The sequence below is a fragment of the Papaver somniferum genome, chromosome 3 (genome assembly GCF_003573695.1).
Source record: "Papaver somniferum cultivar HN1 chromosome 3, ASM357369v1, whole genome shotgun sequence".
Lineage (NCBI taxonomy): Eukaryota > Viridiplantae > Streptophyta > Magnoliopsida > Ranunculales > Papaveraceae > Papaver > Papaver somniferum.
In genome coordinates, this window is record NC_039360.1 from 32,952,015 (window position 1) to 33,024,103 (window position 72,089).

Consider the following 72,089-nt stretch of genomic DNA (forward strand, 5'->3'; position numbering starts at 1 on the left):
ATATCAACACACTGGCATATACAAGGGAACCAGTGATTGATAATCCTAACTCTAGGTCAACACAACTGGCATATACAAGGGTTCCAGTGGTCGACTTTATTGAATTTATTCCAGTTGGTCTGATGGTCTGGTCTCTTTTTTTTTTTCTTTTTTTTTTTTTTTTTTTTTTTTGTATCTCAATCACTCTAATTCACCCTAGCATTGGTAACAACTTGAATCGTGAGCCCCACCTAATCACTTAGAGAAACATAGTTTAAAAACAAAACAAAATAAAAAAAGAAGTGAAAAGGACTCAACGAGATATGGTGAAACTATCATGTTATTTCTAACACCTGAGCTCTGTGCTTTTATGAATAGACTCTTTAGATGTTGCCATCTAGTCAGATTGGTTCCTCAACTCCTACAACCAAAATGCTTCCATCCACTTAGATTGGTTAGTGCCATCCTTAATAGGGATAAATTTCTAGGCTCTGGAGTTTATTTATTGCAACGAAAAGGTAACAAAAAGTTCTACCCCACCCCCAAACTTAAATCTAACATTGTCCTCAATGTTTCTAATCAAAGAACAGTACCAAAAATATAAGTAACATGAGGAAATAGTAAAGAGAGAAGTCGGAAAGATAGTACCTGGGTGAAGTGTAACCAAAAACCTACAAAAATATTATACAACATACAAAATCGCCTCGATGGTCAATCAAGGTAAACAGGGTCCTCCAGAGGGACCTCCTCAACATCACCTGTAGGAAAAGGCTCTAAAAAGGGCTTCAATCGCTGACCGTTAACCTTCGAAGAACTACTACCATCTGGTGTCTCAATCTCAACAGCGCCATGAGGAAAAACAGTACGGACCACAAAAGGACCGGTCCACCGAGAGCGCAACTTCCCGGGGAATAGATGCAAACGAGTGTCATACAGAAGAACTTTTTGACCTGGAGAAAATGACTTTCGTAAAATATTCCTATCATGCACAAGTTTCATTTTGTTCTTATACTCCTTAGCACTATCGTATGCATCTCTACGAATCTCGTCCAACTCATTGAGCTGGAGCTTTCTTTGAGCTCCTTGTCAAGTGAAAAGTTTAAGTTCTTAATAGCCCAATAGGCTCGATGCTCTAACTCAACAGGCAGGTGACATGCCTTGCCAAACACTAAACGATAAGGTGACATTCCAATGGGTGTCTTAAACGCAGTACGGTAAGCCCATAAGGCATCAGTAAGCCTCGACGACCAGTCTTTCCTATTTGGATTAACTGTTTTCTCTAGAATACGTTTAATTTCCCTATTGGAAACCTCTACCTGACCACTAGTCTGAGGGTGATATGGGGTTGCTACTTTATGGGTAATACCGTATTGTTTCATTAAAAGAAAACGGTCTATTACAAAAGTGTGAACCTCCATCACTAATTATAGCTCGCGGCGTACCAAAACGTGTAAGTATATTCTCTTTCAAAAACTGGACTACGACCCTGTGGTCATTCGTTCTACACGGAACCGCCTCAACCCACTTAGACACATAGTCTACAGCGACAAGTATGTAAAGATAACCAAACGAAATAGGAAATGGACCCATAAAATCAATGCCCCACACATCAAAGACCTCAATCACTAAAATAGGGTTCAAAGGCATCATATTTCTACGGGAAATGGTTCCTAACTTCTGGCAACGCTCACAAGAAACACAATGACTATGGGAATCTTTAAACAACGAAGGCCAGTAAAATCCACACTGCAAAATCTTAGCAGCAGTCTTCTTAGCACTAAAATGACCCCCACATGCATGTTCATGACAAAAGGAGATAATACTAGACTGGTCACTCTCAGATACACATCTCCTAATAATCTGGTCCGGACAATACTTAAACAGATAAGGATCGTCCCAAAAGAAATGCTTAACCTCGGCTAAAAACCTAGAACGATCTTGCTTACCCCAATGTTGAGGGGTTCGACCAGTAACAAGATAATTCACTATATTTGCATACCAAGGTGATTGGGAAACAGAGAACAATTGTTCATCAGGAAAGCTATCCCTTATAGGAAGGGAATCACTAGGGGAACTAACAACTAGCCTAGACAAGTGATCTGCTACTACATTTTCTCTGCACCCTTTTTGTCTCTAATGTCTGGGGAAAATTCCTGTAACAATAGGATCCATCTAATCAATCTAGGTTTGGTATCCTTGATAAAAGGTATTTCAAAGCAGCATGATCTGTATAGATTATGATCTTAGAACCTAATAGGTAGGACCTAAACTTATCCAAGGCAAACACGATGGCTAAAAGTTCCTTCTCGGTAGTTGTGTAGTTCATTTGGGCATCATTCAGAGTTTTGCTAGCATAATAAATCACATGAAGTAATTTGTTTTCTCGTTGTCCTAAAACGACGCCTATAGCATAATCTGAAGAATCACACATAATCTCAAAGGGTAGGTTCCAGTTAGGTGCCTGGACTATCGGGGCAGTAGTGAGTAAAGTTTTAAGCTTCTCAAAAGCCTCTAAACAAGCATCATCAAAGACAAACTTAACATCTTTTGCAAGCAAATTGCAAAGAGGTCTAGAAATCAAGCTAAAATCCTTAATGAATCGACGGTAAAAACCTGCATGCCCTAGGAATGACCTAATATCTTTTACGGTTTTTGGGACCTGTAAAGTCTTAATAAGGTCAACTTTGGCTTTGTCTACCTCTATACCCTTTGAAGAGACGATGTGCCCTAACAATTCCTGATTTAACCATGAAATGGCATTTTTCCCAATTAAGCACTAAATTTTTTTCCTTACACCTAGTCAACACTAATGTCAAATGATGCAAGCACTCATCGAAAGATGAACCAAACACTGAAAAATCATCCATAAAGACCTCTAAGAACCGTTCTACCATATCAGAAAATATGCTCATCATACAACGCTGAAAAGTTGCAGGGGCATTACATAGCCCGAAAGGCATGCGTCTATACGCAAAGGTACCAAAGGGACAGGTAAAAGTGGTTTTCTCTTGGTCTTCTGGGGCAATAACGATCTGATTATAACCGGAGTAGCCATCTAAGAAGCAATAGTGACTATGTCCAGCTAATCGCTCTAGCATTTGGTCGATAAAAGGAAGGGGAAAGTGATCCTTCCTTGTGACCTTGTTCAATTTCCTATAGTCAATACACACACGCCATCCCGTGGTCACTCGGGTTGGGATTAATTCATTATTATCATTCTGGACTACAGTGATACCTGATTTCTTGGGGACAACCTGAACAGGGCTGACCCACTTACTGTCTGAAATTGGGTAAATAATACCCGCATCTAACAACTTAAGCACCTCTTTTCGAACTACCTCTTTCATGTTAGGGTTCAGTCGACGTTGCATCTCCCTAGAAGGTTTGGAGTCTTCCTCTAAATGAATCTGATGCATACACACAGTAGGACTTATACCCTTAATGTCTGCTATAGTCCACCCTAAAGCTTCCTTATTGTCTTGAAGTACATTTACTAGCCTACTTTCCTGATCACTATCCAAATTGGAAGCTACAATCACAGGTAAAGTCTCAGATGGGCCTAAAAACACATACTTTAGAGTATCGGGTAGTGGTTTAAGGTCCAACTTTGGGGGCTCTTCTAAAGAAGGAATTAGGGTAGTCTCAGAAACTGGTAACGGTTCGAACCTAGCTTTCCATCTATCAGTGTCTAACACAGGGGTAGAATCTAATAGAGCATTCACCTGTTCAATAGTGCTATCGTCGTCAAAATCTAAACCAAAATGGGATAGACAACTTTCTAATGGGTCTTCAGACAAGATGTTTGGTAATGACTCCTGAACTAAGGCTTCATCATGTTCACCTCCTCAACACATGTGTCATCTAGCTCATGAGGTTGCTTACTGACATTAAAAATGTTCATCTCCATAGTCATATTACCAAAAGATAAACTCATCACACCATTTCGACAGTTAATGATCGCATTAGACGTAGCTAAAAATGGGCGACCTAAAATCACAGGTATCTGGTTCTCTGGGTCAGGGACAGGTTGGGTATCTAGGACCACGAAATCCACTGGATAAATAAACTTGTCGACCTCAATAAGAACATCCTCGATAACACCTCGAGGGATTTTAACAGACCTATCAGCTAACTGCAGTGTCATCTGAGTAGGTTTCATTTCACCAAGTCCTAGCTGTAAGTATACATGGAATGGCAGTAAGTTCACACTGGCTCCTAAGTCAAGTAAAGCTTTTTCTACCCGGAAGTTACCTATTGTGCAAGCAATGGTAGGAGAACCTGGGTCTTTGTACTTTGGAGTTGTGGTGTTCTGAATGATTGAACTTACGTGACTAGCTAAAAAGGCTTTCTTATGGACGCTAAGTTTTCGCTTTCGCGTACACATATCCTTAAGGAACTTGGCATAAGCAGGAATTTGCCTAATTGCATCTAATAAGGGAAGGTTTATGGTAACTTGCTTAAAAACCTCCACTATGTCATTAAAGTTCGATTCCTTCTTTGTTGGTACTAATAGCTGAGGAAATGGGGCTCTAGGCCTAAAATCAGACCTTTCAGGAACCGAATTCACATCATCAAGAAACTTTATCAGTCTCTTCAGCTACTGGTCCTGAGAGGTGAGATCCTGAGGGGTGAACTACAGTATGTTCACTATCGGGCATGGTTACCTTATTGTCTACAACTCTACCACTTCTAAGGGTTCTAACAGCATTCAATTGATTCGATGGTTTTGCACCTAATTCATGAACTCCTCTAGGGTTGGGTTGTGTTTGACTAGGAAACTTACCTTTTTCTCTCAAAGAATCACTTATCAGACCAACCTGGGTTTTTAACTCGGAAATAGCCTGACTATTTTCTTGTCCTATCCTGTTACTAGCTTGTAGACTTGTTCTACGGATAACTGGAATTTTGCAGTTTGCTGAGTTAACAAGGCGAGAGATTCCTCTAAACTTAGGATTTTCTTATCTGACTGATTCTGAAACTGAGCTAGTCCTGAAGGATTCTTAGTATAGCCAAAACCTGGGGGAGCATTAGAATTACTAAACTGACCTTGACTTTGGCCCTTAGACCACGAAAGGTTCGGATGGTTTCTCCAACCAGGATTATAGGTTTCTGAATATGGGTCAATCTTTTGACGGTTATCAAATCTAGTGTTATTATAAAGAGCATTGGCCTGCTCTTCAATATTCTGGCCTTCCCAAAAAGGCTCCACTCTACCACTAGTCTGGCCCACTTCTAAGGCTTCTAACCTTTTTGCTATAGCAGCAATTTTGGCATCTGATTCATAGCCTCCTTCTACCCTATTAACGTTTCCTCTACTTAAAAGAATTGTTTTCTGGGGTGCCCTACTATTTTCCCATTGCTGGGTTTTTTCGGCGATTTCATTAAAAAATTCCATCGCCGCATCAACAGTTTGGTTTTCAAATCCACCAGTGCATAGAGACTCAACCATGGTCGTTGTGGAATAATCTAAACCCTCATAAAGGATCTGAACTAGCCTAACCTTTTCTAAACCATGATGAGGACACTGGGATAATAAATCATTGAACCTTTCCAAATACCTATATAAAGATTCTCCCTCTTGTTGTGAAAATGTGCATATTTGCGTCCTAATAGACGATGTTTTGTGCCTAGGGAAAAACTTATTGAAAAAGGCAGATGTAAGTTGTTCATATGTCTCAATTGACTCGGAGTCCAAACTATACAGCCACGACTTGGCCTTATCTTTCAGGGAAAATGGGAATAACCTAAGTTTCAAAGCATCATCATCTAAGCCTCTAATTCTTAGAGTACTACAAATTTCCTCAAAATCCCTAACATGGTAATAAGGGTTTTCATTTTCTTTCCCTAAAAAGATTGGGAGCATCTGTAAGGTCCCAGGTTTCAGTTCATAGGGTGCCTCCGTTTCAGCTAACTTAATACACGAAGGACGGGTAGTCCTAGTTGGATTCAACAAAGCTTTCAAAGTTGTCATTTCTGGAGCTATCGGAGTAACATGGATTCTCTCCTCAGTCAAAGAACGTTCAAAAACAGAATCTTCAAAAGCCGGACTTTCTAGATTAAGGTAATCGAGACGCTTCGAACTACTAGGTTTATCTTTAACAAATCTACCTAGTGCGTCTCTTTTACGTTCAGGCATACAACAAAATTTTTTAAATTGGAAGGGTAAGCAAACACAGATCAAGTCCGACTCGACCAAATCAAACCTATTGATTTCTAGCAAACAAAAAGCATGATGGCTCCACTTAGATTGTTTTTATACCAGCTTCTAATCCTTCGAACGAGAATTCGTTACAATTTAAGCAAACCCCTCTGGAATCAATCCGAGTTAACGTAAGTTGAATAGAGGCGAGGGAAGCTCGGTGGAGCTTTGATACCCAAGGCCTCACCGGTATTACAAGGCGGCGCAGTCACGCATTCAACTTACAGAAACCGTCAAGAAATTCGAAGTATGCTTAAAAGAGTAACCAATATTTTTCGAATGACTTTCCTGTTAAGCTCGTTACTCTATCGGTCTCGTTCTAGTCAAAATTTTAGGCTTAGGTTCGCGTAGGTTACGTGTTCCTAAAGCGGGCAAGAAGAGAACGGTGATGAAATCCGAACCCTTATCTTGTATGGCTAGGCCTTTCCCTTTACTAGAAAAATAAATGTCCATATTCAGTCCTCAACATATATGCATACGAAGGAGTCCAGTAACTCGCTGACAGGGGATTCACGAGTGTTTAGAATCTTACCTCCCGTTCCATACGGGGGCTGAATCGGTTGTAGTCGACTGGGCCACTGACTCTGATGTCTAGTGTACGAACCCAAGGTGCAGAGACAATATCGTAATTGTCCTCCTTCTCTGCAAACAGTTTATATTTAAGGAACCCTTCTTTAGGGTAATAAAAAAAATGTCCCAAAAATCCAAAAGTCCAAAAAAATAAAGAAAAATTACAAAAATAATAAACCCTAATACAGTTTTTTTTTAAATAAAATAAACAAACCTTAAACTAAAATTGTCTAAAAAAAGTATCTTCTTTTCTGTTCTTTTTGCTTTAATCTTTAGCTCCAATTCTTTATGAAATCACCAAATTCCTTGGCTCAATTTACTTTATGATCCAGAACCTGTAGACACAAGATAAATACCCAAAAACATAAAAAAAGACAAAAAAAATAAAAAATAAAAAAAATAAATCTAAAACCCTAAAAACAAGTTCGCGTCGGCGGCGCCAAAAATTGATGTGATTTGTAGATAGTGGTAAAAGTGGTTCGATTCTCAGACTTGTGAAGGATATTAATTAGACTTAAATTCTAATATTAAAATAGAAAACTCACTAAAAATTATAGCAAACTCAATCAAATATGATATCAATACTAAAAGAAACACTGAGGCTAAGATTCCACTATTTTCCAAGTTCAAAGTGATTAAACCAATACTTATATTTATGCAATTTTCTTGTTTAATTTGATTCTAAAATATTGCAACAAGTAGATTTTCAAAAGTAATAATTGTAAATACCAATTATGAAGCATCAAAATCCTCAAAACTAAGCATACTCCATAAAAATAGATCACAATCACTCAAATAAAAATCATATTCAATAATATTTCAAGGTAAATAATCATATAATTATTGCAAATAAAAAGATAAAATAGAATATACCACTTTTTGTTGAAAAAATAGCTTCCTCTATCGCCTCGGCAATGGGGTTTAGCTCCTCATATTAATCATGATCTCAAAATATGTGTTTGTTGATCAAAAGATGATTAAAAGAGTGAAAAGTAATAACACAGATTGTTTGCAACAGTGTATTGGTGTTGCAAAACAGCTGTTACAATGAAACTGTTACAGAAAAACTGTTGCTTTTTCGCTCATTTTAAGACCCTAAAATAAGACTGCCCTGAACAGCTTAATGTTCTTCAGCTGTTAAACAACGACACTGTTCTGCGACTGTCTACCGAGCATCAATGTTCTTCGCGTTCTTCTTCTTCAACAGCAGCAGCAGCAGAAACAGAGTTTGGTAAAGCTCTGATTTCTTCTTCTTTGGCTCTCCTTAGGTTCCCAAACTCTCGACACCTCTTCTATATGACCCAAGACATCTATTTATATCAAAATACCGATTAAATCTCTCCCAAATCTTCCAAAATCTCTTTTTTCTCTTCACGGCCAAGTTGAGACAATTTCTTGTTTTAGGATTTCTACGCGTTTCTGAGCTTTACTTTTTATTCTAAACTCATCCTTAGATAGATACAAATCTTTGGGAAAGTTTACAGCGTTTTAATCACTTTAATATTCCCTAAAACAGGTCACACACGTGACTTTCCATATTTTCTTGTTCTAAGAAAAATCCGTCGATTGAGCCCATTCTAAACACCCATATCAGATTCCTAGACCCATAAGGAGTCTATCCTATGAAAATCAGAGGTTTAATTGACCTCAAACTCCTTCAAATCACGATTGCCAAAACTGCTCTTTAATTGCACTTTTTCCCGCCAAAAACCTGATTTTTGAATGTTGAAGATGGTTACCCCTTATCCAGAGTAGGGGTGCGATTAGCAACTGTCTGGAAATGGGATGCCCCTTAGTAATTAGGTTACCCCTTATCCAAAGTGAGAGCCAGAATAGCAAATGTCTTCCGGGTGCTTTCCGACAACTTTTCGAGCCAATTTTTTCCAAAAATGTTTATTGGCCAAAAATACCTACAAATAAATAAAACACCATAATAAGTACAAAAATGAGCCCTAACAACATATAGAATCGAGATAAATCGGACACAAAAATGTCTCTATCAGTGTCGGGGCTGTTATAGCTACATCAGTTGATGAAAATACGAAAACTACATCCTAGAAGGACGAAGGAAACATTCTTTCTCAAAAAGAGGATGAAAATCAGCTCAAGGTTTCACATGATTCACAGGAGTTTATTGATTCATCGTTCACTCAAGAGGATTCTTCTTCAACTGAAAACAATACTGTTATTTCTGTTGGCCTAGACTGTATTGAATCAACTTATGAGAAGGAAGAATTAAATCATGTTCATAAGGAAAAAAATCAGGTCAGCGTGGTCTTGCATGAATCGCATGATTTGTCAGAGAAAGGTAAGTCATCGAATTTCAGTTTAATAGCTTCTGATATACCTGTTTTATCTAGTGTTGAAAACAATCAAGTTATTATTCATGAGAAAGCATGAATGATCTCTTATGTAAACCCTAACAAGGTTCATCTTGTTGAGTTAACTTCTGAGAAGTCTTTTGTGATATATCCGATTAGAGCAGTAAATAATAAACCATTGTTTCATACTTCAGTCTATAAGCTTGATTATCTATCTCAAGAAAATATAAGTATAGAGAATTACAATGGACGATTTTGTGGTAGAATTTTATCAAACGCCGAGAGAGTATCATTGGCACAAGGTTTAGCAAATATTTTGTAATAGGAAACATGCCTTTCATTCAAGACATTATTGTTTACATGTATGATACGTTTCCATCAATAAGTAGCATAAGATGGACATATGCACATTTAACCCCTTCCATTGAATTCGGCATCCGACCACCTGTGAGTACCGAGCTAGAGTTATTTGCACCATGTAGAGTTTACAATATTCATGGAGATTTGGTCCAATTACAGTGCTTTTTGAGGAATACAATACTGACACCAAGTTTAGTTCAGCAGACTGTTACCGTTTCGAAGAAGATCATTGTAAGGACCCTCAAGTTCGTCAATGCTATTAGACTAGTCAAGAGACGTCTTAGCCGCCAATTACTCGATTAGTGTAACTCGAACGTTAATTATTAGGGATTAATCTAACAACTATCTATCTACGAAACTAGTAACGCTGATTAGGTCTCGGAAATTTGTGTGAAATAGGCTACTCGAACGTGTCATTCGGACATTGGACGAAGAAGATATTTGTTATTTTAGATGAAGGGTAAAATGGTCATATAATATTAAAGTGTTACCAAGGCAACCGGATTTTCTTCTCAGGGCACTCTCTGTGGATAACTCAAAAGAAATTCGGTAAGGTTGTGGAATTTCTATTTTCCTTTCATTTTCTTTTCTTCTCGTTTCTTCCTATTTCTTCTTATCTTTCTTCTTTCTTCTTCTCTCTTTTCCCTTCTTCTCTGTTCTTCTTCTGTTCTGTTCGATGTGAGAGTTACGAGTCAGATTTCATCGAGGGAAATCAACTGGTAGTATTCATAGATGATTTAGAAGATGGGGTGGTCGTTAATTGTGAAATAGAAGAACTAGGGTTTAATTACCTTGTGGATCGTTAATTGAGTTATTGATTGAGAGATTGAAGAATGAAATTCGGTGAACACAATATAAAGAAGAAGATTGAGTATTTGATGTGTGAGTTTTTAATGAAGATTGGAGAATCTAGGGTTTCTGTTCATCCCCAAGACAAATATTAGGGTTCTTGCATGCAATTAAATCAAGTGACTGAAACTGGAATTGAGGTTTTGGGGGAGAGATTAGAGATGGGTAAATGTTTAATTGAAGTTTTGAAGTGAATCCAGTGATGTATCGGAAAATTTGGGTTAAGGTTTATGTATTATCTTTTTGAACTTTTTTTGGATAAGGATTAAGAAGAAATTAACAGATGGGTTTGTCCTTAATTGATGATGGTTGAAGCTATGAGCTGAGGAAGATGATTCAATCAAAGAATCAGAGACGCATTTTGGTGTTGAGGATAATCAAGTTTAGAAATAAGTTTCTTTGAGGTAAGTGTTATCTGAGTTGATTTAGTAAAGTTATTTATTTTAATGATTAAGTATATGCAATTGGTAATTGAGTTAAGAATGGTTGGGTGTTTGAGTAGATGTCGTATGAATGGGGATTATAGATAGCGGCGGTGTTATTATTGTTGTTGTGTGTTGTAGAATGCAGGGGAGGAATTGGAGGTTTGTTCTGGTTCACAGAGAGTTGGGATGAATTTGGTGGATGGTTGTTATCTGAATTGAGAATTATATTAATGTTGTAAGAGTTGTATTCGGAGCTGAAATGCGTGTGTTTGGAACTGGAGGTACAGGTGGAGAAGTGGTGAACTATTATGATGAATGTTACATGGGCTAAGTGGTTGCAGTTCATGGGAATAGAATTAATGATTGAGAGGAGACGTAGCAGTGATTGGATTGTAGATTTAGAGTGTCTGGTGCTATGTGGATTGTTGGTTTAAGCATTATAGCCGGAGTTGTAACTACAGAGATGAAGTGCGAGTTGTAATGTGTTTTCAGGTGCATCTATGGAGTGGGTTGAAGTTCTGGTGGTGGGTTTGAGTATAGGATGGATGTTATAGAAGTGTATCTAGATATGAAGTTGCAGTTAGATATACTTTAAAATGGATTTGGTAATGAGTTGGTTAATACAGGGTTGGGGTTATGGTTATATAATTTTAATTGTGAGTGATGGTGATGAACTGAAATGGGTTGTTTCGGTTTATGCTTGATATGAGCTGGCACTAATGTGTATGAAGGTGGTTGTGTTTTTTTTTTTGAGTTGTTGGGTTATTTTGAGATGTATTTGTTGGTGTTATTATGTGGGAGGATAAAGTTTAAAGGGTTGTGTAGTAGGTGCTTCTATAAGGAATGAGTTGGAGGAATTGTCTATGGGGATGTATCCAGAATTGGAGTCATAGAACTAGAGCTTTTGAATGGTAAGTATTGTCTAAAATGAAGTGTTGAATGTTTGGTCATGATAATGTTTGCAAGTGGTGGTGTAGGGTGTAAAGTTGAATCTGTAACCAAGTGAGATTATTTTAGTTCAGTTAAATGAGTTGGTGAAATGAAGATATGTTGGAATGGTGATTTCAGTGTAGGCTTGCTTAAAGTTGCAACTGCAGGTATGCTTAATCTTTGATTATAATTGAAATTTGAAGTATAATTTGAGTGAATTAATTGATGTAATGTGTAGATTGAAGTTAAACTTGAGTAGAATTGTAGAGTTGTAGAGTTGGAGCCTCGGCTGTGTGAGAAGAACCCTTGGCATGTCTGACTGGGTGTATTCAATCTGACTCGGGTTTGTTATTGTCTGACTCAGTATCTGACTGAGTTGAATCGGTGTTAACTCACTGAGTTTCTCTTTTGACCTGAGTTGACCAGTTCACCCGACCTTGACCGAGTTGGATCGGTTGACTTGACTTTACTTTGACCGTTGGCTTACATTAACCATTAGTCGACCTCGTTGACCGTTGGTGACTGTTAGTTAGCTCAGATGGACTGGACCTTAGTTTAATGAGCTTGTATAGTGGACTTGAGCTTAAGACTAGTTTTCCTAATTTGATATTTGGACTCTTATGGTCTGAATTAGCCTTTGGCTTCTTCTACTAAGTTGTAGATATTCACAAGACTTATCTAGTGGACTATAGAACCAACCCAATTCAATTAGTAAACCTTAGCTATGTTAAAGATAGATAAATAAAAGATGTAGAACCTTAAATGGCCTAGAATCATTAGAAAGACTTGTATGATTCTTGTGTGAGCCTTTTGGATAGATTCTTAGACTTCTTATTAACAGTTAGTCTATATTAACAACGATCGATTCAAAGGATGAACCAGTGGATCGTGGATCTCGAGGTAGGCGTGGCTTGTCATCAAAAGAGGTGGGAATACTTTTAACTCTTTTGAAACCATTGTTTGTTCGTGCATTTCACGCATTGTTTAGTTTGTATTATGATTGTTTAGTTGATTTTTTGAATATTTCCATGATTGGAAAGGACATGTAATGTTTTGTTGTGAATATGAATTGTTATGGGAAATAAGAATTTCCACCTGTGGTATATAGGATACGCTCCTTCACATTTATACCTAGAGCTTTTATGATATATTGGTCGACAGTTTGCGAGTTCGGAATTGTCGACATCCATACATACGATTAGGTGTGGATTTGCGAGTTCGGAATTGCACAACCATATTATACATTGTTTGAAGAAGTAGTTTGTCCATATACATTGTTTGTGCATTTCCAGTGACTTAGTCACTTTGGTGTTTGGGAAAATATGTATTGTTTTCCAAATCTTTCTCATGATTTCTTTAAAGTTAAATGTTATTCCTACTGGGCACCCCTTTTAGGGATGATGTGCTCACCCATTCCCACTTTCAGTTTCAGAGACTGGTCAGAGTTGCGCAGCGAAAGCTCCGAGAAATTGACTTCGTTAGTTGGTTATATTCTGATATGTTTATATGTTGTACATTTTATTTCTAAACCAAATGACTATTATATATGTATCATTTGAGAGGAATTCTTATATATATATTTCTGAGCGGGGTTAGTTTTGGGTTAAATTTGTGTAGCAGATTTCTTAAATTGAAAGTTTAAGTATTTGATTTAGATTCGTAGTGCCTCTTTATTTAGTTAATCTCTTGGATTAGTCAGCTGCTAGCTTAGGGGGCGCTACAGTCATATTTTATTTTGTGCTGAAGCTGTACTTCCCCGTGACGTTAGAAATATCAGTTCGGAATTCGGAACAATATTTAGTGGAGTTCCTGCCAGTTACATGGACGTCGACAACGCTGCATTGACAGGATCAACTGCTACTGGACAAACAATACTTGGTTTCTCTGTTTTGGAGTCTAGAGGAAAATTTTCATCCACTGTATTTGAAAATGATGATAACGATAAATCCGTTAATCACAATTTCCGTAATGTCAATGGATGGACTGCACTTCACTGGGTTTCTTTTGATGGAAGGGAGCAAACTGTTGGTGCTCTATTAACGTTAGGAGTTGCTCCTAAAACATTATCAGGTCCTAGTCCAAAATTTCTTTCTAAGAGAACACCAGCCGATCTTGTTTCTGCCAACAGACGCAAAGGAATTGTTGATTACTTGGCAGAGTATTTCTTCACCACCCATCTTCCTACGTTTGCCTTGAAGGGAAGAGAAGAAGATGGCTTTTTAGAGATCTCCTTCGATGAGTTTCTAGAGAGCTCCTTAGATGTGATAGCTATACAAATATTTTCAGAGCGTAGTCCGACGCCAGACACTGTTGGTATTCCGGATTTGTCACTGAAAGATTCGTTAACTACTCCTTATAATGCGAATCAAGCTGCTACTCACATTCACCTAGTCTTCAGGGTTCAATCATTCCAAAAGAAACAGTTAAAAGAGATCATTGATGATAAAATAAGTATGGCAGATGAGCGCACCCTATGTCATGTGACTAGGAAGTCCAATAAGTCCAAGCAAACACCGTGTGATGATAAACTGGATCATTTTCTGTTATTGAGAATCCGAAGCAATCAAGCAGCTCTACATGATTTCGTTTTTACGGATAATTTCAGCAGCTACTATGAGAGAGGCAAAGAAATTTTAAAGTTCAACAATCTGTGCAACTCATTTGTGCAGTATCTCGGCTCAACAAGAAGTTTATCAAAGTGTGGTACTTTCACAAAACAAGGTCTAATTAAGCACGTATATACTTTTGAGGTTAGTGGTTATCTCTGGTACTTGCTAGGTACTAAAATTAAAGAGAACAGACTACTTCTTCTATTTAGTGGCAACCTGCATGTTCTTCATGGTAAGTTACTTGGTCATGCTCTTGGCAAGTTTGTTGTTGCTATGGTTCAGTTTACTTGGTCATCTCAGAAGACATACAACGAAGATGATAACGTTGGTAATTACTACGAAAGGGGAAAAGTGATATCACAGTCATCAACTTTCGTTGGATCAAGAGACTATACAACACTATGGACAGCTGGACATCAAGTGCTTTCATATGGAATTTATTCATATTTGTTCGAACCGGAACTATTGCTACAAAGTGATAGACATGACGCTAATATCAAGTTTCGAATGGTGAGCCATACCTATGAGAATTATGCTCTTCTTAATGGAGTTTTTGTGGACCTAATACACAAAGGTTTACCAAGCTTGGTGAATTATAGTATAGAAGCAAAGGTCTACTGTATTCTAAAACAGCCAAAGCTTGGAGGTGTTTTGACAGGCCATTTAAAAGTAGTCGTTGACTGGATTGTTTGGCATCCTTTAAACATACTTCATGCTATTCCAAGGAGTAAAGAACTACATGGAATTCAAAATATGTTTTTTTTTATCGTGGCAAAAGAAAAGAGATGCAGTTCCAGCTAGGTGAACTTATTGTGAAAAATACATTTTGGATCAACCAAGTAGAAATGGAAGTGAAGAATTTAGTTACAACTACTCGCAAGATTTGTAGGCCAACTTTTCAGCCGTTATACATTGTCCCAAGTCCGTGGATTACACCAAGAGTTGCGACTTTACTAGATCACACAGTGGATGCTAGGCGTTATGTTGGGGACAGAAGACTTGGTTGGTGGATTTTATGCCAAAACTGATTTTATTTCTTGGATCAACAGCCGAACGAGTCGATTTATTATGCTCTAAAAGAAGTAGCTCAGAAGTTGGAAGATATACTCGTGGAAGTCGTTGCTGGCATGATTCTTATTATCAACACCAGTGACGTGATTTTTGTCTTTGATCGTGGGAAATTTAAACACAACTCTTATCATTCTTTGAGACATATTTCTTGGATGTTTCGATTTATGATCTCTAGAGCTATGAGTTTTGTGTTTGATCGTGGTAAGCTGGTAAAAGTGACATATATCTACATTTTTCATGGAGAAAAAAAGCTCGTATTCACTGCTCGAAGTCTAGAGAAATATATGGAGAGAATGAAGTTCTTCTTATTAGCTAACTCGAGGGCGAGTTTCTTTCAAGGAGAGGGTACTGATGCAGGACATCTACCTTATTTCCCAAGTCATTGTTATTTCCTTTTTAGTATTTCTCTTTATTTAGAACTCTTGTTATTTTAGTTATGTAGTATCCTATATAAACAGGCGTACGATTGTCTTAGGGTAATCAATCTTTTTATCAATCAATCTTTTATGAAACAATATTATTATCATCTTATTATTCGTTTATACGAATTCTCTTTTATCTTTTCTTAATCTCTTTATCAATTTCGTCTAAATCTCATCTCTTTCTTCCTTCGCATCCCTAGCAATCTCCATATTGCATTCTTCTCACTATCGTTATACATTAGTATGCCATTTCTTTAGAACTAAGCACTTGCCTAAGGAAATGAACTTAACCTTTCTAGCATTCATTCTGAAAGTTTTAAACCCTTTAAGTCCTGATGAGTTTTGTCTTATTATCCTTTGTAATCCAACCTATAAGATTATTTCAAACCCTTCTGGATAATAGGTTATGATCTGTGATGTCCAAAATTATCTCACTGTTCCAATCAGCCTTCATGAAGAATAGGAAAATTACTGATGATATTGTCCTTGCCCAAGAAGTCATGAACTCAATGAAGAAAAATAAAAATAAAAACAAAAATAAAAGTAAGGACCGCGCGCTGGGGCTTAAGCTAGATATGAGAAAGGCATTTGATAGGGCCGCTAAATTGGACTTACCTCAAGAACATTCTAGGAAAGCTTAGTTTTTTGGAAGACTGGTGCGCAATGATTTATGAGTGTGTCAACATCCCTTATATTGTTGTCCTGTATAACGGGGTCCCTGGTCATTTTTCTACTCCTTCTAGAAGTCTGCGGCAAGAGAACCCATTGTCCCCTCTATATGAAGGGTCTTTCCTGACTTCTCAAACAAGGGGAGCTGATATAAAAATTAGAGGTATTAAGGTTACCAAGGACAGCGTCATAATCACCCACATGTTATTTGCTGACGACTGTCTTATTTTCACTAACAGAACCTCGTTTGAAGCTATGAATTTTCTAGATATTATAAACTGTTTTAGTAATACCTCTGGGCAGATGATAAATTTCTAAAAGTCGGGAATCTTTTTCAATAATTCAATGCCAAACAAATTTGGTAAAATGATATCATGAGAATCTTAAAGGTTCGGAAAATCTAAACTTCTGACAATTAACTATCTTGGGACTCCTATGTTCATCGGAAAAGCCAAAGTGAAGTGATTTGAGTCTATGATTATTATAGTCAAAAGGCGATTTCAAAATTGGATGAGAAGACTACTCCCACAAGCATCTAGAACTTTGGTAGTCAAATTGATCTTGAAATCATTACCCATTTACCAAATGAATTTTTATATGTTCCCAAAGTTCATTATCAACCAACTTATTTTTATCCAACATGATTTCTTATGAGAAGAAAAGAATGAAGTAAAGAACTTTAGAAGCTTTGAACAAACCCATTCATCTAGGAGGACTAGGATTTAGAGATCCTCTCACAAACAAATTTTTCCAGCTAGGTAGATTTTCGTAATACCTAATTACCAACCCTGATTCTCATATGGCATTTATCCCTAGAGCCACAATATTATAGCAAGTGTAGGCATCCTTTTGAAGAAAACATTCCAAATAAAGGTTCTTGGATTTGGCAATGCTTTCTGAAGGGATAACACATATTAGCCCACATTGCATTTGGGAAGTAGGAAGTGAAGAGTCAATCCACATATGGGAAGACAGGTGGATCGCAATCATTCAAGTAGTCTCACCTTCAAGCAACCCCCACTTCACTGGACATGACCTGATAAATTCGGACACTCTTAGCTGGAACTTACCTCTTCTTAACCTATAATTGACCCTAGCAATCACCATTATATATATTAACAATTATGGAAAGGATACTCCAAAGTGGAACCCAATAATTTTGGGAGAATTAAGCCCTAAGAGATTGTACAATGACATCAAAAGAATGGAACCGAGTGGACCTACACAATGAGAAATAATATGGCAGATGGATGTTTCACCTAGTGTAAGCTATTTTCTTTTGAATGTATTCAGAACATGCTTCCGATTACTAGTAGCCGATATACCTAACACATGTGTTATTTGCTCTCAACACGGAGAAACAGTGGAGCATATCTTCTTCACTTGTCCTTTTTCCTGAAGCGTAGTGTTTGCTTCATCCAACTGTCCTTTCCTACCAAATATGTACCCATCTTCTGTCGGTAACTAAATTCTCCAATTGTACACTAATCCTACATGTTGGAATAGCTCCCGAGGTCAATAGATGTCAAGTGGTATCATTACTATCTGGTATATTTGGAAGGCTCGCTGCTACAAGGTATTCAGGGGCATTGACCCTAATCTTAGGGATATCAATACAAGAGCAGAAATATTGGAGTGTACTACCCAAACAATACAGCAAGACTTATAAGAATAAATTTACAATATAGATATAACACAGACCAGAATTGTACACGCACACCATTAGGATCCCAAAAGATCAACTTTGCAGGAATCAATGACAAACATAGCGAGTGAAGGGAAGTAAAGAAGTTGTAGTGCAAAGTGCAAATCTCTAACCAATTGCAAGGGGTACCAGTTTCTCAGAAAAGTTGTAAAAAGAAAAGAAAATTTTCCAACCTTAGGCAAAATGTAACTGATGTGGAAATTTCATCGGGTTAGATGCTTATGTAGCTTCACACAAAGGTATTCCACCACTTATTCCACCCACTATGACCGGTGATGACAAGTTCTACAAAGAAAAGCATTTTTACTGTTATTCATGTGGGGAATCTAAAACATGGCTTATAACTTCGAAATCAAACTCTTACAATGCCGGATCCATGCATTAATGGTAAGATAAAACTGTTCATATCTACCAAACCAGAATCTAATGGCAACAGATATTGCTTATGTCAAACATGTAAGAAGGTTAAGTTTCTTTAAAATATAAAAAAGTGTTGGAAGATGTATGAACCTAGCAAGTTGTAATACCTATGATGATGTTATAGTAAGTTATTTTAAGTACTAATGGAACTGTTATTCTAAGTAATTTGTTAAAGTCTGTTATTTCTAAACTAACAAGCAACATTAACTTATACAGTAAGAATCCATTCACTTAAACACATAGTTTATAAAGATAATAACTTCGAAACTGTTAACAATAAGTTCATAATGATAACAAGTTTAAAAACTTAGGTCTACATTGTTCATAAAGATGAAAACCTAGATATCGTCATAAAGTAGTTCCCAAAGGAACCGCACATGTTGTTTAAAACCTATGGAAATGTAAATAAAAATAACTGCAATGGTCCAAAATTATGAAAATGTGAACTTAAAGCATAAATGATCATTCTTCAGTAAAATCAATAGTAATTACATTGAGAGCTTTGCATATAGCCCTTTGAATCCTTCTGCTCATCCTTGATGGTGAAGGCAATACATACTCAGGCTCAGCTTCAGCCATATGGTCAGACTCAAGTTTAGGTAGTAGTGGCGCAGGCAGCATGGGATCGGAAGTGAGTCTTCTTCTTTTCTTTTGTACACTACCACCCCTCACCACCTCTGTTTCCAAGACCATCACCACCCCCGGTTTTAATTCCACCACCTCTAGTACTACTGTCATCGTATGTTCCTTTCATAAAACAACCATCTAAACCTTCAATAGGCACTTCATCTAGGTTTTTTTCTTGCATAGCAACATGAATTGGTTTTTGCACATCGACAAGATGTGGTTCTTGCATAGCACCAGTAATTGGTTCTTGCAAAGAAGCAGGTACAAAAGTCTAATGAATAATAACATAATAATACAAGTTATAATATGATAAAAACTTAAAAGACTATTATTTGAAAAATGAAATTATTATGGTGTAAAGTTGTAGGGGATTACTTGAGCTCTTAGAGTCTTTAGAAATGCATCCTTACATGCATGGAATCCTTACACCAAATATGCACCTTCTTCTTCTCTAGATTGTAATACCTTACTGTGAACCTCTTCTTCCACCTATACCCGCACTTCTATTACGTGGAGTCCAACCATCCCATCTACCTCTTCCTCTTGTGAAAGATCTTCTAGAAGGGACCCAAACTTGTGCAGTAGGTGGAGCTGATGCAACTGATGGTGGTGCAGCTGGTGATTGTACATCCCCAAAGAGAAAGTATTCAGCTCATCTGCCACCTATCATGTTTGCCTCCTCTGCCACCTGTACCGCCACCTCTGTTGCCACCTGTTCTGCCACCTCTACCACTATTTTGTTGTTCATTTAAATACTCTTTAAAATCCATACCTAGATTCCTCTTCACATGTGGTTCACCACCTGTGAAAAAATAAAGTTAGTCAAAACAAGATAAAGGTAAAGAGAATGACAAAACAAAAGACAAAAAATATAAGTTACACTAAAGGAAACTTTATTACCTTATGAAGCTGAAAATTCAGCCTTTCTAGGACAACCTCTCTTGTTGTTCCCAAGTTCAGTACATAATTTACACTGCTTCTTTTCACCATTTCCACCTCTAGCTTCAGCTGTATCTCTTCTCCTTTCAATCCTTAGTCTGCCTTTTAGGTTCTCATATGGTGGTGGTGTAACTTTATGTTCAGTGTTATTTTTTGAAGCCCATGCATTTATATACATTATCTATTGGACGAACCATTACTGCATATGTTTCTCTTCACTTGTCTACAAAATGATATTCATCAAGTAACCTTCAAAACAACAAGAAAACAACAATATTGATTTAAGATAAAGTTGAAGCAACAAAGACGAAGCTGTTAAAGATAAAGTTCACGGGATTGTTGAAATCAAGAAATCAAAAAATTGTTAAAGACAGAGCTAAAACAACTTACTATTTCCAGTCAACATTTCTGTTATAAAATGAATCATTAATTGCATGTTCATAAGGAATCCCTGTGACATCCCAAAATATACGACCACATTAATGCTTAAACAATGATCAAGGATTTTCCACACATCTCTGCTAGTAGGAACTCTTTCAAATAATATTGCATTTTCCTTATTCAACTTATAAATCCCTTTGATGTAGTCGTAATTGTGATAAGAAAAGATTTGATTATCAGACTTGTAAAGATTTGTTTTAGACCAAATTTCTAAACTCAAATAAAGATGATACAAAGTTAAGAGAACTCCGATTCATTCCATATTCTCAAATGGAATTTGGAATTATTTCTCACAATCAATGAATACCTCTTGGAGTCATTAAACCGAAATCAAAGATCATTTTGTGCTCTGACACACCAATTCATGTAAAAAAAAACTTGCCAAAAAGGTGTGGTACATGCTTCCTTTTATAGGATATTTTAGGGAGAAAGAAGTCGGAGAACAATGGCCAATAAAAAACAAAAAGAGATGATGATAGTTGAAATCAAGAAATTAATTTACCAATGGATAGCAATACATTCTTGGTTTAGATTTGTGAGCTTCAGAGATCTGATATTAAACTAGAGTCCCTGGATAACGCCTAGGAACTCTATTATCGTAAGCAGTTGAGTTTATGCGGAATTGGGCTTAACTTGGGTTAGATGATTATAGTGTAAGCAGTTGAGTTCTCTCGGATTTTATTTTTCTAATAAACTTTCAACCATTTCTCTCAACAAAAAAATAAATAAATAATAAAAATCGTTTTTATTATAATTATGTTTCCCCTTTTCGTAATGTAACATTATTGCTTCTGCATAGTAGAGGTCGGGACATGCTACAGCTTTTCACATTAATTTGCGTCAACTGTTTTCTCTACCATCTCACAACATCTTATCCATTACGGTTAATTATGAGATATTCTTGTCTTCGATCGTGTCTATGATTATCTCCAAATCCGACCATACCTTTCCCAATCTGTAACAATTAGGCGTCTATGTTTTTACCACCTAAGTCGAGCTCCCGCAAACTTTAACGAATAAGTGTGGAAAGCTGACCTTGTGTTTTCATATGTTTGTAATAATCTGACCTAGTATCGGTGTCAATAATGGTAAAATTATTGAGTGATGATACCAATGATCTGAGGTTGAAATTCTCACGATTTCATGAGAAAAATTAAGTAGTGAAAATTTGAAAGTTATTAAAAATAGGGCCAGTGATTTCGTACCATTCAACTTAAGATTTAAACACCCTATTCCTTGGATTGGGATTAGCATGGGGCCTTTTTGTGTGTTATCACACCACTATTTACACACACCTCATGGTGGACATAATTGGGAAAAGTCTATCATTTTCGGTTTAAACACCGCTGATTTTCTTTTTTTTTTTTCCAGAAGATCACTTTCGAGGTTTACCACAGTACTGGATGTCTTGGATGAGAAAGAACGTTAGTACTGGGACCCAAACAGCACCAGTACTAACATTTCCCGATTTCAGTGAACTGATTTTAAACTCGTATGCACCAGCCAAACAGCGACACGTTTCAGTAGTTGCAGCCTTGCAGTGGCAGAAGATGAGAAAGAACGAAAGTACTGGGATCCAACAGTTGTCAATGAGAGATTGGCTCAGGCATAAGATGGCACGTGATTAAGACAATGTATCACGTGGGCATGTAAATTTATATCGTCCCATCACTGTCGTAAAGTTAGGCAGAGTCTTCTTGTTGTTGTTGGCATTGGTGGTGGTGGTGCATGGCGTTGCTGTGGAGATTGAAATGAGTGTTCAGTATCAAATTTACGTACTGTTTCTGTGATAAAGTTGTATTAATTTTAGATATTTTTGTTGATGGAACTATAGATATTTTGGGTATAAATATAACAAGGAATAACTCATCCATTTCATGATTCACTTGTTCCTTTCCCCTTCGGTTCTTTTCTTATGTTTCTCTCTCTGGTCTACTACTATTTGGGATATATATATATATATATGGATACCTTCTGCATTGGCACCTGCATCTTGCCTTCGAGTTGTTCCATAATTGGCAAGATTGGCAACCCTCTGCATTTGCACCTGCACCTCACTATATACGTACTGGTCTTTGTTGCTAGTAATATTCTCCATTACTCAGTCCATATTATTTCTTAGAGAAGTGTTATAACAAAGAGTTGGTGTGTGTAAGTGCAGCTGCAACTGCTGAGGGATGCCATCTCGCTTCTAGTTCACTTATTTGACCCTGCCTCTCAAGTTCCATAATTGGCAAGATTGGCAACCTTCTGCATTTGCACCTGCACCTCACTATAGCCACTGGTCTTTGTTATTACTCTTCATTTCTCTATTTCCGGCAAAGAGAAACAGGTGTAATATATAACTAAGAGTTGGTGTAAGTAAGTGCAGATGCAACTGCTGAAGGATGCCATCTTGCCCCTAGTTCACTTATTTGAGCCTGCTTCCTTCATCGAGTTCCATCTTTGGTTCTTGGATGAAACTACTGTCACTACACGATCATTCCCGTCACGTAGTTAAGTTCCATAATTGGCAGGTTGGCAACCTTCTGCATTTGCACCTGCACCTCACTATAGGCACTGGTCCTTGTTATTACTCTTCATATCTATTTCCGGCAAAGAGAAACAGGTGTAATAACAAGGATTTGGTCTATATATGTAAGTGCAGATGTAACTGCTGAGGGATGCTATCTTGCTTCTAGTTCACTTATTTGAGCCTGCTGCCTTCAAGTTCCATCTTTGGTTCTTGGATGAAACTATTGTCACTACAGATCATGTACTCAAGCAAAAATACGTCATGTCACTTATTCCTATCATGTACACAAGCAAAAACACGGTTTTCCTCTTTTTCTGTTGAGCAACGAACATGGTACAACTTTCTTTCTTTTTAGCAGCAATTCCCCTTAATAACAAGGAAGGATATATGCTTTTTCTCGCTACTTCATATTCCAACATTTTCTAACCCATCGTGTGTAGAATGAAAACCAGGCTTTTCCAGGCTTCCCGGAGAAAGTGGGATAACCAGCGGATGACCAGGTTTATGATTCCACAAAACAGAAATTTATACTATTTAGACTGTTCTTTGAAGAGAGCCGTAGAAATGAAGGTGGCTCATCTGATACTGAAGTGTGAAGTACACAAATGGTGGTGGATAAAATCGGTGTCGGGGAAAAGATGTTTTCGAACGGAAGCGTGGTGTAAAGGCATCCACAACTTTTATTATTAGTATTTTAGACTCTTTTTAACTGGGATGGTGATATATTCTTGTTTAGCTACAGCCAACGGCTTCCATTGTCTGATAGATGTCTCTCAAATAACCAGAACGGAAAACGGGTCATATGCACCAAAATTATAAAGTACGGGAGTAATGGTCTGTTAAAATATAGGTAAGAATGACACAAAAATATTAAATTTAAATGTATCCTTTATTGTAATTTTATTCTATCATTTTCTATGTCCTATTTACTTTTGCTTTCACATTTAAAATTAATCGCGTGAAAAGTCTTAACTTCCAATATATAAGTCGGATATTAATAAAACTTATTTGGAAATGACTCGAAAAGATCTACAAAACAAGATCCATTGTTCATGTGAAGTTTGATTAAAAAAAAAGTAATCTGAAACCTGACCGAGGATACATTATGCACACAAGTGCAAGTTGGCCAAAACTTATTTCCTGTAATATGCATTACACACCCAGATACAACCTGGCCAAAGGGAGAGCAAAATGTGATATGAGGAGAGCAAATCGTCATCCACTCATTAATTAAGATCGATTTGATATATTTTTCTTACTCGGACTAAAATACCCCTACTAATCATTAAATCGATCACGTGTTGGAAAAAAATTGATTTTCAAATCATTATATTATCCGTCCTCTTTCACGAAGAAGAGAAGAAATTTATGAATCCTAAAACTTTTATTGTTCGGTAAAAATGTCAGTTGGACATCCTAATAATAGTACGAGGAGTTAATCAAAACGAGAGATAAAAAAGATTACAACCACACAAATAAGACCTAAACAGTTGACATCAAGCCCTCAAAACAGTAATTATAATCCACTTTGAACCGCAAAGAGATTCTTTCTGGTCTTCTCATTATACCAATAATTCAATCACTAACGCAGTTTGATGTTGATGATAAAAATAATCGAAAGGATTTTAAGAAAATCTTAAGTAAAAAAGAAAAAAGATTTAAAAAATTATTATGCTCCTCCGATCGATAGAAAAGTTGTAAAACGAATTTCAAATTTTTCTTACGAGGTATTGCATGTGGGTCAAAAGCGTGCAAAGAGTTCATGTGGTGAATAAGGGTGTTTTAGCCCGAGTCGGAAAAATATTCCAAATTAGTCCTAGTTAGTGAGCCGATTTTTGCTTTCCTCGGATCATATCTTGCTCTCCCTCTAATAAAAATCAGAATTTAATTCCTACAAGAACATGCATTATGCACCCAGGTGCAACTTGGCCAAAACTTATTTCCTATAAGAATATGTGATAGGCACCCTGGTGCATCTGGCGAAAACCTATTTCAAATAAGAAGAAAAAAAAATGCATTATGCACCAAGCCAAAACCTATTTCCTATCAAAATATACATCATGCACTCAAACGCATCTGGTGTACTTCGTGGGTAAATCTAGGTTTATCCTAGTAATCACCTGCAAACTATTATACTCAATCAAAATCACTAGTTCATGATCTCGAGACCACCATTACCATCACATTCATCATCAAAACATCAACCAAAGTAAGCTCCATAGGGTTTGATTTGAGATTTTTTTCATGGATGAAAGTTTGATTCTCTACAAAAGGTTGCAATTGGGAGTCATTAAAATCAATGTAAGCACTTTCAATCTGGTGAAATGAAAATTCCCCAACATCAAATTCCTTACTAGAATCATATCACTCAAATCTCCCATATTCCTTCGTCTTAATACTTCTTTTACTAACACTAAAATATAAAATCTAAATCTAAAATTTAATCTAACATACTTGGGAATACTCAAAGATAATTTAGTCATTACCAAAAGTATTTGGATAATAGATTTTCAAATTACTTCGTAATGTTTTTTTTGTTTTGTTTTTTTTATCTATTTTAAATTATGAGAGTATCCCCCCGGATGCGAGTTCTTTAGAAAATCTCATAATAAATGTAAATAATCCAACTCGTCATTAATTATCCAAGTACAATATTTTGAGGAGGCAATTCCCTCTAATGAAATCTATCCAACTCTCTTGTGCAAGAGTGAATCAAGAAAAACCGATATGTAAGGAATGTGTGAGGGTGACATATAATGCATTTGTGAAGAAAAAAACAAGCGAAGTACCATTATTACACTTTTGGTCTCGAGTTTTCGACCAACGAGGAAAAGATGGGATGTTTTTCTCTCAAGTGTTTGGATTATCGTGCCTAACTCTCCTCTTATCTCAAGTTGCTTGCAGGTGATTAATTTTGTAAGCTTTTATTTTGATGTACATATACTCTTGATCATAATAACTTAAGTAAGTAAAGGCATTTACTAAATTAGGCCTTTTAAGATTCATTACATTGCACTCGCATTAACGGTTATCAATTTGGTGTTCCTCTTTTATCTGTCGGATGATAAAAAGAGAGGGAAAATCCTGGTGATTTGGTAAACGAAAATAGCATGAACACTTTCTCACTTTTGGACCAAAGAACCAAAGTCAAAATGGGTAAACTACCAAAGAACCAAAGTCAAAATGGGTAAACTAAAAAATTGTTCAAGCGATTGGTCCCGTCGATAACAAAATGCCAAAAACCGGTCCCGCTGTATAGGTGTGTGTACTGTCAGTTCTCAAAGTCAAACGCCCTTTAAGGCTTGTGGTCAAAAGTCCACTTATTTTCTCGCTGTTAGGAGTATGCAGCATTTATTTCTGTCATAACTAGTCTAAAGTCCAAGCTGCATTTTCCAACTTATATGAAAGAACGGAACCAAGTGAGAAGGTTGCACTCGACTTGGCAAGCATTCAAAGATTTGCAACTTTGCAAGCATCATAAAATATAAATATATTTTCTTCAAATCATCTCTTACTTGGGATTTTCAAGATCCTATGGTGTGTCCGGTTTCGATCAGACGCCAAGCTAACGAGAGAGAAAATGAGGATGTTTTTCCCTCAAGTGTTTCGATTATTTTGCGTAATCCTCCTCTTATCTCAAGTGGCTTACACCAGGTAACTGATTAGTTCCTTCATACGCTTTTATTTTGTTCCTGGAATTTGATATAAGGCTTAGCTAACAACGCCTGATTAGAAAAATGGGGATCACATTAATCATGGACCTAATTGATTTGTAGGACTTCAACTCCATCACCGCTGTCTCTTGTTCAACCCACACCCTAACATCTCTACATCCTCGTGATCACCCCCTTCTACCATCACCGCCACCACCATCACCAAGCGAAGCTCCACCAACTGGACGATTTGCAGATGACCCAAGGTCACCACCACCAGGTTTCAAAGGATCGCCTTCAGGACGTCCATGAAAACATTAATGATGCACAAACTTTTGACTTGGGGTGCAAAAGTATCCTGTTGTCACCGCTTTTAGTGAACTAAAATTAAATTTTATTACTCTGAGTTGGATTAACATTTAGAAAATTTAAATTAAAAAAAATGGTTTGAAATAATGGTTGTAGCTTGTTTCTTCTGTATATTTACTTTCGTTTTTGTTTGGGAATTTTCTGCAAACCTGTCCCCTCAACGGTTTCTTAAATGTGCTGCAGGAAGAAGAATAAGCAATATGGCTAACTGTACGTAGTATAGAGTATCACCGGTAAAAGTGAACATATGCAAATTACCAGATCTTAGATTTCAGATTAAAGTGAACATATACAGATCAAGCCCCTGGACTTGCCGTCTTCTGTCTCCCTTCTTTTGCAGGAAACCTTGATGCCAGATGCATTCTTCGATGTAAGTGGCCTTCTAACAACCCTTTCTTAGCATCTCGACCTCGTCAGTTAACAAAACATCTTTTTTTCACCACCATATCAAGCCTAGATATCTTTTTCAGTTAATATCTTTTACTTACCTAGACATGTTCATCATATTGCGAAATACTGCAGTAGGCACAGCACAAGAATAAAGTGGACTAAAAGAATAGCATGTAACATCAAGTGATGGAAACATCTCCCTCTAGTTTAACAGTGTTAGACACCAATAACATTCAACGTACACCCGCATATAGGTATCCCTCTAAGGAAACTACTAACTGATTATCAAATCAAACAATCCGAAGGGGATGAATATGCCTCTATTCACAAGATAATTACAGGGATCCTTTGTTTCAAATTTTGCTCATGCAAACACTAACAATTAAGGTCCCCAAAAGTATTTGTAATGGTATCTGAAGAACCCTTTGTGTTCTTTGTATTCAATCAACTTTTAGAGACCACTCATTTCTTACAATAATTAATAAAAGATGCAATCGTCGAATTTGTAAAAAAGCAAATCTTTTCCGTCATTTATTAAAAAACAAAGGTACACCCAAGATCTGATCAAAGATAGGTAACACCATAAGAAATGAAATGTACATCATAAGAAACCTAACAAGTCATTCGTGCTTATTCAAAAAAAAAAAATCATTACTAACTAAGTAACTGCAGAACCCATTATCGAACTACCAAAATAAATAACCTAGTGCATAAGATTTTATATGTTTACCTCAATCGTTGTTGCTGAGGTTTCTTCTTACTTCCATCAAAAAATAACTCAAAATAACTCAGATCCCATAGTTGTTTCATAGCAAACTCAACGTTTAAAGCTTGAACTAGCTTATCCATAGTAACATCAGAATTCCCAGCAAGAATAATGTCATCAATATATAAAAGAAGTATCATCATTTTAGAGGAAGAAGTATAGATGAACATTGAATAATCACACACTGATCTTGTAAAACCAAATTTAACCAAAAAATTATTAAACCTATCAAACCAAGCTCTTGGTGCTTGTTTGAGACCATATAAACTTTTCTTTAAGTGACAAACAAAATTTGGAAATTCAGGATTCACAAAACCTTGTGGTTGAGCCGTGTAAACATCTTCATTTAAGTATCCATGCAAAACGCATTTGATACATCTAACTGTTTTATTTTCCAGTTTTGTGAAACAGCTAAAACCAATACAATTCTCACTGTAGTAGATTTAACCACAGGACTAAAGGTTTCTCCGTAATCAACACCATCTTGTTGATTATAACCTAAAGCCACTAATCTGGATTTGAATCTATCAACTTTGCCATCTGCTTTAAGCTTAATCCTATATATAGACCCATTTTCAACCTAAAATGTTCATGTGAGGTTCTGGTTTAACTAATTCCCAAGTGTCATTATCCTTTAAAGCAGTATGCTCCTCTTTCATTGAGACTTGCCACTGAGGAATCTTGATTGCACTCTTAAAGGTTTTTGGTTCAGATGGAATATCTAACAAAGATGAAAAAGCAACTGGAAGAGGATGTTTAACAGTACAATGCATGACATGATCTGGAAATTTTTTTGGTTTTACAACACCTCTCATAGATCTTGTGACAATGGAACTAGAAGGAGCAGAAGGAGAAGGTAAATCAGTAATAATAGGAGATGAAGACAAATCAGAAATTGCAGGAATTGTAGATGAAGAAGAACTAGAATGACAAGAATCGGATGAATAATAAAATTCTTGTTCTGAAAAGATTACATTTCTTGAAATATGCAGTTTTATTGAAATTGGATCATAACACTTATACCCTTTGTGTAAGGGACTGAAACCTATAAACACACATTTGACTGACTTAGGAGAAAGTTTATCTGATCTTGAATGACCCAAAAATGGATAACATACAGTGCCAAAAACCTTAAGAAAACTATAATCATGTAAAACAGAATGAAGAACTTCAAAAGGAAATTTATTTTGAAGAATTGGAGTTGGTGTTCTGTTAATTGGATATGTTGCAGTTAAGAAAGCATCATACCAAAAAATTTTAGGACAGAAAGAATTAAAAAGTAAAGTATTGCCCATTTTAGTTATATGTCGATGTTTTCTCTCAGCAAGACCATTTTGCTGAGGAGTATTGGGACAAGAAATTCTGATGTTAATGCCATTTGAAGTAAGAAAAGTACCCAGAGCACCTTTTACAAGTTCACTAGCACCATCTGTTTGAAAAGATTGTATCTTTGTAGAAAACAAATTTTCAGTTAAGTTTTTGAAATGGATAAAACACTTTAAAACATCAGTTTTCAGTTCCATTGGATATATCCAATGAAACCTACTATAATCATCAATGAATAATATGTAGTATTTAAAACCTTGTAAAGAAGGAACTGGTGAGGGTCCCCATTCATCACAATGAATCAATGACAAAAAAAGTAAGAGCATGATAAGGAGATAAATGAAAAGGTAACCTTTTACTTTGGGAAATTTGACAAGAACGTCATAAAGATTGAGAGGATTTTGAAAAATTAACAATAATGTATTTAGATGAATGAAGTTGTTTAACAATATTATCAGAAGGATGACCTAATCTACAATGCCAAAGTTCTGGAGAACCATGTAATGCAGAAAAAGCATGATGCAAGTTTTGAGAAGAAATAGGATATAAATTGTTAACCATTCTACCTTTTGCTAAGAGTGCATCAGTGGACAAGTCTCTTATTTCATATCATGTAGGGTCTAGCCTAAAGTAACACTTGTTATTTGATGTAAATTGACCCACTGACAACAAGTTATGTTTCATCTCAGGAACATGGAGAACATTCTGTAACTGAAAACTAGCATTTGAAGTATACAAACTAGAATTACCAGTCAGAGAAATAGGTAATGACTTACCATTGCCAATTTTAACTGAGTCCTTGCCCTTGTAGGAGGAAGTATTCTGCAACAATGAAGCATCGCCTGTCATGTGAGCTGAAGCCCCAGAGTCTGATAGCCATAAATTAGATCTTGAAGGATCATCATTAATATGAATTGAATTAGTATGTTGACTTGAAAAAGCTTGTGGTGTAGTAGAAGTAGAATTCCCAATTGTTGATTGTGAAGGCTCAGAAACACTAACAAAACCAGAATTTGATGGAGGATAATATCGAAAATGGCACCTGCTTGCATAATTCCCTTTCTTTCTTCAAATTTGGCAATCAACTTGTGATAAATCAAACCTCCTAGATCCACCAGTTAATGTAGAACTACTTCCTGGATCATAATTTCCTTGAATATTGGAAGAACTACTTCCATATTGTCCACTTCTATTCCCATTACCTCTTCCATAAGGAAAATTTTAACCGTTCTTCTTCTTTCCACCATTAGCATTATAACTATTCCCTGAATTAGAATTACCATTTCTTGCATATAAGCCGGAATTATGTTGACTATCATAAACTCCAGCAGTATCACGGTCTTGATCAAATAACCATTTCTCATGTTGTAAGTAGTCTTGCTTTCAACTCACTAAAAGTGTAAGGATTATATCTATTTTGAGCTGAGATAGCAAAAGTATCATACTCCCTACCCAAACCATTCAAAACATGCATTATAAGATCAAAATCACTAACTTTCTCTCCAATGGAAGCTAGGGAATCTGCTATGGACTTAATTTTCGGTAAATACACTAGAATGTTTAAATTTCCTCTACTGATTCCAAACAATTGTTCTCTCAACATATTCTTTCTTGCTCTATATTGAGTTTGAAAACAGGACTGAAATTCCCATATTTCTCTTGATGTAGTTAGACCAAGAACATCCCCAGAAACTGTAGATGTGAATGTAGCTTTTAGACAACTAACAACAAATTGATCTATCTTTCTCCATTGAACCCATTTTGGGTTTAAACTAAGAACACCATTAATCATAATTTTCTCCTCTGGCATTGGAATCTCTCCATTAACATGATCATACAAATCAGTTGTAATCAAGATAGACTCAAATTGGTCGCGTCATAGAATAAAATTTGTATTATCTAACTTAAGAGAAACAAAGTTAGTGATGTTGGTGAAAGGAAGTGTAAAATTACCATTCACATATGTTGATGCAGCGGAAGACATTGATACAATTGAAACTTCTAGTACTTGATTGATATGATTGCTTCTTCTAACCATAAAATTGCAAATCCCTGATTAATGAATTAGAATCTTGAAGATCTTGATGTAAAACTTGTTATGAAAAACTGTATATGAATGATTAATCTGTTAAAGATTTAGATCTTAATCAGCTGTAAAAGATATTGAGCTGGTTTGTAAAAAATTTAGGGTTTGGATCTCAACCCATCTGAAACCATGAGAAATATCGGAGAAGATAAGAAGCAGAAAAAGTATTTTGTTATTGAATGAATTGTTAAAAACAATACAGGTTGTCTGAGAGTATTTATTTTTTTTATCATTACAGGACTGACTTGTCTATAAGGTCAACATAACTTTGACTTGACAAGATTTGACTTGACTTGACTGAATGCTATACTTAACAGTAGTCCCTTTCTCCACATAAGTACCTTTATAGAGAGAAACCAGGCTCTCCACATAACTCTCTGGATACCTGCTCATATTAACACAATGGTTGAATTTGATATTATACCAAACACATTTTGATAGCTTTTTTGATCATCTTTAATTTTAGTTAATTTTTTACCAAACGTCTAACTGTTTTTTTCTCACAACACAACACAGCAGAAAAATGCTTTTACAAAAGCTGCAGCAATACCGGACTAAGTCTAAGAGATTTAGATCATAATTAAAAAATAGAATTATTTCAAGTCATCTCTTAGTTACTGTTTTCAACATCCAATTGTGCAGGGACGGACCCAAAATCATTTATAAGGTAGGGCTAGTGAATGGGATGGATTCTCATAACATACAGATTACTCACTCTAAAAATAAAATTTATATCAATCTCCCCCGGACTATAGCCCCCTTTAGCCCAGTGATGGGTCCGTCAGGGCAATTGTGTCTCTGGTTTCAATCAACCACCAAACTAACAAGAAAGAAAATAAGGATGAACATCTCTCAAGTGCTTCGCTTATCATGCATGATCCTCCTCTTATCTCAAGTCGCTTGGAGTCTGTAAGTTTTTATCCTAATCCTAGAATTTTCTTGTTTGTTTTATCAAACAACGCCTAAATTAGTTCACTAGGATTGATTACATTGCACCCACAATGACGATTATCAATTTGGCACTACTAATAGGTTCTCTTAGTTTTTGATCTATTTGATGATAAACTTAATGGATGGTGCATTAATTGCAAATTTTAATGATTTGCAGGACTCCATGCGAAGAAGACAGAGGCCGGGAAGCAGATTGTCCAAGGCCACGACGAAACAATCGTAAAAGAGGGCCCCCTTCAGGACGACCATGAAAAGAAAAATAACGCATGATCTTTCGACTAATAAGGGAGCAAAATGATCTTTCTATCACTGATTTAGTGAATTACGATTAAGTTTTTAATTTACAAAGCCATTCAGAAAAATCTAACAATAAATAGTGTGTAAAAGTAATTGTCTTAGCTTGTTTCTTTGCATGATATTGTAATTTATTATTCTTCGCAAATTTTCAGCTGTGTAGCCCATTTTTTATTTCTTTTTATCAAACATTCATGGTTCGTATCAGTATCAGAAACGTTACTGAATGAAAACCTTATGAACACTCCTCTAGCTGCCAATTGATTAAAAATTATGAGTTTACTAAAGCGAAAAGATGGTCGAAAGCTTTCACTTTCGAGTTTCGAGTACTATTCAAAACTAGACAAAAATTGACTTTTATATTAAAAAAAATCCACATTTAGTAATACCCCTGCAAAATGGGGATCATGGTTGGGGAATACTCATGGTTAAATGGGGTTGGGTTTCGACTAAAGGGCGTTCTCTATCAAGACTAAAAATACCTCTTTACAATCGGCATGGACATCATCTATCAAGACTATAGCTTACAAAAGGCACATGATTTCTAATTTAGTGTTTTCTTTTTCTTGAAAAATTATTTAACTTATCCACCATAATTTCTAAACGAGTGGTAACTAATGATTTCAAAGACATGAATCACCATATGATAAAAATGGTTGGTGAAGCAGTTCTTGATGTCTTGATAGTCAGTGATCCAGTTGCCTTCCCTATCTTGAATAGTGTCAATTTTATTTCTTCTAGTTTAACTCTTAGTAGCTCTGTGAAAGTAACTTGTAACCTGATCTCCCAGATTGATAAGTTGATCTCTGCTCTTGGTTTTTCAGAATTTCTCTTCTATTTCTTGCCATTTTTTAAGTTGTTTTCTAGCATCGGCTAGAGCCTGTCCTCTATCTTTCCTGAAGTAGTAAGTATGGATCCAGGTTAAATGTTGATTGCATTCATCTATGTTGGTTTTTATATTTCCATAGACCTCCTTGTTCCAGACTCTGATTTGTAGCTTTATTTTTTTAAGCTTTCTGTCTATAGAGAAAGCACTTGAGCCAGGGGTATATTTTTTCCAGCATTCAGCAATGATTTTCCTGCAATCTTCATGATCTAATCAGGGATCAAAAAATTTGAAAGGAATCTTACCATTTTTCCAGTGAAGATTTGAGTTAAATAAGATTGGATGGTGCTCAGACCCTACGGCCAACAAATTATTAATAGTGGTGTTTGGATATATTGCAAGCCAATCATCATTAGATAGACCTCTGTCCAATCTTTGTTCAGTAAGAGCATGGCTCTTTCTTTTGTTTGACCAAGTGAAGGGACAACCAGTAAAACCAAGATCAATAAGATCTAGATTAAGAATCTTTTCATTGAAAATGGAGGCTTCATTAGCATCTATGGGATGTGTGCTAAATTTTTCAGTATCATGGAGAACCAAATTGAAGTCCTTTATTACCAACCAAGGTAACTTATTGGAGACAGCAGAATTTTCAAGCTTTTGCCAGGAATGGAGCTTGGGAGTGGTGCTATAAGGGTTACCATAGTAACCTGTAAATAATTAAGGGGGGATATTGGCAATTCTGATTTTAGCATTGATATGGTTAATAGAGCAGCCTAATATCTCTAAAGATACATTGCTTTTCCATATTAATGTTAATGCACCAGCAGTGCCACTTTCCCCACCTGGATTGACATACCAGAAGTTGTTGATTCCTAAATCATGCATGGTTTTCTTATGTTTATCACTCTTTAATCTAGTTTCAGATAGGAATATAATCTCAGGGTTGATTTTATTGAGAATATCATTAAAGTATTTTTTAGCATCACTAGCGCCCAGACCTTGGCAGTTCCATGCTAAATAAGTAAAGAATTTCAAAAAGTAGGACACTGCTGGATACTTAGAGGTAGACCTTCTTGTGAAATTATCATAATGCTTATAGTGAAGGGAAGTCACCATGTAAGCCATAATATGAGTTTTTAAAAGGGACACTGCTGAAACCATAAACACTTCTTCAGAAATCCTCAACCTCATTCTCCTAACCATAAACACCGAGGACAACCTAATGCTCAACAGAAAACCTGAGTCTGCTGAAATTAAAGCTATCTTATTCAGTATGGCAAATGACAAGGCTCCAGGACCAGATGGTTTCCTACCAAACATCTTCAAAATTAATTGGGATATCATTGGCAATGATATTGTCAAAATGGTTAAACACTTCTTCTCTTCAGGTCACTTACTTAGGGAGATGAATGCCACCTTTATAGCTCTCATTCCCAAAATTGACACTCCAACCTCTCCTAGCCATTTCAGACCAATCAGCCTCTGCAACACCACTTATAAAATCATATCCAAACTTCTAGCCCAAAGAATGAAACCTTACCTAAACAAAATCATCTCTCTATCAGTCTGCTTTTATCCCTGGAAGGCAAATCTCTGAAAACATAGCTATTGCACATGAAATTATTCACATTATGAGATCAAAAGGAGGGGGAAAGGGGAATACTGGTTCCATGGTCATCAAAATAGATATAGAAAAATATTTTGATAGAGTGGACTAGACATTTCTAATAATCATTATGAAGAAAATTGGATTTGATGATAAATGGTGCAATAAAACCTTACAGTGTATCTCAACCTTCACCTTTGTTGTTCTCATTAATAGTTCTCCTGATAAATTCTTTAAACCTTTCAGAGGGCTAAGGCAAGGAGATCCTCTATCTCCATATTTGTTTCTATTCTGCATGGAAGATCTGTCAAGAACCCTTCTTCATGTTGAGGAGCTAGGAATCATCACTGGTATCAAGATATGCAAAGCTGCACCATCTATCAGCCACCTCCTTTTTGCAGATGACTGCATGATATTCTGCAAAGCCAACCTGGCTGAAGCTCAAAACATAATGAAGCTCCTCCAAATCTTTGGAAACACCTCTGGGCAGTTAATCAATTTCAACAAGTCTGGAGTTTTCTTCAGCAAAAACACCAATCCATACCTCATCCCCCAAATCAGCAGTTCCATGGGAGTCCAAATACTTCAACTGGATGATAAATATCTAGGCTCACCCCCCTTCACCCATAGAAGAAAAATAAATTCTTTCAAGCCTGGAGTGAAAAGTTGAAGCTGAGACTTGCTAGTTGGAAAAATACTCCTCTAAACTTTGCTGGAAGACAAGTTCTCATCAAGTCTGTCACATCTTCAGCATGTACATATCAGATGAACTGTTTCAAGGTGCTTAAGAAAACCTGTAAAGACATCAACAACCTTCAAAGAGATTTTTTCTGGGGAAAAATATAGAAAATCCTTCTGTCTATTATCCTAAAGCTTGGACTGCAGTGTGCAAACCCAAAGACCTGGGAGGCTAGGATTCATGAATATGGAACTGTTCAACAGTTCTATGATAACAAAAATTGGTTGGAGGCTTGAGCAGGACCAAGATTCTCTATGGTATAAGCTCATGGATGCCAAATATCTCTTAGGCAGGAATGTACTCAACATAGATACAAAATCTAAGGATGGAGATTCTTGGTTATGGAAAGGAATCCTAGAAGGCATCAACAACATACAACATCACTGCTTCTGGAGAATTTTCGGGAAAAAGATAAAGATATGGGAAGACATTTGGATTCCAAACACCTCTCTGAAACAGCCAAAACCTCAGAACTTCCCACAACATATTGAAATGTTAGAATCCTTACTTCTACCAGATGGAACTTGGGATGTAGCTCTAATACTTACCTACTTTAGCAATGACAAGGCTGCAGTGATTGTCAACCTGCAGATACACCCTAATGAAGAAGATAGAATAATATGGGATCTCAATGATAAAGGGGTTTTCTCTGTCAAGGATTTATACAAGGAAAAAATGGAAAACCTCTACAGAAACGACACTACTATCTGGAACAGGGAAGCTATCTGGAACATGGAAGTGGCACCAGTTATCAGAATTTTTCTCTAGAAATGTGCACATGGAATCCTTCCCACCAATGCCAAAACAGCTAGCATTCTTCATTACATCAACGCTACATGCACTGTTTGCAATAGTGGTGAAGCAGAAACCATGTCTCACATGTTCTTAAATTTCCCAGCTGATATTCTGGTCTGGCAGGAGGTTCTGGGCTCCATTAATACCCATTTTGACAGCAATACCATTTTCATTGACTGGTTGAATTCCTGGTTTCAACCTGGAATTACTAGTTCTAACTGCAACATTTATGCCACTACCTGTTGGTATATCTGGAAAGCGAGATGTGATCTCATTTTCCAACAAATTCAGCCAAATGCGGGAATAACTTCTCTCCGTGTTAAGTAGCACTTGTGCAATCATAATAGAATACATCATATGCAAGGCCATATTATGAACAGCTTTCCCCTCTTGCCTGAGGAAACTGATACAACATCTCAACATAATATTACTTCCTATACTCTGAATACTACAACGGAGTTTGGAAATAATATCAAAATATGCACATTACAAGACCCTGCAACCTCATTATACCACACTGCTCTGATAATGACAGATTTTACAGGAAACATCACTGGAACCAGAGGACATCCAGAATACTATGGAGCAGAGGGAGCAACAGAAGGGGGGGACCTAGCTTTCCAATGGGCCAAAGAATTGCAGCACACAAACGTTACTATATCTGCTGAGGCAATGGAGGTTCTAGTTCGTTTCAAGTTGCTTTATCATGAAGCGGTTACAGGAAAATTTCACATTAGCTACCACGAAAGAAGAAACTGTCAAGATGGAGAAGAAGAAGAAGAAAGTAGTCGAAATATGGGCATTCACCCAATATCTTTTGTTTTACTGAATCTTAGCATCATCCATAGACATCAAAATATGGATGCTTTCAATTTAGCACTATTTTGTAAAAACAATGCTGGCATGTTAAGTGGCGCTTCTGCTACCAATACCAACATAAACTCTATGTTTGGGTCTTAAGTGCCTTATTGACCTAAGCTTTTTCTATAAAAAATAAAAAAGATAAAAAAATAAAATAAAAAAAGACATGAATCACCTCAACCCCATTAAACACCAACGGGACAGTTGTTGTCGTCTTTTAATACCATGTCTGACTCTCTCTCCTTTTACAACTTTTTGTTGTTGTATTGAAAACAGAAAACGGTATCATTATTGCCAGTTTTCCCATTTCATGTTAAAGTACTACATTTGTAAATTTACCTCCATCGATAATTTTATATGATATTATCTTATAAATTTCAAAACTAGTCATAAAAACCAAGGTAACAGAACTTGTGGTACGAAAAACCCACTCAAATGTTGGGATTCATTAAAACTCTATCTTAAACTAAGTTGATACAAAAATCCCAAATTTTAAAAACTTGATACAAAAACTCCTAATTTCAAAATTGGTTTCATCAAATTTTATGACGAAACCAATTTTTGGTTTCGTCAAATTCTATGAGGTTTCATCAAAATTTTGTTTTTTGGGTTTTTTATGTTACTTTTGTTTTGGCGGGTTTTTTATGGATGGATACTGACATCTTTGGAGTTATAATTCGCGGACCGTATAAAATTTGCATCAATTTTACTTTAAAGTCCAAAAAACAGTAAATTTGAAGTCAAATTTTGATGATATTTTAATAGGTTGCTTTTGGTAGATTCTAGATTCCTACCAAAAGTGAGCACAATTTCAGATACCAAACCTTAACATCTACCGTTTTAATTTCGATCGTCAATTTTCAATGGTTGATTTTGAGAGTGATAGATGGTGGTGTTATAAATCTCGGATTGTGCTCATTTTTTTATAGGATTATCGAGTTTCATAATAAAAAAATATCACCAAAGTTGTTTTCAAATAGAATGGTTTTTAGCCATAGATAGCTTATATTCAAATGGATGAAACAAACCTATTTAGAGCAAATTTCTTGCGCTTGGATATATTACATAATAAATGCAACGTCAGTAGAGTGAAAACTCTAGCTAAGTAGATAAATAGGAAGAGTTTGGTAAGGTAAAATAAATGTTTCATTGGGTGATGTTTGTGCAAGTTAGCATCAAATGCCCACACTGTATCGAAAAAAGGATACTTAAAGAGTCCAGATGATAAGACAAGGATACCAAAAGAGATCAAGGCTTGAGGGACTACAATGAATTTATCTGGTGTCAGATTTCATAATTTTACTTTAGATTTGATTAGTTTTAGATGTAATTTTTACAAAATATCGTCCCAACTAGTATTATTAAACTCAAAATAAGATTTTTTTGGGTTCACCCATCTTCTTCTTCGTCTTTTTTTCTTCTTCTTCTCTCAATAATTGTTTTTTTAACAAAACTGTCCTATTAATAAATAAACACTAATCGCTAATTAATCATTACACTAACTAATTTAATTTAATTTTTCTTTTTTGATACGCGAAAGCCGGATCCAGTCTCCTATCCGAACCCAGACAATTGGACTGGTCCCACTACTAAACCCAACACCGCTAAACCCACTATATAACTAATCTATTACGAACGTTTACGACAAGTTTAATACAAAAAAATAAAATACAGGGTGGCTCAAAATTATTTTTAACATCCACTCAAAAAAAGAAAAATAATAATGGCCCCCCTTCCAAAGTGGAGTGGTGCCCATAAAATGATTCCTTTTTAAAGGATACAAATCAACTACTTTTCTTATCCAAGTCTACGAAGACTTGTTTTCTTGGTCGTTTTCGCACCATTCCTGTCCTAATAGAGACATTTAACTTTGTCTTGAAACCCCAAGTTGCAGTTTGGCGAAAATGCGAGGAGATTACACTTTAGTGGACTTGGTCTCCTGCTTCTGCTAGTGCTAGCTTTAAACATTTTAGGTTCTCAGCTCTATATAAACTAACAATGCATGCTTTCCTTTTCAAAATACTTACTACTCAAGTATAAGAGATTTGGATAACAAAATAGAATTGTTTCAGCTCATATCTCTTAGTTACGGTTTTCCAGATCCAATTTCAATCATCCACCAAACTAACAAGAAAACAAATGGGGATGAATTTCTCTCAAGTACTACGGTTGCTATGCATGATCCTCCTCTTATCTCAAGTTGCTTGGAGTCAGTAAGTTTTTATCCTGATCTTAGAATTTGCTTGTTTGCACCCACAATTACGATTATCAATTCGGCACTGTTATTATTTTTTTATCTACTTAATGATAAAATACAATGGATAGTGCATTAATTGTGGACCTTATTGATTTGCAGGAATCCATGCGAAGAAGAAAGAGGCCGGTTTTCAGATTGTCCAAGGTCAAGGTCAAGGTCAACGCCGGTTTCCTACCATCGAAAAAGGGGGCCCCCTTCAGGACTACCATGAAAAGAAAAAGGGGGCCGCCTTCAGGACCACCATCGAAAAAGATCCTTCTATCAGTGTATTTAGTGAATTAAGATTAAATTTTGATTTACATATTCGAATTAATATCCTTCTGTCACTGATTCGGAAAAATCAAATAAGATAATAGTCTCTAGAAATGATTACCATATAACTTGTTTCTTTGCATTCTACTTTGAAAATTTTCAGCTATCTAGTGTAATTCATCTTTTGTTCCATCTGAGATGAATAATTATAAAATTAATGTTTGGTGATTTGTCTTAGAATGAATGCTAGCGTTAATACTTTCTAGTCCCAACATTTTTTTATTTTTATTTTTTGTCTCGAACATTCATGGTTCATATCAGAAACGTTATTGAAAGAAAACCTTATGAATGCCCACCAGTTGATATGTTACGGATTAAAAACTCGAGTTTACTGAGTCTATCAAAAGTTTGAGAGCTTTAACTATTTTCTAATTATCGGGACGATCCAAGTGAGTTCCTTCTATACTGTCAATATGGGGACTAAAAATGCATCGCTTGCAACGTTTTTTTTTTCATTTTTAATCGATCCAATTGAATGGGTATTGGTAGTTTTTTCTTGAAATTGAATCAATAATCGGAGAGTTATCATCCCCGACTATGTTTAGGAGTTGGAAGTCGACCCGATTGACGGATAATTAGGCGTGAAAATGGTCAAAAAGCCGTCACCTAAACTTTTAATTTTAATCTTAATCGTTGGTTGCCAACAAAACTCAGCCATCAGATCTAAAACTGTTACTGAAATGTTACAAAATATGCTACAACACTGTTACAATATAAGTGTTAGACAAATATAACGCTTATAAAATCACTGTTACAAATTTTGTTGCAAAATCTGTAACAAATTGCGTCACAAAAACAGGCTCCCTGACTTTGGTCGTCCCTGCACTGCTGTAGCAGTCATCTAGTTTTAGAAAGAAAGGAAAAAAAAAGTGTTATAAGATTTCACAGATTGATAAAGGGATACCGGTTTTGGCTAGGTGATAACAATCGAACAATCCAACGACCAAGATATGTTAAGATTTATTTGTCCTATACGAAGATTGTCATCCTCGTTATAAATAGTGAGATTTCAGATTCCAAATACTAAAAATAATTCTACCAAGGATAAACTCCAGGAACCCCGCACTTCTAAAACCTCAAATTCTACCTCAAAATTTCAAAACTTTCTAAAGCCTAGACTGAAAATCTAACATAAAAATGCAAACCAAACTCCAACAATGGTGCCGAAATTGTGAGATAATATGAAATAATTATGTCAAGAGATTTTTCCTTGTTACTAAATGGATGCCAACTCAATCGACATGTGCAGCTTTAATTAAATGTGGACCCATCGGGCAAAGGAGGTTTCAATACCAGGAAAGATGCACTAACCGTGTTTTTTGTACTCCCTCCGTTTCAAAATAATACTGCGGAATACTGTAGTAGGCGCATCACAAGAATAAAGTGGACAAAAAGAATAGCATGTAACCTCGAGTGATGAAAATGTCTCCCTCTTGTTTAACAGTGTTAGACACCAATAACATTTAACGTACACCCGCATATAGGTATCCCTCTAAGGCTGCTACTAACTGATTATCAAATCAAACAATGCAAAGGGGATGGATACGCCTCTACTGACAAGATAATTACAGGGGATGATCCTTTGTTTTCAAATTTTGTGTACATTCATGCAAACACTAACAATTAAAGTTTTCCCCGAAACTATTTGCAATGGTATCTGAAGAACCCTTTGTGTTCTTTTGTTTATTCAATCAACATTTAGAGACCGCCATTTCTTATAATAATTAATAAAAGATGCAATCGTCGAATTTATAAAAAAGCAAATCTTTTCCGTAATTAAAAAACAAAGGTACACCCAAAATCAGATCAAAGATGGGTAACACCATAAGAAATGAAATGTACACCATAAGAAACCTAACAAGTCATTCGTGCTTATTAAAAAAAAATCATTACTAAGTAACTGCAGAACCCATAATCTAACTACCAAAATAAATAACCTAGTGCATAAGATTTTATATTTTTACCTCAATCGCTGTTGCTGAAGTTTCTTCTTATTTCCATTTGTAGTCCTTTTGTCCACATAAGTACTGGTATTGAGAGAAACCAGGCTCTCCACATAACTCTCTGGATACCTGCTCATATTCACACCATGGAGTAGAACCTTTCTAGTTTTTCCATTATCTTGCTCGCATAAATTTAATTGGTTACTGTCACGAGTATATACTAGAATGTCACCATTTTTGAATGACCATATCGGCTTGAAAAATGGATACCTGGTCATTGATAGTCGGGTAGTAGAAAATATTGCAGAGCTCCATTGACGAGCACCCCAGGAAGCCTTTCGTGCAACTGACCAGGCAATGTGTAATGATCAGTGCATTGAATAGTTCTCCAAGACTTAGTCCCTAAAGTATAAACTTGAATCTTCAAGCAACCGGGATGTTCATTATCTGAAATTTTAACCAACTTGTAATCATCCATGTTGCTATCATAACCAAACCCATACCTAACAAAATACTCTGATTCAGACAGAAAATCGGATAATGACACTTTAAAATATTCCTATATTCACCAGTTAATGGGTTCCAAAAACAAATACAATTTTTCTCCTCAATACCCATTCCACCACTAGAAATTCCTAAGCAAATCAAGCCATCACAAGATCCGAGAGTCACAATAGCCTTAATTTTCTTTTTTTCAAATGGGTAATCCATTGAAACAACTTTGGCCTTCGAGAAAGATGAAATTGATTCGTAATCTATGGAGTTAATGATAGGGTTCTTATTAGACCGAGAATGACCAAAAATGAGTCTAGGGTTGTTGCTGATACCGGTAAGGATAAGGTGATTCTTGATAAAATTAGGATCACAAAGTAGATTCCACCAAATCTTACAAACACATCTACAAGCTAAAATTGAAATCACTGGTAATCTGATAAAAATATCTACCTGAATCTCATACGGAAGACTCCACATTGATGTACGTTTTTCTCTTTGCTGATGATTCGCCATTGGGATTTTCTGATTATGCCCAGAGACGTAGGATTTTGAGACTGTGTTGATGAGAAATGAAAAGAAGACATTTTTTTAGGGTTTTTGACTGAGCTTTATTTTTTCCTGCGAAAGATTAGGAGTAAAATAAGGACCACAACACTGGAATATGGATCACCCAATTCTTCTAGTTTTGTTTTTAAAACGGGTTGGCGTTTTAAAAAAACGGGTTCATTCTTTTTTTTTTTTTTCTTGAAGCGGGTTGAGCATAGAAAATCGGTCTTGTTTTGTGTCAATTAGAAAAGTGAATAACGCAATCGGGTGGCTTTAGACTTATCCCCGGCCCCTACTGTTTCTTAATTGAATACATTTTTTTTTGAAGGAGCCAGATACGAACCAACAACTTCATTTTCCAAGTCCACGAGACTTGTTTTCTTGGTCATTTTCGCACCATCCCTGTACTAAAAGAAACATTATTTTTTTATCTTGAAATCCCAAGTTGCATTTTGGAAAGAATGCACGAAAATACGAGGAGATTACACTTTACTTGACTTGGTCTCCTGCTTTTCTGGTAGTGCTAGCTCTATATAAACTAACAATGCGTGCTTTCCTTTTCAAAATACTACTCAAACAAGTCTAAGAGAATTGTTTCAAGTCATCTCTTAGTTACTGTTTTCAACATCCAATTGTGTCTCTGGTTTCAATCAACCACCAAACTAACAAGAAAGGAAATAAGGATGAACATCTCTCAAGTGCTTCGCTTATTATGCATGATCCTCCTCTTATCTCAAGTCGCTTGGAGTCTGTAAGTCTTTATCCTAATCCTAAAATTTGCTTGTTTGTTTTATCAAACAACACCTAAATTAGTTCACTAAGATTGATTACATTGCACCCACAATGACGATTATCAATTTGGCACACTACTAATAGCTTCTCTTAGTTTTTGATCTATTTGATGATAAACTTAATGGATGGTGCATTAATTGCAAACTTTAATGAATTGCAGGACTCCATGCGAAGAAGACAGAGGCCGGGAAGCAGATTGTCCAAGGCCACAACGAAACAATCGTAAAAGAGGGCCCCCTTCAGGACGACCATGAAAAGAAAAATGGCGCATGGTCTTTCGACTAATAAGGGAGCAAAATGATCCTTCCCTCCCATCACTGATTTTAGTGAATTACGATTAAGTTTTATTTTACAAAGCCATTCAGAAAAATCAAACAAAAAATAGTGTGTAGAAATAATTGTCATAGCTTGTTTCTTTGCATAACGTTGTAAATTATTTCTCTTTTCGAAATTTTCAGTTATGTGGCATGCAATTTATTTTTTTCCATTTAATTAATGAAGCTCATCTTTTAATATTTTCTTATCAAACATTCATGGTTCATAACTTCATATCAGAAACGTTACCGAATGAAAACCTTATGGAGTATTAGTACCATCCTTAATTCTCTCTTTTTTCTCTCTCCAAACAAAAAAAAACAAGCTTTCATCAACCTCTTGCTCAGATTTGATCCTTTTGGACCAGATCCGAGCAAGAACTTTTTTTTCTTTTTTAGGTTTTAGTCATTAGTTAATCAAATAAAACATGTTTTCTATGGTTTTGATGTCTTTCGACATATTTCTTCGTCATTTGGGGAGATTTTTCTTCGTCATTTTGGACGATTATCTCTTCGCTTTGTGGACAATTTTTTCAAATATTCATGGCTGGATCGTGGCTTGCTATTCTCGGTTCAAAAACATCAATCATTCAACACGGTATCGCTTTAAATATATTTTCAACATAAGAGATTTAGGGCATCCAGGTTTGTTTGGGTATACAAGATTAAGGGCAAAGTACTCCTTTCTTTCAGGAGCATCTCTTATCAAAGAAGAAAAAATCAGATTAAATAGTCAGGATTGATTCCGGATAATACCATCATTTTTCCCTACTACATAAACAAAAATTGGGTATCTTTACGGTTCATCGCTCTTTCTCTTTGCGATATACTTGTAATTGGTCTCTTTAATTGTATTAGGGGTTTAATCATCTAATATTTTGATGTTTTTGTTATTCTTATAAGCGATCATGTAATCAGTATTTTGATTTGAATGAATTGAAATATGTTGATTGACCGGAAAAAAAAAAACTTATGAACGCTCCTCTACCTGCCAACTGATATATGTTATTGATCAAAAATTCGAGTTTAATAAGTCCATAAAAAGGTTAAGAGCTCATTTTCGAGTTTCTGAGTGCTATGCAAAATTAGACTGCAATTGATTTCCATTAAAAAAAAAACTCATATTTGGGGTATTCTACAAATTGGGAAATACTTAAGGTTAAATGGGGTTGTGTTTTGGCTATCAAGACCAAATATACCCTTTACAATCAACATGGACATCATCTATCAAGACTATGGCGATTATCTCCATAAGGAACATAATTTCTAATTTAGTGTTTTCCTTTTTTTAAAAAAATTACCCACCTTACCCATGGTTGTTATTGTCTTCCATTTTTATTTTTTTATTTTGTAGGAATATAGTTAGCTAAACGAGTTGTAACGACTGATTTGGAATACATGAATCACCTGAACGGCGCAGCCTACTAGACAACAACTGGACAGTTGGTGTCGGCATGGACTTCATCATCAATACCATCCCAACTCTCTCTCCTTTTACAACCTTTTGTTGTTGTGTTGGGAAGAAAAAACAATATCATTGTTACTGATTTTTTCATTTCATGTTAAAGTACTGCATATGGAAATTTACCTCCATGGACAATCTTATATAAATATATAAGATTTGTACCAATTTTTCTTTAAAGCCCATAAGGCAGTGAATTTGAAACCAAATTTTGATGATATATTGATATGTTTCTTTTATTAAATTCTAGATTCCTATCAAATGTGAGCAGAATTCGAGATACCAAACCTTGTTATCTACCATTTTAATTTCGATCGTTAATTTCCAACTGTTGATTTTGAGAGTGGTAAATGATGGTGTTATAATCTTGGATTGTGCTCATTTTTTTTAATAGGATTGTCGAGTTTCGTAATAATAAAATATTACCAAAGTATTGGCTTCAAATTCATTTTCGTTTGGCCTCTAAGAAAAATTGGTGCACATCTTGTAGGATATAGTCCATATAAGTTTGCCAATGGATCCTCACTAAAAATTTTTTTATGTCTTTCGATATATTTCTTCGCGCTTTTGAAATTACCATCTAATGACCCTTTTTATCTTATTATATCTGCCCCTCTAAAGATTCTTAAAGGAGCCAGCCAAATACGAATCAACTACTTTTCTTATCCAAGTCTGGGAGACTTGTTTTCTTGGTCGACCATTCCTGTACTGATAGAACATTTGTTTTTGTTATGAAACCCCAAGTTTCATTTTGGCGAGAATACGAGGAGATTACACTTTACTGGACTTGGTCTCTCCTACTTCTGCTAGTGCTAGCTTTAAACATTTTAGGTTCTCAGCTCTATATAAACTAACAATGCATGCTTTCCTTTTCAAAATACTAGTCAAGTCTACGGGGTTAGTGAACTTGGATTTATAGGGAATTGTAGAGACATTCTAAATTTCTTGTTAGTCGATAGAGAGTTTCTAAAATTCTCTGAAAGTTTTTGTTATTGGATAGAGACTTTCTAAAAGTCTTTATAATTCTTTGTTATTGGATAAAGACTTTCTAAAAGTCTTTATAAATTTTTGTTATTCGATTTTGATTTTAAAATCACTGATTTCAGGATTTCAGGGATTTCCAGAGACTTTTGTATTAAAACATACCATAAAAGGCTTAAAAGAAGTCTCTCCAAGATAGGTGATATTTTGAGAGACTTGTTTTTTTTCTTCCAATTTTAAGGATTATAATTCAAACTATTAATAATAAATAATAATAACCAGATAATAATGTTATACTCCAAAACCCCTGAGATATACTCCGACACGTCGTGTTCATGTTAAGCTTGTGTTAATTTGATTTTCTTAAAAAAATCATATTACAAAAATGCATATAATTATATTTTATCGCTTAATTATTTGATTATATATCTTCTTAAATGATTTTTATGTTTTTTTTCCCGATTTTTCAGTAAACTCTTTTTTTTAGAAAAAAATTGATGTATGTAACATGAATGTCCCATATATTTTTGTCTTTATGAGTCACTGAGATTCCTTCAAAATCGCTCAGAGAGTCTCCCAAAATTTATAAAGTCACATAGAGTTTCTTAAAATCTCTTGCGCAAAAAGTCTCTTGATATCTCTACAAATCTCAATTTACTAACCCCCTGTAAGAGATTTAGGTCATAAAATAAAATTCTTCCAACTCACCTCTTAGTCACAGTTTTCCAGATCCAATTCTTTGTCCGGTTTCAATCAACCACCAAACTACAGGGGGAAAAAATGGGGAAGAATTTCTCTCAAGTACTATGGTACTATGCAACTACAGTCCATACCGAAGTTAGTTTGTAGTAGGCTAGTGTCTGTAGCGGCTTAATACAGTATGGTGTTCAATTTGGACTAGGTCCCGAGGTTTTTCTGCATTTGCGGTTTCCACGTTAACAAAATTTCTGGTGTCTGTGTTATTTCTTTTCCACATTATATTTTGTTATATAATTAAAATAAGGTTGTGTGTTGAATCGATCAATTGGATATCCAACCCTTGGTTGTTGATTGAAATTGATTGATCCTTGAACATTGGTCTTTGGTATCGATCAAGTTATCTCTCTTATATTCAATCGGTCTCGCAAATTATTATTTGTTTGATTGCAGATTGAATTTAGAGATTGAGATATAACTCTTTGATATACTTTTTATAAGATTGAGTCTAACTGTCTATTTGATTCTCTTGTAAGTATATTGGAGTTAGTCCATACATATTTCTAAGCGAAATATTGGGTGAGGTTGTTAGACCCCCGTTTTTTCAATTGGTATCAGAGCTGGCAAACACGTTGAAAGACCCCATAAGTCTGTGTTTGTAGTGATCTGACTATATGGACAATAAAGTCTCTATAAAAGCTTCACCAGGATTAAATTCTGATCTTAGAGAAAGTTCTGAAAAACTTGTTATTCTCCAGAAAAAGTTGGATGAACAAATCCAGATCAACACTGGTCTTGTTTCATAAATTGCAATGTATAAGGATTTGAAATCTGTCAAAATTCCTTCAATGGATTTGAATAACTCTGTTTATTCTTCGCTGAAGAATGGTCGTAAGTCAGATGATAAACGAGGTTTAGGCTTTGTGAAACCTGATGGGACTCAGAACTACTCAAAAAAGATTAAAGATGTTGGTCCATGTATGTTCTGTGACTCTTACTATCACTTTCAACATACATGTATGTCCTTCCGGAAAAGTTTAAAAGTTGCAAGTAATCTTCATAAGAAAGTTGAACAACTATTTACTTCTCTAAAAGGATGTACAAAACTAACAAGAAATCCTAAATAGGATAGTGGTGTTAGTATGGGAGCTTTTGCTTTAAAATCAACATCGCCCTTTCAGTGGTTTCTTGATAATGGATGTATCCGACATATGATTGGTGACCTCTTGTGGTTTGTAAATTCAAGCGACTATGAAGGAGGTCCCGTAACATTCGGAGATGAGAGTTGTTGCTATATAAGCAAGAAGGGGACGATCAAACTTCACGGCGTTCCTGAAATCCATGATGTAGTATACGTTAAAGGTATGACTGCAAATCTTCTTTCTATTAGTCAAATCTGTGACAAGGGCCACAGAGTTGTCTTCAATGCGAATAGATGTGACATTGTAGACAAAACTGGGAAAGTAATTTTTTAGGTAACTCGTGGTAAAAACAACTGTTATCTTCTGTATACTCAGTTCAGTAATTGTTGCAATTTGACTAAGATGGAATCTACACATCTTTGGCATGAGTGTTTTGGTCACATCAACTATCGTCTCCTAACTAAGATCATTAATAAAGAACTTGTTAGAGGCGTTCCCAAAATCAATGCAAATATTGATGGTGTATGTGGTGCCTGTCAAAAGGGTACACAAACGAAAGTTCACCATAAATCATCTCGAGATATTCTCACTAAATCTCCACTCACTACAAGAAAGTGTGTCTATTGCCTCACTACTTCGCCACACATCCATGGATACTGTGGCACTAGGGTGGTTTTAGCCTCACTCCATGATAGGTGTTGCATTAAGTAAGACCTTTTGCCACACCTATGGATAGTTGAGGCAAAAAGTTACTCTTTTGCCTCATGCCAATTTTAATTGTTGCAATAAATCAAAATTTTGCCACATCGATGTGGCAATATCTGAAAATAATATAATTAATAAAAAGGTGAAATAATTAATAAATGAATGTATATCGAGTTTTTTTAAAAAAAGAAAAATATTGAAAATGCCCCAAAATTTGCCCACGCACCCAAATTTTTCGCATCTCCTCATAAATCACTTTCAGTTTTCTCTTAGAACCCTAGAAAATTGCTCTCATCTTCTTCAAGAAATGATCTTCTTCCAACTTAAACAAAGACTCGTTTACTCGAAGCTATACATTCTTGAATCACACAAAGAAAAGACTCAAAATCTCTAATTTTCTCACTCAGACATCAAAGGTAAACCCTAATTTATCATTTCTGAATTATCAGTATAATACGCTCCATAGATTATCCTAATATTTTTTTCTGAATCGTAATTTTACCTAGAGATCTAGACAACACTTCGGATGAATTTGGGGGGGTTTTGTTTTCGTCGCTCTCCAAAGACCATAGCAGGTTAATTTTCTCATCCCCCTCTCTCTGAAATTTCAATTCCAAAACAGTTTTCTTTTTTCTTTTTTAATTTGGGTTTTTGATGTTTTTAATTTTTTTTTGAAGGTACTTTTCTTTCTGATGGTGCAATTTGAATCAGAGTAAGTCTTAAATCCCTATGTTTTCTCTATTGGATTTGGTTTTGGTTCACAAGTTCACTAGCATGATTTGCATTTGCCGTCAGAGATGCTTAGTCCAAATCATTGGGCATGTGATAGTTCTGTTTTTATTGAATCAAACTGATTCCAATACCAAGGTATTACGTGGAACAAAAGATAAGTGATATTGATGAGTGCCTAATATTGTATATATTTATCCCTTTTTGTTGGCATTTAACTCATCTTTTGTGCAGTAATTCTACATTTTATCCCATATTCTGTATTTTCATTGTTTTCAAGAATAAATATTTTTCTTACTTAATTTTGCATTTTTAGGTAATAAATAAAGTCTGGATGACTTGCGGAGCAGAAAAGAGCTGAAGAGTAGTGAAAAGCCGGAAGAAATTACGCAAGGAAGCCGCAAAGAATGGTGCGCACAAGACCAAAAAGCTAGGAATGGGCTCAAGAAGGAAGAATTGTTCTTAAAGAAGATATGGGCTTGGCATACCCAAGGCCCAAAACCCTTACCCAAACCCATTTTCTATATCCATACCCGCCTCCATTCTCAGCCGTTAGATCGGATCCATCTCATCATCCAATGGTCGCTTCTTCATCGTTCATCAAAATCTGAAGTCCATGCAAAACACCATAGTACCTAAATTCCAAGCCTTCAGATTAGATCACATTTAGATCCTACGGTCGCTTCTTTGCCTGCGCATCAAATCTCGATACTTCCGCTTAACACTACAACACCTAACCTCGATCTTCGCCGTTAACTTCGTTGTATCAATACATCCGACGGTCGCTACCAGCCTCTTCAGGGATATCCATCCGATTCACCTACAGCTTCGCATCCAGTGACTCAGATTCGCCAACATCGAAATCCGCTACGCCCGCTCAACACCCTAAAAACGGATACCCTATACCCTAAATTGTCGACCCATTCTTCTCCTCTTTCTTTCTTCTTCTCCTCCACCCGACAGTTGCAGAGCCACCACCACCTTCTCCACCTGATCTGACTCCATCACCACCTCTACCTGTCTCACACCATCCCTAAACTACCAACCCATCATCACCCCCTAACTATCTAGCCCCCTATTCCCTCAATCTCTCACGTTTCTTCCCTGAAACCCTAAGCGTGAGAGGTTGATGAAGTAGGTGACCTAGAGATGAAATTGAAGCATGGGAATTACGCAAGGGAAGCAGAGAAGACATGGGTCGATGCTAATTGAAGAGAAATCGCATCAAAGAAGGTAAAATCTGAAACCCTAATTTCTCTGCCAAATTAGGTATTTGGGAAATTGTCCCCAATTTTCAATTGAAAATAAAAACACATGGAGAAGAACAGAGATGATAGGGGTATGGTTGAATTAGGTGAATTAGGTAAAACCAAACCCTAATTGTACTGTTTTCAATTTGGGGATTTTTTGGGTAGAAACCCTAATTGTATAATTTAGGGATTTGGGTATAAATAGCCTTGTGTGTATGTTGTAAAACTTATGCTGGAATAACCAGTGTCATTTGGTCTGATTTTGGGAGAGCTGGATTAGCCAGTCTCTCCAAATTTTTTTGTGCTGTTCCATTTATGTTCACTGTGATGTTTTATGTGATGTTAATGTTTAGTTCCTCAATTGTTCTAAGTTTATCCACTGTTATGTGCTTCCCATGTTATGTTATTGTGTTTAAATTCATGTTTTGTTCACTGTTAGTGGTAGAAGTTTAGCTTTGAGGCATTGTATTGATTGAGCAGTGGGGAGAAACTAGTGCTCACTAGTGACTGTGAGCAAACTGGTTCTCTTCCCACTCTAGTTGTATGCCCAGGCTCTCTTGTTTTGTCAACTGTTAGCTTCTCAAATGTTAGGTTCAATTCACTGTCAAGAAGTGATGGAATGTTAGGCTAGAAGCCTTAGAGCATTGTGTTGATTGAGCAGTGGGGAGAAACTAGTGCTCACTAGTGACTGTGAGCAAACTAGTTCTCTTCCCACTCTAGTAGTATGCCTAGGCTCACCTTCACCATTTCACCTTCACCATCACCCCTGCCCTTGGCTTAGGCCTTGGTTCCATTGTTCTCTGCTTGTAGTTTCATTGTACTGTCACATTTACTTCACTATTACCTTGTGTTTATTGTTTTATCATCCATTGCCTCATTATTTCACTACTATCTTCATCACTTTCACAATCTTTTGTCACTGCTTTGTTTAGTGCATTGTTGTTTAGTTCTTTGCTGTTTAGTCATTGTCTTGTTTAATTTTCTTCATTGTCTTTGCCTTAGGCTAACTGCCTTTGTATTATTGCCTCACTGCCTTCTTCCTCTATCTTTGCTGTTTTGGCCTAGAGCCATTGTTGCTCACTGTTACCTGTCTCTCCTGGTCACTTCTTTTCTTCTTGACCAAAAACTCTCTAAGCCCACTGTACATTGTTTGTACAAACTGAAGCCCAGTTCACTAAGGCAAAGACCCAGTTCAATCCAAAGATCAAGCCCAGTTCAATTCACATCAGAAACCAACTGAACCCAAGTTCAGCCCATCAAAACCACTGAAAGCCCAACTCATTCCAAGGGTATTCATAACCCATTAGCACTCAAAAGCCCATTGATTATTCATAGCCCAATAGCAGTTTAGAGCCCAAAGTAGCTAGAGAACTCCAAACACACCCAGTCTCTGTGGATCGACCCGTATTTGCACGAGCTACAACTGACGACCGTGCACTTGCGGTATTACTGTAGGCCCGTTTCATTTCACTTCAATTTTACACATCTCCGGGCCCACCAAGTTTTTGGCGCCGCTGCCGGGGATTGGTGCTGTGTTTTTCTTGTTGTTTTATTAGCTATTTTTGCATTTCACTGCATAGCACTTGCATCTGCATCTGCTTCACTTCTTTTGCTGTTGGACCTGCTGTTCTGAACCTGTTTTTCCTCTGCTGGGACGCCACCAAGGAAAAGAACCAAAGCACAACTGGGTTTTTGCAACAATATCAGAGCAGCTGGGCTGTGCTTAAAAGGTAACCCATTTAAGAGAACCCGAATTGTGGGCTTCCAATTTTTTAATTGTGGGCTTGTAATATTAAAGCCAATTTTTGGGCTTCTCTTATTTTCTGTTGGGTTTGTAATTAATTTCTGTGGGCTTGTTTGTTTAATTTGTGGGCTTGTGTATTTAATTTTTGTGGGCTTGTTTAAATTGGAATTGTATCTTGTATTCTGGGTTTAAACCCAGCTGAGCTTGTGACCGATCACGCTAGGTTAACTCGTTAGTGGGCCGAGTACCCAAATTCTAGGCCGAGATTTTGGACTCAGTTTCACCAAACGTTTTCAAACCAGCTGAGCCACAGCAAACACAAAACCAACAGTGGGCGTGCTCCCATTTCAAAAACCAAATTTTATTTTCTTCATTTTATTGTTCTTAAAAAAAAAAAAAAAACCAAAATTTTCTTTTGCTCCCAATTTTAAAACCAAATTTCTACTTTGCTCCCATTTTTAAACCAAATTTTCTTTTTCAAATATATCCCATCAAAACCAAAATTTTCCCATAAAAAACCAAATTTTTGAAAACCCATTAAAACCAAATAGTGGGCTTTGTGTCTTTTCAATATGGGCCAACCTCGTGCTCTCCATGAATACATGTATCCGTCAATAAAAATTCCATTATCATGTATTGTATTACCTCAAACCAATAACCCTTTTAAAATAAATGCAAGCATGATACAAATACCTCCTATATTTCGAGGGTTCGATTCTGAGAACCCCTATACTCATGTAAGAGAGTTTGAACAAATTTGTCGGACTATGCAACCTGATCATATGTCCGAAGACTCTCTGAAATTGCGTTTGTTTACATTTTCTTTAAAGGAAAGGGCCAAAACATGGTTTTACGGTTTGAGACCACAATCAATCAACACTTGGGACCAACTCACAGATCTATTTTTCAAAAAATTCTTTCCACATCATAGGACCATCGCTATTCGTCAAAGTATCAATTGTTTTGTCCAATTGGAGGAGGAAACTGTTTTTCACTATTTTGAACGTTTTAATGATTTGTTGAGCGAATGTCCGCACCATGGATTTGATAAGTGGATACTTGTCGTCATCCTCTATGAGGGACTAGACTTTAAATCTCGAACCATGGTTGAGTCTATGTGTAATGGTAAATTTCTTGATAAATCTGTGGATGATGCATGGAATTTTTTAGCCGAGATTGCAGAGAAAAACCGTCAATGGGAATCCGTTAGGGAAACAGGAACAACACCACATGATATGAGTCACCCCCATGAATTAGAGTTTTATTCTTGTAATAGCTCCGACCTTAGGATTGAAAATTATCCTAGATTGCAAAATCCCTATCATGATGATGATGATGATTATGATGTTATGTTAGAAGAACATGTCTATACTGAAAATGTTATGGAACCTTTGGGTTCAAATACATTAGGCTTCTCTGCCCCGACCTTAATGCATGATATTTCTTCTAGTATTCCATGTGATGTTTCCCCTGATGTGCCGATACACGAGAATAAATCTGTTGATGATGTTGATGATTCTGATTGTGATCTTGCCAATTTGATTGATGATTGTGAGCATGATGTGACATGTGTAGATGAATTAGGAGATTTTGATTTGATTGATAATGATATGCCTATTCTTCTACCTAAGTCACAATCTGATGGCCTTCCACCCAACCTAGATTTGGTTTGTACCCATATTGTCAAACCAATTTTTCTGAAAATTCCTAATCTAGGATTGGAACTGTATGCTTCCCAAGTCCTTTTGGACTATTTTGCTTCTAAGTATAATATCTTTGAGGAACCACAGTTGGAAATTGCATGTTTGCCCGTCCCTAGCACAGTTCACTTTGAGCTAGACCTTGTGCATGATGAACCCCCAAAACTGCGAGATTTTGTTTCCAAAATTTTATCCGTTGAAAAATCCAGGTTTGGGGGTAGCTCATTTTGTTTCACAGCTTCACTTGCATGCCTACCATATTATTATTGTGTGAAGCTGTTGAAACCTTTACACTTTGTCTTTTGGGTTGATCCTCAACTCTTTAGATTGTTAGTGTATGGTGAATTTTTGTATATAATCCAGTAGATAAAATTTCTTAAAAACCTTTTTGTTCCTTTTGTATATATTTTGCTAATCCAATATGATCTCGGCTGAAATATGTTGGATTTTTTTCCTTGAATAACGGAGCTTTCGCCGTACAATCGGGTATTCTCTCTCCTTTTACTCTACTCAGCATGTTCCTCTTCATATATTGTTTTTTAATTCTTTCCATATTTTTAAACATTGAGGACAATGTTTAGTTTAGGTTTGGGGGTATAGAGTAGATACCACGATAATATGCCATAATTGAAAACGAACTCCTTCTTTTGAAAAGATCGAAAAAATTCAAAAAAAAATAAAAAAATGAAAAAACATAAAAATGGAGCTCATTTACCTTGAAATGTTGACTCTTGTACAAATATGTAATTATTAGGAGTCTTAGTCTAGATATTTAGGCACCCTGATTCTAGCACAATTCACATAGTGATAAGAAATTTGCACACGCACGATCTACCAATACATGTATGGCCTCGATCTTCAAGGTGTTTGATAGGAAGTTACGATTGCCAATCACTTTAGAATACTGAACGAAACTTGACTAGCTTGTTCTTTGGTTGGTTGGGATAGAAGGTGGAGGTTACATTAAGAAAGACAACCATCGAATTTAACTGGGTGCATCAAAAAGGGCTACCTCTTGCAAAGTGTCATGTAATTTTTTGTTTCTTTTTGTTATGTATCAAAAGAGCTACCTTATGTAAAAATCAATTTCAAGTTCTTGTTCAAAAAAAAAAAAAAAAAAAATCAGAAAAATACAAAAAACCAAGTATTTATCAATTCCATCATCTCTTGTTCCAAAAATAAAAAGAGAATTGTCAATGTAAATAAGAGTCATGTAAATAGTCATCTTTTGTTGTTTCATTGTAATAAGCAAGGAGGGTGTATGCCATTGATGTACAACGCGAGTAATTGTGAAATACCTCCAACTCATTCACAATTCTCGTAAAGTCCGGACAGCTAGCTAGATTTCGACCTTGGTTCTTAGCCTGAGAAACTATCTCTTGGTGATTAGTAGTCATAACTTCAGATCTTTCTTTACACATGTGTAGATACACTTTACACTCTTATCACATGTCTTTTTTTGTTATCAGTGCTAGGATTGTGCCTTCGATAGCTAGATTGACATCTCCATTTTGCTGTGAGCTAAACTGACTTGCACATGTCACATTTGATGGAATCTGAGCTTATATTTTGACCTAGAACTTTGTAGGTACGTTCTAAGCAAACCTTCACGAGACTTAACTCGTCCACTAGGGACACTTAGTGGTTTAAAAGGCTTAGTGCATACGCTAAATGCATTCGAGAGACCAGCGACAGTGGTATAGTTAGGATTTCCTTAGTTTTGTTTTAATTGAGGACAAGTAAAATTCAGGTTTGGGGGTATTTGATGAGTGCCTAATATTGTATATATTTATCCCTTTTTGTTGGCATTTAACTCATCTTTTGTGCAGTAATTCTACATTTTATCCCATATTCTGTATTTCATTGTTTTCAAGAATAAATATTTTTCTTACTTAATTTTGCATTTTTAGGTAATAAATAAAGTCTGGATGACTTGCGGAGCAGAAAAGAGCTGAAGAGTAGTGAAAAGCCGGAAGAAATTACGCAAGGAAGCCGCAAAGAATGGTGCGCACAAGACCAAAAAGCTAGGAATGGGCTCAAGAAGGAAGAATTGTTCTTAAAGAAGATATGGGCTTGGCATACCCAAGGCCCAAAACCCTTACCCAAACCCATTTTCTATATCCATACCCGCCTCCATTCTCAGCCGTTAGATCGGATCCATCTCATCATCCAATGGTCGCTTCTTCATCGTTCATCAAAATCTGAAGTCCATGCAAAACACCATAGTACCTAAATTCCAAGCCTTCAGATTAGATCACATTTAGATCCTACGGTCGCTTCTTTGCCTGCGCATCAAATCTCGATACTTCCGCTTAACACTACAACACCTAACCTCGATCTTCGCCGTTAACTTCGTTGTATCAATACATCCGAAGGTCGCTACCAGCCTCTTCAGGGATATCCATCCGATTCACCTACAGCTTCGCATCCAGTGACTCAGATTCGCCAACATCGAAATCCGCTACGCCCGCTCAACACCCTAAAAACGGATACCCTATACCCTAAACTGTCGACCCATTCTTCTCCTCTTTCTTTCTTCTTCTCCTCCACCCGACAGTTGCAGAGCCACCACCACCTTCTCCACCTGCTCTGACTCCATCACCACCTCTACCTGTCTCACACCATCCCTAAACTACCAACCCATCATCACCCCCTAACTATCTAGCCCCATATTCCCTCAATCTCTCACGTTTCTTCCCTGAAACCCTAAGCGTGAGAGGTTGATGAAGTAGGTGACCTAGAGATGAAATTGAAGCATGGGAATTACGCAAGGGAAGCAGAGAAGACATGGGTCGATGCTAATTGAAGAGAAATCGCATCAAAGAAGGTAAAATCTGAAACCCTAATTTCTCTGCCAAATTAGGTATTTGGGAAATTGTCCTCAATTTTCAATTGAAAATAAAAACACATGGAGAAGAACAGAGATGATAGGGGTATGGTTGAATTAGGTGAATTAGGTAAAACCAAACCCTAATTGTACTGTTTTCAATTTGGGGATTTTTTGGGTAGAAACCCTAATTGTATAATTTAGGGATTTGGGTATAAATAGCTTTGTGTGTATGTTGTAAAACTTATGCTGGAATAACCAGTGTCATTTGGTCTGATTTTGGGAGAGCTGGATTAGCCAGTCTCTCCAATTTTTTTTGTGTTGTTCCATTTATGTTCACTGTGATGTTTTATGTGATGTTAATGTTTAGTTCCTCAATTGTTCTAAGTTTATCCACTGTTATGTGCTTCCCATGTTATGTTATTGTGTTTAAATTCATGTTTTGTTCACTGTTAGTGGTAGAAGTTTAGCTTTGAGGCATTGTATTGATTGAGCAGTGGGGAGAAACTAGTGCTCACTAGTGACTGTGAGCAAACTGGTTCTCTTCCCACTCTAGTTGTATGCCTAGGCTCTCTTGTTTTGTCAACTGTTAGCTTCTCAAATGCTAGGTTCAATTCACTGTCAAGAAGTGATGGAATGTTAGGCTAGAAGCCTTAGAGCATTGTGTTGATTGAGCAGTGGGGAGAAACTAGTGCTCACTAGTGACTGTGAGCAAACTAGTTCTCTTCCCACTCTAGTAGTATGCCTAGGCTCACCTTCACCATTTCACCTTCACCATCACCCCTGCCATTGGCTTAGGCCTTGGTTCCATTGTTCTCTGCTTGTAGTTTCATTGTACTGTCACATTTACTTCACTATTACCTTGTGTTTATTGTTTTATCATCCATTGCCTCATTATTTCACTACTATCTTCATCACTTTCACAATCTTTTGTCACTGCTTTGTTTAGTGCATTGTTGTTTAGTTCTTTGCTGTTTAGTCATTGTCTTGTTTAATTTTCTTCATTGTCTTTGCCTTAGGCTAACTGCCTTTGTATTATTGCCTCACTGCCTTCTTCCTCTATCTTTGTTGTTTTGGCCTAGAGCCATTGTTGCTCACTGTTACCTGTCTCTCCTGGTCACTTCTTTTCTTCTTGACCAAAAACTCTCTAAGCCCACTGTCCATTGTTTGTACAAACTGAAGCCCAGTTCACTAAGGCAAAGACCCAGTTCAATCCAAAGATCAAGCCCAGTTCAATTCACATCAGAAACCAACTGAACCCAAGTTCAGCCCATCAAAACCACTGAAATCCCAACTCATTCCAAGGGTATTCATAACCCATTAGCACTCAAAAGCCCATTGATTATTCATATCCCAATAGCAGTTTAGAGCCCAAAGTAGCTAGAGAACTCCAAACACACCCAGTCTCTGTGGATCGACCCGTATTTGCACGAGCTACAACTGACGACCGTGCACTTGCGGTATTACTGTAGGCCCTTTTCATTTCACTTCAATTTTACACATCTCCGGGCCCACCAGATATTAGCTTGAATTTTAAAATACACATAAGAAGAAAGCAAATTCTATATGTAGTTTTTGATCATGAAATATTAATAAATCCTGTCTTTAGATTTCGATTCACTTGTATTTTAATTTCGTTTTGAAAAATGTTCTTGTATTCTGGTTTGGTTGTTGTTCCATATCCATACGAATACGCTGGTGGACCTAATGGACGTAATTGCTTTTATCAACTTTCATATGCACAGCATCTGGACTTTGAGGAACATAATCGTATAAGAATTATTATAACCAGTGATTTCTAAGCATATTCTGTTTGGCGGTTGTCTAGGTTTCTTGTGACTGATCTTTCAGCTTATAAAGGAAACTTTTCTGTTTTATACGCAATGCAAAATCAACACAAGGGGGAGCAAGGTCAGAACTCTAATTCCTTTAGATACTTGTAAAATGTTAAATTGTTTCATTGAATAATGCTGTTTTTGGATGCATTTTTAGATACTAACATTTCTCTCTAAGCAGTTGTTATCGTTATAGAGAGAAAGGTTTGAGGTGATACCACATATTTCCTGATTCTTTTTTTCCACCATAGCATTATATTATTGTCGAAGTTGGTCACACCTTCTCTCGTATCATGATCCAACAGAGACTAGGTGGTGTATCATGATGCAACTGTAATTAACTCCATTGTGTGTGCTAACTTACTAATGCCATGTTGCATCATCTATTTTGTCTGTTTGGTCCTTCATTATGTCCTTCACGGGAGGGCCTTGAATTTCTACCCATTTCCCATATAATGTACAAGATGGGATTCTATCTGCATTGGGTGATTAAAAATTAGTAGGTTTCTAGAATTATTACAGTAGCAAGTTCATCTCATGCAAGAGATTAGCTGGTCGTTGATAGTTGTGTTCTGAATCCATAGCATCATATATGATGCCTTCCTAATTGTGCAATTGTTTAGTTGTTTCCCGATGGATTGGAAACTACACATGATACATTTTTGTGCAATTAGCAATTACATTTCAGTAGTTGACATGATAATTATCTATCATCTCAAGCTTGATTTAATATCGATGTCTAGTTTTATGATGCTTCTCTTACATCTCAAGCTTGATTCCGCTTGACATGATAATTCTCTATCATTTCTTGATATTCTTTTTCCTTGGTGTTGTTTGTTTCATTTGATTAGCAGGAAAGAAGGACTATGAATGGACAGTTGTGATGAGATTTAGAATGGAATAGGTCTAGTTTGAAGTATGAAGTGATGCTTTTTTTTTCCTTGGTGCTGTTTGTTTAATTTGATTAGCAGGAAAGCTGGGACTAGGAATCGACAGTTGGGAAGAGATTTAGAATGGAATTTTGAAGTATGAAAAGTTTTTAAGATTTTGAGTGAGGTTTTAAAGTCGAAAATTGTGAATTAATTAATTGATTTTTTTCATAGGGTAAAGATGGATTCACATACTCTGCAACATGTACTTTGACTTTGTAATGAAATTCGAATTTTATGTTTTAATTCGGTTTGTGCTTGAAATTTTTTATAGAAACAGTTTTGCTGCGTACATAATTACTATGTTCCATAATTTGTAATTATGTTTTCCATAATTAGGATTGCAAAATAATATTTACAGAAAATATAATTGAAAAAAAAAAATCAGTAAAAGAATACCTTACCTTTTCTCCGCACCTTTATTGCCTCACCAGCAGGTATGGCAAAATATTCTTCAAATAAAATAAAATAATAAAAATAATAATTAAATATGAAAATACCATTTTGCCTCACTTTATTGCCTCACCATCCGGTGTGGCAAAAACCCATACTATAGCTGCATGGTACAAAAGGTGTGGCAATAACTTGTTGTCACACAGGTTGTTGCCACATGGTGTGTCAAAAGGTTTTGATGTGGCAAAAGGCCGTTGCCACATGAAACATGGGTTCTTGCCACATGGATGAGGTGTTGCAACACACCAATTTTCTTGTAGTGACTTGATTTAGTTCATATGGACCTCTTCGGACCTATTCAACAACCCACGGTTGCGGGTAAGAAGTACGCTTTATTTATGGTAAATGATTACACTAGATTCACTTGGGTAGCATTTCTATCTCATAAATGAAACCCTTGATGAATTCAAGATTATTGTTAATATAATCCAAAACGAGCAAAGTCGTAAACAAAAGAAAATTAGAAGCGACCGTGGAACTGAATTTAGGGACACCAAGGTGTTTGAATTTTGTGACGAACTGGGGATTATTCAACAATACTCCCCACCCATTACTCCTCAAGCTAATGGAATTTCCGAAAGAAAGAATAGGGACATTCAGGAAATGGCCAGGGTAATGTTCCATAACAAAAACTTACCTTTGAGGTTTTGGGGAGAAGTTGTCTTCACATCATGTTACTTGATCAACCGTGTCTACCTACGATCTAAAACCCTAAATAGTCCTTATGAGTTGTGGTACGGTAGAAAACCCAACTTACACTATCTCAGAGTGTTAGTAAGTAAGTGCTATATTCTAAAAGATCGAGAACGGAGAGGGAAATTTGATACTAAAAGTGATGAAGGTATCTTTCTTGGCTACACTTTTGATAGTCGTGGTTTTCGAGTATTTAATCTCAGACCCAAGTTACGATGGAGTCTACTAATGTTATCATTGATGATATTAGTAATTATCATCATGATAATCCTTCTGCTGAATTGCATCCAACTGAGACAATTGAGAAAGTCAAAGAAATCCCAGAATCAGTTGAAGTCGTCCTAATTGTTATTGATCCTGTTGAACAAGAACGTGTCCCTCCTCGACACCTCTGGGTTTAAAGGAATCATGATCCCAACAGTATTATTGGAGGTAGAGATTCTACTGCTAAGACAAGAGGACAACTTCAAAATATTTGCAATTTTGGTTGTTATCTTTCACAAGTAGAACCGAGAAATATTGACGAATCTCTTAGTGATCCCTTTTGGGTGAATGCAATGCATGAAGAGTTAAATCAATTTAAAATAAAAGACGTATGGGAACTTGTACCTTGTCCCTCCAATATCAATATTGTTGGTACCAAATGGATATCCAAGAATAAATCTGATGAATTTGGCACAATTGTCAGAAATAAAGCCAGACTTGTCGCTCAAGGATATTCACAGATTGAGGGTATCGACTTTGACGAAACCTTTGCTCATGTGGCACGCCTTGATTCCATTCTTATTAGCTCATGCTTGTTTTCTTAAGGTTAAGTTGTCTCAAATGGACATAAAATTCGCGTTCTTAAGGAAATTTAAAGGAAGGGGTCTATGTTGCTCAACCTAAGGGTTTTGAAAATCCTGATTTCTCAGATCATGTCCTTAAGCTTAAAAAGGCATTATATGGGTTAGAACAAGCACCTCGTGCCTGGTTCGAAAAACTAACTACTTCTTTTCTTATGAAAGGTTTTTCGAGAGGCGGAGCTGATAAAACCTTATTTACCAAATGGAGTGGGAAAGATGTTGTTATTGCTCAAGTCTATGTAGATGATATCATATATGGTTCAACTTCTGAAAAACTTGCAAAAGATTTTCAAGTTTCTTTTGGCATGCAAAGAATTTGAAATGAGCAATATTGGTGAATTAAAGTTCTTTCTAGGATCACAAATTCAGCAACATAAGGATGGAATTTACTTATCTCAAGAAAAATATGTTAAGGATCTTGCCTCAAGATTCGGTCTGGATAAGTCAACTCCAAAACTGACACCTATACCCACCGCTGGTAAACTACATAGAGATGAGAAATGAGTAAATGTGGATCAAAAACTGTATCGATTTATTATTGGTGACCTTTTATATCTTACAGCTACTAGACCTGATATTGCTTTTAGTGTGGGTTGTTGTGCTAGATTTCAGGCTAATCCAAAGGAATCTCATATTGCAGCTGCAAAAAGGATCATACGATATGTCAATCACACGGTCGGGTATGGTCTATCTTACACTTTTGATATTAACACTGATCTTTCTGCCTATTCAGATGTTGATTGGGCAGGTTGTGTGGAAGACAGAAAAAGTACATCAGGGGGTTTCTACTTTGTAGGACTAAATCTTGTGGCTTGGCATAGCAAGAAACAAAATTCACAATCCATGTCCACATGTGAGGCAGAATATATTGATGCCGTCTCATGTTGTACTCAACTTCTCTGGATGAAACAAATGCTTGTTGATTACGAAATTGATACTGGAACAATGAAGATCTTTTGTGACAACTCTAGCGCGATTCGAATCACGGAGAATCCAGTTGAGCACTCAATAACTAAGCATATTGATATAAGGTACCATTTTATTCGAGATCTATATGAAAATTGTATCATAAATATGGATTTGTGCCTTCCGAACAACAATTGGATGATATTCTTACCAAACCATTAGATACTGCTACGTTGCAACACTTACGGCAGTCTATTGGTGTTGTTTTGGTTCATTAGTAACTCCTAAAACTCTTGCCCCTGCGTTTATATCTCTATCTGTTGGGAAATTGAGTTTGGAATTCCAGTATGTGTTGCTTTAATTCTACATTTGTTTCAGTAATTGCTTTTCTGTCAGGTTTCCTAGTGTAGTGTCCAAAGAAATCCTTCTTTTCTTGTAAAAGTAAGGTCTCTCTTGTTATTTTCTCGGGAATGACATTTTATGGGGGGGAGTTCTTAATTGAACTTGTGCTTAATTGCCAAATCTTTGTGGGGAATGAGGCTGTGGAATATTTTAGCGATTATTTTGTATCTTTAAAAATCCTTGATGAATGCATTTAGTTTCGGCTATATGATTGGATCTAAAAAGTTGATATGTGCTTTCTTTTGGTCATGAAGTGTCTCTATGGAAATTTCATTAGGATCCCACTAATTTTCGTACCTTTGCCAATTTTATTGACAAAAATGGGGAGAATTAATGTGTAGTTCACACTACAAATACATATGGTTTTCGGATCATTATGTAAGGGGGAGTGGTTTTCATGTGAAATGGAGTATTGACTAAAGGGGAGTAATACATATTACCATAGTATTGTTGTCAAAGTTGTGGTACAATTGAACTTTGATGTTGTGTAATAATACTGTGACACTGTATAACAATGATTGAGAGTTATTGTTTTCTCATTGTTATGGCTACGCATCTTCAACAACGATGATACTGAATTGAATACCTTTGGAATCAATTAAAGTACTTGGAAGTAACTAAGATTTTGAGTAATGTTGAAGAACCAAGGAGATCAAGCATTTGGATGAGAAGCTACAAAGATTATTTATTTTGTATTCCATATGTACTGATAGTTTTGTCATTAAAATTGACAAAAGGAGAGATTTTTGGAGCACTGCTCGGTCGAACTCGCAAGCGTTGCTATCTCAAGCTTGTTTGTCAAGTTTAGTTGCCAAAACTATAAGTCTTGATTTCTAATCTACTTATAGCTAAGTCTCGGACTAGGATAGTGTTAATGGTGGTTTTTAGCTTAGGGTTAAAATCGTAAAACCTTGCATCTGATGTGACGTCACTCTGCAAGGAAATGGTGTCGTGAGTGCTAACCTCTCCACCGGCATATTTATTGAGCCATTCAATATATTTACATGAAATTTATCCAGACTGGCGAATGTAGCAATCATCCCGAACGCTCTGTAAACTTAGGCACCTCGCCAATACAAGACTCACTGAGTACTTTCCTGTGCTATGTTCCCCGGAAGAACCCTTAATATCGGTATGGCATGACGGATTTATGTTCACTCGCAACGGAGTAGCATGAACCTCCAGGTACCAAAGTTAAGGCCATCGCACGAAATGCTCAGACGGAAAGCACACTGCATTTTGTAGATAAGGATTTTTGTGGCAGCATACTGTAACGCTGTAAAAGTGTTACAGCGTCACCGTTACAAAGGGGTCACTGTTACAAAAGAGTATGGTAATTTAAGACTGCTGTAAACGATAACTATCTACTGCTGTGAAACAACAACAGTGGTATGAAAATAAGTCTGCTGAAGAACGACGGACTCTGCGAGTCTGTTCTTCGTGTTCTTCAAAAGCTTTAATGGCAGCAGCACCAGCAGCAGCGTTGTCTCCTCTATAATTGCTTCTCCTAGGCTCTCATCGACTCTAAAATCTCTCGTAAAGGTTTCTAACCTTTCTTTGATGTAAACCAACACTTATATAGCCTTCAGATTCCCTAGAGACTCGATCAAATTCGAGAATAAATCTCTTATTCTTCACGTGCAGTTTGAACAATAATTTCATCTGTCGATCTTTGTATGCGTCTGTGAGCTATTATATTGCTCCCAAAATATTCTCTGACTTGAACTCAACTGTTTTGAAGTATATTCCACGCAAGAATCTCTCCCAAATCTTTCAAACCAATTCAAAACCCTAAACAGGGACCGTGTGCACTGTCTTGACTTTGTGTGGATTTTCTGACTTATTCAGCCCAATTAGATGGGTCCAATCGATTCTAACAGGTCCCTTATGTCTTGTAGAGTCCGTGGGTACCAAATTTGCCCATTGAATCGCCTGCTAGGTCGCTCAAATCCTTGATCCAAAACTGTTGACGTTGTTGCCTTTTTTCCCGCCAAAATCCAGTTTTGAAACTTTGAAGATGACCTCCCCCTATCCAGTTCCGGTCTCCCTTTAGCAGATGCCTGGAAATGGGTCACCCCTTAGTAGTTAGGTTACTCCTTATCCAAAATGAGAGTCCGTATAGTAATTTTCTCCCACGGGCGCAAAAACCATTTTTTAGCCAATTTCGCCGCAAAAGCTTATTTCTCCAAGAATACCTACAAATACATAAAATAACCGAATAAGTACAATATAGAGTACTAACAATATATACAAATGAGTTATATTAGACACATAAATGCGTCTATCAAATACCCCCAAACTAATTATTTGCTAGTCCCGAGCAAATCAAAACTACAAAATAAAATCCTAACTCACTGTCGCAGGCATCGTCGATTGCATTTAGCGTATGCAATAAGCCTTTAAACCCCTAGGTGGCCCTAGTGGCCGAGTTATAGTCTCGGGAGAGCTTACCAGAGATATACCCACAAAACTTGTACTCCAGACCTTAGCTATCTACGCAGAACCTTGGAAGGCACTAAAGAATCTCCTTGGTTGGCATACTTATTGACTACAGGAAGAAGTACCCTGATGCGAAATTCCAATTGCTGTACACGAGTTTGCACTCAAGCATACTAAAATTCATATATAGTGACAGAGCTCTACTCAGATAGTTGCACTATGGACATCATATTCGGAGTCAAAACTAATCACATGGATAGATCAAGAAGATGGATATAGAAAAACATGTATGGTTTTGATGTTTACTAAGTGAACGACGTTTCCCATATCTGTCTGAAGGCCTCCGCCAAAATGAACCTATCCTAATGGATTGAGATACTAGTCTGACTAATATCAACACACTGGCATATACAAGGGTACCAGTGGTCGATAACCTAACTCTAGGTCAACACAACTGGCATATACAAGGGTACCAGTGGTCGACTTTATTGAATTTATTCCTTTTGGTCAAATGGTCTGGTCTCAATTTGTTTCTTTCTTTCTTTCTTTTTTTTTTCCATCTTTTTTTTTTCATCTTTTTGTTTTTGTTTTTTTTTATCTATTTTTTTTTCATGGCTAAAATAGGTGTTTTTATTGATGTATAAGATGAAACAGGAAATTGTAACGCTGTAAAAGTGTTACAGCGTCACCGTTACAAAGGGGTCACTGTTACAAAAGAGTATGGTAATTTAAGACTGATGTAAACGATAACTATCTACTGCTGTGAAACAACAACAGTGGTATGAAAATAAGTCTGCTGAAGAACGACGGACTCTGCGAGTCTGTTCTTCGTGTTCTTCAGAAGCTTTAATGGCAGCAGCAGCGTTGTCTCCTCTATAATTGCTTCTCCTAGGCTCTCATCGACTCTAAAATCTCTCCTAAAGGTTTCTAACCTTTCTTTGATGTAAACCAACACTTATATAGCCTTCAGATTCCCTAGAGACTCGATCAAATTCGAGAATAAATCTCTTATTCTTCACGTGCAGTTTGAACAATAATTCCATCTGTCGATCTTTGTATACGTCTGTGAGCTATTATATTGCTCCAAAAATCTTCTCTGACTTGAATTCAACTGTTTTGAAGTATATTCCACGCAAGAATCTCTCCCAAATCTTTCAAACCAATTTAAAACCCTAAACAGGGACCGTGTGCACTGTCTTGACTTTGTGTGGATTTTCTGACTTATTCAGCCCAATTAGATGGGTCCAATCGATTCTAACAGGTCCCTTATGTCTTGTAGAGTCCGTGGGTACCAAATTTGCCCATTGAATCGCCTACTAGGTCGCTCAAATCCTTGATCCAAAACTGTTGACGCTGCTGCCTTTTTTCCCGCCAAAATCCAGTTTTGAAACTTTGAAGATGACCTCCCCCTATCCAGTTCCGGTCTCCCTTTAGCAGATGCCTGGAAATGGGTCACCCCTTAGTAGTTAGGTTACTCCTTATCCAAAATGAGAGCCCGTATAGTAATTTTCTCCCACGGGCGCAAAAACCATTTTTTAGCCAATTTCGCCGCAAAAGCTTATTTCTCCAAGAATACCTACAAATACATAAAATAACCGAATAAGTACAATATCGAGTACTAACAATATATACAAATGAGCTATATTAGACACATAAATGCGTCTATCACATACAAAATCCAGCCAATTATTATGATAACTCACAAAAACTCATAAACCCGACCAATTTGCAAAAATTAGGGTTTCGCGCCCCGCGCAGTACACTAGACCCCGTTGGTCGAGACTATGCTTAGCCAAACTAAGCGATTAAGTCCGCCACAACGCACTGGAAGTGTGGCCGCGCCCTAGATTACCGGCCCCACTTCCTATCGACCAATCAGGTCGCTTTAAAATCCGCCACAGCACACAGGAAGTGTGGGCACGCCCATGCTTGGACGACCCCACTTCCCATTGAGCAATCAGGTTGCTCTAAACTCGCCACAGTGTTGAAAAAGAGGAAACTACGCCAGATGATCGCAAAGCCAATTGGCTTCCCAAAACCCGCGCCAACATGCCAATCGACATGCCAAACATACCAAGCAACATGCCAAACTCGCCAAACGCGCATGCCAGACGCACATGCCAATCGGCATGCCAAACATGCCAAGCAGCATGCCAAACTCACCAAACGTGCATGTCAGGCGCACATGCCAATCGACATGCCAAACATGGCAAGCAGCATGCCAAACTCACCAAACGCGCATGCCAGGCACACATGCCAAGCAGCATGCCAAACTCCCCAAATGTGCATGCTAGACACACATGCCAAACTCGCCAAACGCGCATGCCAGGCGCACATGCCAATCGACATGCCTAACTTTCCAAACGTGCATGCCAGGCGTACATGCCAAACAACATGCCTAACTCGCCAAACGTGCATGCCAGGAGCACATGCCAATCGACATGCCAAACATGCCAAGCAACGTGCCAAACTCGCCAAACACGCTGACAGAATTGTGGCAACTTTCAGGCGACAAGCCACCTAAAACTAATGGTCATGGCTACGCCAGGCCCCACTTGCACCACCATGCCACTGGCATGCACGAGCCATGCCGCATTGCCACTAGCGTGCACCAAAAACGCCATTGCGCCAACACAAGGTAGCCACAATCAACGACTACCCTTATTTCATAAGATGCGATCACAACCATCGAAGTTCGCCACCAAGCCGGTGAGCTTGTGGCCAGTTTTAGGCGACCAACCAAGACGAGCCTAATAGCATCACATGCTATTTACCTGCTGCAAGCCTCTCAATTTCAACTTGCCACATGTAGCAAAGTGCTACATGTTTTCCACGAAAACACTCGAGACATCAAAACATGTCACAAACTGGGGTTACTCATCAGGGTATTGGTCTGGCGGTTTACAACGTGCGGCGTGCAATACGCCCGTTACAAGAAAGTGTCATAAAGTGGGGCGGTTAGTAATGGCAAGAAGTAATGGTGAAACGTATACTTCATTATGGAGATATCAATTCCAGGCGTTACCCGTTATTCCCTTCTTCCACCACTCAATCGTTTCCACTTCCTACGAGACCATGGTACGTTTTGTTGCGAATCGTATAAATAGGTCTCACCTATTTCCACCAAAAAACTAGTTTTAGCCAGGAGAACAATACAACATTCAGAAATCATCTTATAGCTTTTTCAGTCAGCCAGGCAGTCCAATTTTCTGATACAAGTCACAAAACACCCACACTTCCAGAACGACGATTCTGGTCTCAACACTTTCTTCACTTCCCTCCCTAAGACCAACCATTCTCCTTCACTTTATGACCGAAGCAAGTCTGGAACGGCCATTTCTTGGTTAGTCCAGATTTGTACAGATTGATCTCTCGAATCAAAAGGACACCCGCGTGGTGGGTTTTATAAACAACCTACAAATTGACCTGAAAGTATACAGGGTCAATTGTAGCTAGAATGGGAAGAAAGGGAAAGTCCACAGGGACAAGGGGGAGCAAATGTTGTTTTCTAGCTTCTCTAGCTGCTTCCTAAGCTAACATGGAGCTGAATGGACTGATGTATGAGAGCTGAATGGGGGCAGTAAACAGTGAGTGAAACAAGTAAAGATTGTGGTGTTAAGACACCACTGTGAGCATGAGGGGAAAACAAACAGTGAGCAATGAAGGTAAAATAAATGAAAGAAAACAGAAAACAAGCAAAACAGTTGAAGATGGAAGTGTATGAAGATGGATGAGAATTCTCTTTCACCTAGCTAGTTCACCTAGGTTAAATCCTTGTCCCTAATGGACAAGAGGGTCTAGTTCAAGCTAGTCTCTTGGCCAGGGCAATTCATGTGGCAAGTTATCTAACCTAAAATCCTTAGATTAACCCCTAGCATTGCCTATCTGATTAAAGCATAAACAATCACAGGTCATTTAGGTTTCTAGGTCTCTAACTAATATGGCTGGTTAATCCTTAGAACTACCACTAACCCCTAGCATTAGTGGTCTTTTTACAGCACCACTAATCACAAGTCAGTGAGGCTTTTAGGAATTTAGCTAGCCTAGACTATTTTGAGTTCTACAAGAATCAACCTAAAGGCTAACCAACAAGGCTTAATGGTCTTCTCACCCTAGTGGTGAATTTAGAACATATTTCAAAACAGGATCATGTGAAATAACATTGCAACATAGAATTAAACACAAATTGAACAAGAAAAATATACTCACATGAAATTGATAGTGAATTAAGAACACTAGAATTTAAACAACTAAACAGTGAATGAAAATTGCAAATGAAGAACCCTAAAAATTAACAGTGAAATCAAATTGACATTGAGAATTAAATTGACCCAATTAGGGGGTATCTCGGCTAACCAAGAACAGTTTTTGCATTCTCTACAGCTTCCCTTTTATAGCTTACATCAAATCCCTAATTTCACAAAACCCTAAAATTTGCAAACCCTAACTTTTGGGGAAAATCAAATTCGACATACCCATGTGTGAATTCTGCTCGACCCATGCTTCTTGATGTCCCTCTGATGCTCTTCCTGCTCTTGTTGCGTTGTTGGCCTACCCCTAGACTTCTGTGAACCCTAGCTTCTCTCATTGTCGAGTTTGTAGCATCAGGACTCGATGCTACAGACGAGAAAGGAAGAGACAAGGGTGGTGATGGAATACTGGGTTTGTCGGGGGAAGGTGGTAGTGGTGGTGTTCGAGGTGGAGATGGAAGAGATGGTGGTGATGGAGATGGCAGAGTTTTCTCTACAAACGGAGTGGAGGAGAAGAACTCGATGTTTGGGAAGACGGGTGTGTTTGGTTTACGTCGATGGGTTCGATGGCTAAGGTGTTGAGCGGAATCATCTGAAGTTGATGCGCAGCGAGGAGATCCGTTGGATAATCACTTACTAATTGAATCGAACGGCACGATGTAAACAAGCTCTGAACGACCGTTGGATTAAGTGATACAACGAAGCTGACGGCTCCAGATGGAGTTAGGTGCTGTAGTGTTAGACAGGAGATTCAGACTTTGATGTACGGCGATGCTGCGACCGTAGGATGCTGAGATGATCCAATCTGACGGCTAGAAAGGGAAATGGGTATGGATATAGGAAATGGATTTGGGTGAGGGTTTGGGGTCTTGGGTATGCCAAGCCCATATCTTCTTTAAGAACAATTCTTCCTCTTCAAGCCCACTTCTAGTTGATCCGGCTCTTGCAAACATCATTCTTCGCTTCCTCCTAGCGGGAGTCTTTGCCGTTTCTTTGCTCTTTTCACTCCGTGAGATAACCAGGCTTTATTTAGTACCTAAAAATGCAAAATTAATTAAGAAAAATATTTATTCTTGAAAACAATGAAAATACAGAATATGGGATAAAATGTAGAATTACTGCACAAAAGATGAGTTAAATGCCAATAAAAAGGGATAAATATATACAATATTTGGCACTCATCAAATACCCCCAAACCTGAATTTTACTTGTCCTCAAGTAAAACAAAACTAAGGAAATCCTACCTATACCACTGTCGCTGGTCTCTCGAATGCATTTAGCGTATGCACTAAGCCTTTTAAACCACTAAGTGTCCCTAGTGGACGAGTTGAAGTCTCGTGAAGGTTTGCTTAGAACGTACCTACAAAGTTCTAGGTCAAAATATAAGCTCAGATTCCATCAAATGTGACATGTGCAAGTCAGTTTAAGCTCACAGCAAAATGGAGATGTCAATCTAGCTATCGAAGGCACAATCCTAGCACTGATAACAAATAAAGACATGTGATAAGAGTGTAAAGTGTATCTACACATGTGTAAAGAAAGATCGGATGTTATGACTACTAATCACCAAGAGATAGTTTCTCAGGCTAAGAACCAAGGTCGAAATCTAGCTAGCTGTCCGGACTTTACGAGAATTGTGAATGAGTTGGAGGTATTTCACAATTACTCGCGTTGTACATCAATGGCATACACCCTCCTTGCTTATTACAATGAAACAACAAAATGA

The 72,089-nt window shown here is 36.8% G+C and overlaps 1 protein-coding gene, 2 long non-coding RNA genes and 1 pseudogene across 6 annotated transcripts; all 4 read left to right on the plus strand.

Annotated features, from left to right (window-relative positions):
* The first annotated feature begins 5,486 nt into the window (after positions 1-5,486).
* Positions 5,487-5,586, plus strand: LOC113362403 (annotated as a pseudogene).
* Positions 5,587-9,584: 3,998 nt separating this feature from the next.
* On the plus strand, positions 9,585-15,785 carry LOC113355780. 4 transcript variants are annotated; one of them, XR_003362604.1, is made up of 3 exons: positions 9,915-11,800; positions 12,506-12,559; positions 13,060-13,241. XR_003362604.1 is itself a non-coding variant. In XM_026598725.1 (2 exons), the coding sequence occupies exon 2, from the start codon at positions 13,454-13,456 to the stop codon at positions 15,041-15,043; it is 1,590 nt and encodes a 529-aa protein (XP_026454510.1). In that variant the 5' UTR covers positions 9,865-11,800; positions 13,402-13,453; the 3' UTR covers positions 15,044-15,785. The 4 variants fall into 4 exon arrangements, 1 of the variants encoding a protein (XP_026454510.1); XR_003362605.1 differs by lacking the exon at positions 13,060-13,241 and having other exon boundaries at positions 9,585-11,800; positions 12,475-12,533; XM_026598725.1 differs by lacking the exons at positions 12,506-12,559; positions 13,060-13,241 and adding an exon at positions 13,402-15,785 and having other exon boundaries at positions 9,865-11,800.
* A 23,851-nt stretch (positions 15,786-39,636) lies between these two features.
* LOC113361116 lies at positions 39,637-40,455 on the plus strand. The gene is made up of 2 exons (XR_003364952.1): positions 39,637-39,929; positions 40,073-40,455. It is a non-coding gene; the product is annotated as an uncharacterized LOC113361116 (long non-coding RNA).
* Positions 40,456-43,848: 3,393 nt separating this feature from the next.
* On the plus strand, positions 43,849-44,576 carry LOC113361117. The gene is made up of 2 exons (XR_003364953.1): positions 43,849-44,020; positions 44,222-44,576. It is a non-coding gene; the product is annotated as an uncharacterized LOC113361117 (long non-coding RNA).
* Positions 44,577-72,089: the final 27,513 nt, after the last annotated feature.

Excerpts from the sequence above, each read along its gene's own strand:
- LOC113355780 (XM_026598725.1), top strand. The coding sequence starts at position 13,454 with ATGGACGTCGACAACGCTGCATTGACAGGATCAACTGCTACTGGACAA.